Below are 72089 nucleotides of genomic sequence, written 5' to 3'. Positions count from 1 at the left end.
AAAAAGACTTCAGAAGTAAAATCTGTTCCCTGGTACACATCAGTACCTGCAAATAATTCTAAAGGCAAAGAGAAATTCATTACTTAAGGATGCCCTCTACTGGGAAACACTCTTTCCCACTGAGGACATGCTCTCTTAATTGACTTGATACTGCTCACATCTCTCACCAAACTATAAAAAGGTCACAGGGTCAAAGCTGAAACCCTAACTTTTACAGAGGCTTGTAAAAATTGAGGAGCAATCTTAAAATGCCATCGGTCTATTTTAGATAGAATCACTTCAACTAAAGCACAAGGTAAAGAAATTTTGAAAGATAAATTTGTGAGAAAAAAGAATTCAAGTTCCAGCATGCAGTGAACATTTCACACACGTTCAATTTTATTCCGTCAATATTCTCTTCTTAGACTGCCTGATTGGTCAGATTAGTTTAAGATCAGAAGCATTATTAACTCCAGCCCTTGGCTGAATACCATCTACAGAAATTATATTCTATTTTTCCTTTACATTTCAATTGAAAGGACTGCGCACTTCCTGGCCTAACTTACTAGGAACTGACTGACTAATCACTGGGCTTTAAAGTGTGGGCAGCACCATTGTCAGTGTTCTCTCCCTCTTCCTACCCTCCTTCTGTATCTCATTACTCTAGCTAAATACTTTGTAATCTCATAAGAGAATGTTCCTAAGTGGCCTCCTTTGGTCAAGCTTTTCACATTTCTCTCTGCTCTGAATGGTTGCCTAGAAATTCTGTCCCCCATGAACCTTGAGGCCAGCATCATCAGTTCAGTTCAGTCACTCAATCATGTCCGACTCTTTGTGACCTCATGGACTACAGCACGCCAGGCTTTCTTGTCCATCACCAACTCCTGGAGTTTACCCAAACTCATGTCCATTGAGTCAGTGATGCCATTCAACCATCTCATCCTCTGTCGTCCCCTTCTCCTCTCTCCTTCAATCTTTCCCAGCATCAAGGTCTTTTCAAATGAGTCAGCTCTTCGCATCAGGTGGCCGAAGTATTGGAGTTTCAGCATTAGCATCAGTCCTTCCAATGAACACCCAGGATTGATCTCCTTTAGAATGGATTGGTTGGATCTCCTTGCAGTCCAAGGGACTCCTAAGAGTCTTCTCCAACACCACAGCTCAAAAGCATCAATTCTTCAGTACTCAGCTTTCTTTATAGTACAACTCTTACATCCATACATGAATACTGGAAAAACCATAGCCTTGACTAGATGGACCTTTGTTGGCAAAGTAATGTCTCTGCTTTTCAATATGCTATCTACATTGGTCATAACTTTCCTGCCAAGGAGTAAGCGTCTTTTAATTTCATGGCTGCAATCACCATCTGCAGTGATTTTGGAGCCCAAAAAAATAAAGTCAGCCACTGTTTCCCCATCTATTTTCCATGAAGTGATGGGACCGGATGCCATGATCTTCGTTTTTTGAATGCTGAACTTTAAGCCAACTTTTTCGCTCTCCTCTTTCACTTTCATCAAGAGGCTCTTTAGTTCTTCTTCACTTTCTGCCATAAGGGTGGTATCATTTGCATATCTAAGGTTATTGATATTTCTCCCGGCAATCTTGATTCCAGCTTGTACTTCATCCAGCCCAGCGTTTCTCATGATGTACTCTGCATATAAGTTAAATAAGCAGGGTGACAATATACAGCCTTGATGTACTCCTGTTCCTATTTGGAACCAGTCTGTTGTTCCATGTCCAGTTCTAACTGTTGCTTCCTGACCTGCATACAGATTTCTCAAGAGGCAGGTCAGGTGGTCTGTATTCCCATCTCTTTCAGAATTTTCCACAGTTTATTGTGATCCACACAGTCAAAGGCTTTGGCATAGTCAATAAAGCAGAAATAGATGTTTTTCTGGAACTCTCTTGCTTTTTCAATGATAGGGTTAAAACCAGCAGCCCAGCAGCCCTGCACTAACCAGCAGAGTTAATGCAGAGGGACTGGAACCACACTGCAAGTGCTGGGGTTCGAGGTTACTGGATCATCAGAAGTGGCCGAAATGGACAGTTTCCAAAATGTAAACATGTTCTAAAGTCAACAAAATTCTCACATCCATCTTCCTGATTTGCACTGGAGCAAAACTAAAGAATGTTTGGGTGGTCCTCAGGGTGGGAATAGTGCCCTGGGGGCACCCTCCTTCTAGAGGAAAAGAGGGTCTGCATAGAAGGACTGGAGTATGTGCCCTGGCTCTCATCTCTTGGCCCTCTGCTGATGCTCAGATCCTAGCCCACCCCCTTCTTATTCCTTCTGGCCAGTTGTTTGGGGAAATGGAGCCAAGAGTTGCTTGCAAATCTCACAAAGAAGACATTGGGTTTAGCTAAGGTAGTTTAGGTTAACATTGCATAAAGCTGTATAGAGCCTTTCTGGGGACTGGTCGATAGGATTGCCTGCATAGTGTATCTTTCATTTCCAGAAAAGGCTAACTGGCTGACTGTCTACCCCCAAGGTCTCGCAAGGACATATTCATTATCTTTGTGAATAAGGTCAAGCCTGACCCTCAACCTCTTAAGGTTTAATATTGGGTTTCATCAGCACATTGAGAATGGGTTCACCAGAGAAGCACTTTAAACATCATGTTATTTTTTAAATTATGATATTTGGGTCACCCTGTTAGGGGAAACACACTGACTGAAACCTCCCACCCGGGTCAGGCACTATAGTAACCATTTGCATGAGTTATTTAATGACAGGAGGTCCTGCTAAGGAACATGTAACTAGTAAGCTACAACCAACCAGAAAAATTCAGGAAAGGTCAAAAGGAGATACCACACGTCCTATCACTTCCCAGAATCCTTCTTGTTGGCATCCATCTTGGCTGAACAGTGCACCACCAGGAAGGACCCTGAGTAACAATGACTGGCCAATAACAACCTGGAAACTAATATCACTATAAAACCCAAGACTGCAAGCCACGTGGCAGAACAGTTCTTCTGGTTTCCCTTATCTTACTGCTCTCCACCCTGGTCCCCCTACCCAATAAAGTCTCTTGCTTTGTCAGCACATGTGTCTCCTTGGAAAATTCACTTCCAAATGTTAGACAAGAGCCCACTTTCAGACCCTGGAAGAGGTCCCTCTTCCTGCAACACCACCACCAAATATTCTGGTTTCATTGATCTAGGTTGTGGCCTACTGTTAGGATTTTTAGAAGCTTCTGCAGTATTGATTCTAGTGGACACCAAGGTTGAAGATCAAAGAATGGGATCATTGCACTCTTTACCCATCAGCAGATATATGCAGGGAGTTAACTTATTATCAGAAGGTTGTTTAGTGAGAGTGGAATCAGAACAAGGGGAGTTAGAGTCCACAGTACTCAAAACCTGCTGTGTCCACATCACTGGAGGAAGAGTCTTACAAGCAACCAGAGTGCTTCAAATCAATTGACCTAAGCAGCAGTTCTTACAATTTGATGTGCATCAGAATCACCTGGAAAGCTAATCCAGCCCAGAGGTCCAGGCTTATCGAAGTAGAAGAATGGCCCTTGAAAATTTACCAAATTCCCCAAGTGATCCTAATGTAAGCAAAGTTTGAGAACAACTGGGCTAATGCTAATTTCATTCAACCCCACTTCACTAATGGCTTTAGTGGTGAGATGGAAAACATTCAAAATCTATTGCTCTTCCAGTCATAACAGTTCTTGGATGAGCAGTGGCAACATTTGTTTCTTTTATTCACCTTTTTCTACTCTCCATAGTTGACTGATGCCCCTTTAGTTGTTAATTTGTCATGAATACATTCCAGGTACCCAGTCTTGCCTCCTGGAAGTTCCCCCATTTTTCCCCAATGCCTTTGCACATCCCTACTCCAGTTTTAGACTTGGACTTTCAGAGGGAAATCTGAATTTCATTATTTAAAATTTCTTTAGAGATGACAACCAGCTGTTCACAACAATGGTTGGTACTTAGCTGTTACTTCTTTTGCTCCTCTGGAGTGAGCCTGAAAACACTTAGAAGAAACCAGCAGTATAGTCACAGTAGGGGAGAAAGGACAGAGAAATGGGTGCAGTCCCAAACTTGCCTGAAAATCTGCTCACCCTCTTAACTAATGGTCAATCCATGTACATTCCTCACTAGATTAAAGTACGAATGAATGAAACTAGCTAAAATAAAACAACAGAGAGGTGTCCTCACTTCTTAAGAAAATGGAAAACTTTTTGAAAGAATAAAAAGCTAAGTAATTTTATTATGCTCTGCCAAGTTACTGCATTCTCAACTTTTCCTCATTTCTTGGATCATCTGAGAGAAAGATGCTCAGTGTCAAGCTTTGTGGGAAAAATAGAAACCAGGTGGGGCTTTCATTATCTCTGCACAGGCCAGCTCTCTCTTACCCTCTCCTCTCCTTATGGTACAGGAAAGACTAGGCATTGCTCCATGTGAGTTCTGTAGCCCTCCTGCCTTCTGGGGTCCTTACCTCCCCAGTTACTCCCTCTTTCTTGCAGCTTCAATCTCTCTCCTCCTAAGGCCTTCTCGTCCATAGTAAAATATGCCCCTGTAAAATGCCCTGTAATCTACCATCTTCAAAGCAAACTCCTGACTCCCTCCTGTCGTGTGCTCTCTCAGTACTCTCTCTCCCCTCAACCCTCTCTCTTTCTTTTGCTCTCTCTCTCTCTCTTCCCCCAACACTGCCAGACTCAATTATCAAGCATTATCTACACTCACTGTCACAAATTCCTCATCTCTCATTCTTTAGCCCATTTTAATTAGACTCTGTCCCCACTGCTTCTACAACTCAATTACTAAGTCCCCAAGGGCCTCCATGTTGCTTTACCAGATGGCCAATTCTTAACCTTTGTCTCACTTGATCCTCAGCGTCATTTGACACAGTCGTACTCTGTCCTTCTGGAAACGCTCTTCTCTTGGCTTCTGTGACACCTCGTCTTTCCCCTACTTCTCTGGCAATTGCTTCTCAGTCTCCTGCGTCCTCCTCCTCTAACTGAACCTTAAGTGTTTGGGTCCCTTGGGGCTCTTTATTTGACTCTATTCTCTTGGTAATATTCTCACCTTAGATGCTCTTATCTCTTCCCATGACCTTAAAGATCTTCGATGTACTGAGTACTCACACATCACACTTCCAGACCTTTCTGTGAACTCCCAATCCAATGTCTCACCACCCATTTGACATCTCTGCTTAAATATCAAACTAAACCTGTCCAACACTGAATTATTGATCTCTCCCCAGCCAACATACCCCATCTCTGTAATGACAGCTCCATTCACCCAGTTGTTCACTAGGTACCTGGGAGCCATGCTGACCAGGTCTGTTCCTTGAAAGGTATGGCCCCACCCATTGTCCTCTCAAAACACTGTGCACCAGCAACCTTGGGTTTCCTTCAGATTCTTAAATATTTTATGTCTCTCCTCCTGAGGCCACTGCACTGCTTGTTTTCCTTCAGCCTGGAATGCTCCTAAAGTTACCCACCTCCAAGCTAACCATCACTAACACTTCCATTTCAAATTGAATGTCACTTCCTCAGAGAAGCTGCTTCTGAACCTCCAAAGTAAAGCCCATCTCTGCTTTCTCATACAACCTAGACACTTCCTCCAGATTTGTGACTGTGTATTTTGGGGAGTGGTTATATACTTAGTATCTGTTTCCTTGCAATCTCATGACTGGGTTCTACCGACACTAGTATTTGGATGTTGAAAGAGAGTCCTCAGGGCTATACAGATCTTAAGATCTTAATAGCAAAATAGACACATCTATTCACAAAGTGAGTTCTGATACTTACAAGAAATGAAACTTAAGACACAAATTTAGGAAACACTGACTTTGTGTCCTGAGATTCCTAGTTGCTTCTGAGTAGTTTTTGAATTGAAGACCACACCGTTTGAGAACTTTTGTCATCTATTTGTTTGAGCAAATGGACAGTTGGTTGTGGTGAGTTTCACTTGGCCCAAGTGTTACCTTAGTCAAAGATGCCCAAACCACTTTTGTCCTGGTTTTGGCATTAATCTGGCAAGAAGCAGAGAGGATGTAGTACAATTCAACTAGACCTCCACAAAAAAGTTTTCTCTACAGGAAACAGAAATGGAAATCCCACCTCATTCTGGAAAAACCAAGGTGGATCCCCAGAAGAGTTGATTACTTGAGATCAAGGCACCTCCGAGAAGGTAAGTGAAGATAATGTTGAAGCTGCTGATCAGAACCTCAGTAATGCAGTAGTAATAGAATTTTTAAAGGCATAAGCCCCCAAGAACAAAGAAATAGAGGAGAAACTACAACAGATAATTAGCAATTTGCTGTCTAAAGAAGATGAAACAGGGAGAGCCCAGGCACAGCTGAAGATAAGGTGCCATATTGAAAATAGGAAAGTTGGGTAAAAGATGAGATGACTGCAGCTTTGACTGACACCCTGGTTGCAGTGTGATGAGACACGCTGAGCCAGAGAACACAGCCAGATCCTTGATCCACAGAAATTGTGACGTGATAAATGTTTGTTCTTTTAATCCACTAAGATTGGAGGTAATTTGTTATGTACCAATAGATAATGAATGCAAAACCAAACTATCAGTCCAATATTAAGGTAAAACAAAAGACAACTTCAAACATTCAAGGCTTCAAAGAATTTGCCTCCCTGCTCCATTTTTTTCTTAGAAACAAGTAAACAAAGACATGAAATCAGGAAAACAAGAAGACTAACGAAAGAGAGAGAGGAAAGAGGAATCCTCAGGATGATAAGGGAGACCCCAGCTGAGCGACAGTTCTAGAAAGCATCCAGCTCAGTTTGGAGCACAAATAAAGGGAATATGATAACAGTATATACTATATAGCTTGGTAGATTAGTTTGCTAGGGCTGCCATGACAAAGTACCTCGGGCAGAGTCAGAAAGAGAGAATGAGATTATTTAAGCCAAGTGATGAGAAAGTAAATGGGTTCCCTTTCTATGCCTGAGGCTCAGAGGAAAGGCTTCTTTGTGCCTTCACCCTCAAGATGATTGGATTGTGAATATTGGAGCTTCACGAAGATTCTCATTCCCATGGAAAGGATGTCCACTCTTAAAGGATGGTATAGATTTGAACTATGAGCTTGTTAATGGTTTACCGTGAGAGTCTCTGAAGTTGCTCTGTTCTATATAAATTCTCCAAAACCTATACCTGATTCTGGAACTGGTGTGGGGAAAACTTCAATGATGACTGAAATTTAATTTCCCAGAAGTTCAGAGGGATGGAGTTCAGATAGATTTAAACTGGTTCTTGAAAACTAAGATGAGTGTGTCTTGAACACCCAAGTTTGTGGAGTAAGACTCAGGCCCATTACGTAGATGAGTTTACAGTGCAATTTGCCAAGGAATTCAAAGTATACTAAGTAAACAAGCAAAGAGGATTAGATAATAAGTAGTGATATCCATCTTTCCAATATCCCAAATCCTGTACTAGGACCATATACAATTGTTGATACTGTCAGAAGATTAAGAGGCTATGTCTTATAACATACTGCAATGTCTTTATTGACAATGGACAACATTTGGTTCAACAGAAATGAGAAAAAATATTTCTATTGTATGTCTATTAATCACAGTTAATAGCATGCCAGTTATCAGGTTGGGAACTCTCAACTCAAAATTCATCGTTTGCCTGCTTTACAAAAATGGAGCTGGACCCTGTAAATATTTCTCCTTTGCCAGCTGGCATGATGTTAAGCTTTGCCAATAGAGGGCACCAGGGGGCCACTGCGAAAAAAGAGACTTTTCTCTTCTAGGGTCTCATGTGCTTCACTCTCCCAGTTTCTACAGCCTATGGGAGCTCCAGTGTCTGCTTTCCAATGTGGATGACTTCTCCAGCAGGCAGCGACCAGCAGCTTCCCCAACACAGCTGAGGCACTTTTCTGTGTACAACTCCCCCAGCACCCCCAGAGAGCAAATCTCCAGCAAGTTCTACTGGCACAGCACCTCAGCCAACTTACCCACCATCCAGGGAGCCACAGCCTCATCCTTCCAACAAGGAGGAAGAGCTCCTTCTTGGGTCCACTGTCTCCACCCTCGTGGTACTGGCTACTCCTCACACCTGCTATTCTTGCATTCTTTACAGTCCTACTTATTACTTGCCAATCTCTCATTACTTCAGTCCCCTGGTATAGTTAATAATTCTCCATATTAAACTTTCCATGTTCAAATACTATGTGCTTTCTGTCTCCTGGTTGGACCCTGACTGGTACAAATTGTTTTGTTTTGCTTTCAGATATTCAACACTAAAGACTGGACAGGAAAGTCTCCATCTTACAGCATGTCTCTGTAAGAAGCAGTCCTGCCCTGGTGCACTTCTAAGCCTGCCAGCTCAGGCCACTCTCTGCTCCAGAAACCTCTTACATGAGGAAGAATAACATCATAACTACAAGGTCAATTCATTTCACTCCAGGTACTTCTAGATTATTATTTATAACACATATTTGATGCCTTAGAAGTAGTCTTGAAATATACTCCCACAAACACTATGAAAAGGAAGACTCCTAAGTTTCTGATGTTTAGCTCACTGAGCAAGTTAACTGAGAGTATAAATCACTGTTGCATTGTTCTAACTGAGAACCAGATATACCTATTCAGATGCTGTGAGGATATGTAGGGGAAGGCTGCTTAGATTGTTGGTTTCTGATCCCCAGAGATAACAATTTAACAAAAATTCCTTTGTGAGCTTATCCTAAGTTCACAATATAGAAGGAAGGGGACTAGCTTCACTGGGGGAAGAAAGAACCTATGGTAAGGCTTACCATGCAAGTGAGGGTTTCCTTTACAAGCTACATTAATTTAATATAACCTGGTGCATGGTCTTCTTCCAGAACAATGGAAAGTGTCCCTTTGGCATTTAAATTGTTTCATTCATGCTGAAAGGTGTTTTAATCATGTCTATTAAAATTAAAATACACATACCCTAATTTCTGGAAAATAAAAAGAATTCCTAAAAGTCAATGCAAAACAGTCAGACACTCCTATAGAAAAATAGGCAAAAGACCAGAACAAGCACTTTACAGAAAAGGATATTCAAGTTACAAGGAAATGTATTAATAGGTGCTCAACTTTTTTGGTCATCAGATCAAAACACACTGAAACCATAACGCAATACAGAGACATAGTCACTAGAATGGCCAAAATAGAAAAAGTCAATAACACTAAGTGCTGGAAAGTAAGAGCAGCAACTCCCTCACTTTGCTGGAAGGAGTATAAATTTACACAACCACTTACTAAAGTAGAACATACACTTACTCTGTGTCCCAGCATTCCCACTTCTAGATCTACACCCGACAAAATGCAGACACATGTCCATCAAAAGACTTGTATAAAACAGTTAATTTTAGCACTGCTCTTAATAGCCCCAAACTGTAAAGTATGATAATAATAAAATGATGAAATAAATTGTGGTTTGGTCACACAGTGAAACATTACACAGCAGTGATAACAAATGAACATGGATTAATCTCACAGACATAATGTTGAGAGAAAAAGCCAGACACTAAAGAATATATTGTATGATTTCATTTAGATAAAGCTGAAGAGCAGGCTAAACAAATCCATGGTGTTAGATGGCAGAGAGTGGTCAGCCTGTGGGAGATGAGAGATGACTGGAAGGGGCAGGAGAGGGCTGCTGAGGAGCTGATAATGTTCTGTTTCCTAATCTGGCTTTATAGATGTGCTCAGTTTGTGAAATTTCTTGAGCTACTTGGTTATGATATGTGCACTTCTTTCTCATTTATACCAATAAAAAGTTAAATAAATACATAGACAAATATACATATACATACATACTTCATGGCCTTCAACTTTTATATCCAAGTTTTCCCTAGAGAAATGCTTTTACAACTATGTTCAAGGAACGAGTCAGCTTGGGTCCCCTGAGAAGCAGATGCCAAAACCAGAGTGCATGTGCAAGAGATCTATTGGAGAAAACATCTGTAAGGAATAGGGGGAAAGGGCCAGGGAAAAGCAGAGAGATCCTTCATTCTATGACCAAAATCTGACATCTCTGAAAGGAGAATAGAGAGGAAGACTGGGGAGGACGATCCTCAGACCACAATGCAGTTTGGAGAAAACATAAGTCGGTTCACTGGGGAGACGACAGCCACAGGTGTCCTGGAATCCTGTGTGTCCTCAGGCAGGGACAGCAACCCTGCTATACTCAGTCCTCAGTGAGCAGCAGACCGGGGACAGTGTGGTTAGGCAGTGATGAGTGCAGGGGTGAGGCAACTGGAAGGGTCAATCAGCTCTGCTCCCAGCCATCACTCTCCAGAGGAGGGACAGCCACACAGAAGGGACAGCCACACAGCCACAAAGAATGTCCTTTGAGACACTGTTTGTACCTGCAAAGAATGTAAATGGCCTCAGTGGTTCACTGCTAGAGAGGTAACAAATAACTATATATCCACACTGCAGAATATGAAATAAGTTAAAACCAGACAGATTCTTATGTACTGACAAGAATAGATGCTCACAATTGAATCACTTTGCTGTACAGCAGAAATTAACATAACCTTGTAAATCAACTCTACTTCAATAAAAAGATACAGTCACATGCATATCACTTGCCATTAAACAAACAGATGTTCTAATCACAGAAAAAAGAATAGATGTTCAAGACATATCACAGAACAACAAAAAAATAAACTGCAGAACTCTTTTTCTTCCTTCTGTGACCACAAGACTCTGCTTTAATTATGAAAGCAGTATTCCTTATCACTACACATATAAGAATTCTGATAAACTTTAAATATTACACATTTAAACAAACATACAAAACATATCCCTTTAGCTGCCTTTGGTAAATCCATGAATTGTGTGTTAATTTACTTTTCATCATTATCTTTCCATTGTTCCTTTGTCAGCCCCTGTCTGCCTTAAGTCTTTGAAAATGTATTTCAATAGAGACTTATACTCTCAAGAAAAGAATCAGCCATTGATTACCAGTGAGCTCCCTTTGGTAATCAGCCATTGATTACCAATGAGCTGGACAAGTCAGCTTGTCCACATCCTGGCTTCCACCTTTAAAAACTCAATCCTTTCCCTTAGTTCATCTTTCCCTAGGAACAAGATATTCATATTATTTGGGAATCTTTGAACCCCAAAGTATTGTGTTTTGTTTGCAAAAACTCATGATATGACCTGGTGAGTTCTTCACCCTGGTATTTTAAGTTGGTAAGTTTCTTTCCCAGTAACTTGTATGTATTTGCTCATGGCAGCTGCCTTCTTGCATCTGATTGGTCCCTGCTGCTCCTTCCCCTCCTCTCCTACCAGGACCAGTTTTACACATCCCCCAGACTGCATGCTGGTGTAAGTTGCCAAGAACAAGAGTCACTTAACTTACAATGAATCATAGATAATAACAGCACAGCCCTGGCATCAGACCTCCCTGGGTTCACTTATTTGCTAAATGGCTTCAGCCAAGTTAGCTAATCCGTCTTTACCTGAAAACAGTAACAGCAGTTACCTCTAAGAGTGCTGTAAGGGTTAAATGAGAAAAGTTCACATAAAGTGCATAGAGCATGATTGATTACCCAACTGGTGAGCTATATGTGGAACCAATCCTTAATAGGTAGTCTTGTACATTAAACAACTAAGCTAGAAGAGGTGGGGCCCTGGCAGGAAAGAAGAAAGATCTTTGCAGGTCTGTAAAGCAAAAAGTTTATAGCTATTCTCTGTATTTAGCAATAGGCACTGGGAACAGTTCCAGACACCTGCAAAGTGACCAAATTCTAGTTCTTCAGTTTGTGGGGACCTGGACATAGTTGAGAGAACCATGACTCAGCAGAGTGACGCTCTCTCGGCCAAGTCAGAATGTCACCATTACTGAATCTCAGCAGGAAACAGAACCCAGGGTCCCTTAAGTTCAACGAATTCCAAGTAATTAAAATCAAAAGCAAAGGATTGAGATTTTAACACAACATGTTTATAACGTGTGTCTCTGAAACAAGTCAGCTGCTTTTAGGGGCCATAAATAGTTCTGTCATTCCCCAGTTTCCAGCTCTCACATTTTAAAAAAATTTTTTAGATCAAAACAATAAAAACAGAAAGATCAGAAGATGATATATGACAGGATGTTAAGCAACGATGAATGACCTTTTACTACGCACACTCACTTAGTCATCACCCTCAGATGGTCAGCCTTTCAAGTTGGAATTACAAATAATTCCTTCCGTCAGCGAGTCACAAACAACCCACTTATCAAAAATTGTCAAATAAATCTGTCACTCATTAGGGATTACAAGACATTTGTAAATGTGGCAAGCTTCCCAAAGTAACAAGCCCCCCAACGCCCTTGACTGTCTCTTAGGAAGAGAAAAAGCAAACGATTGAATAGTTGCCAGAGACTTGGACATTCCAGAGCCTGATGTGGCAGCCAAGGGGTCGACAGAAGCCCAGGAGGCCAGCTGCAGTCTGCAGGCTCAGCGCTTGGCCAACATACATAGAAACTGTTTATTCTCAGGGCACACCTGTCAGACAGGCTGTGCAGGTGTTGGCTGAACAGTGGCTTTGCCTGCCTTGCCCTTCCACTATTCCTAAAGAGAGAGGGCTATAAAAGAGACCAGAACACCCATCTGGAGTCAGGGACTCACTGAACTTTTAACCCAGAAAAATCCTTTATTGCCACCTAACTCTTTCCCCTTCACTCAATTCAAATGGTGCCCTTGGAAGATCTCAAAATTTGCCTGAGACTCATAAAGGCAGAACCCAGAGTAGAAGCCTGGAAACCCCAACCTTCTTTTCAGCATTATGGAAGATAGTACTACCAGGTAAAAGATACAGACTGTCTTAAAAGATGCCATCTTATATTCATGTGAAGGACCTAGTATATAAGGTTTTACTCAACAAATGATAGTGCCCACCTTTTCTCCTGGTAAAATATTAAATGATAGCTAGTAAATTACTATTTCAACAATTGCAACACAAATTTGAAATAAACTGTTAACTCACATTTTTATAAAAAAATCATTTAATTGAAATACACAATTAAATATTTAATCCATTTATAGATTTTTTTTAAAAGCCCAATGACTGCCAAAAGAGAAAGTTAAAAGTTTCTAACCTTGATTTGCCAAAACAAATATTAACGTAACTGGTCAGACCAAATGCACTCCAGAGCCAGCGCTTACCATTAGAAATTGCCTTCCAGAGAGTTCTTGCCTAAAACACATTGTTAAACCCTTCTTTTTACTCCTTGCTAATTTCTCATAAGATTGTCCAGTGTATTCATTTTCATTCTACTCCCTCCCCTACCAGGAGCATTTATAGTGTGTTAATCAAAAGCAGGAGATTAGGGTTTTCCTTTGGTGGCTCAGTGGTAAAGAATCTTCCTGCCAACACAGGAGACATAGATTTGATCCCTGGTCTGGGAAGATCTTACATGCCACAGAGCAACAAAACCTGTGTGCCACAACTATTGAGGCTTTGCTTTAGAGCTCAGAAACCACAGCTGCTGAAGTCTGCACACCCTAGAGCCCAGGCTCCGCGACAAGAGAAACCACCACAATGAGAAACCTGTACACCACAGTTAGAGAGTAGCGCCCCCACAAGTTTTCACTCTAGAACCCTCAACTAGAGAAAAACCTGTGCAGCAACAAAGACCCAACACAGTCAAAAATACGTAAATAAATAAAACAAGGGCTTAAAATGTAATAATTCAGATCTGGATTTCCAGTTGGGGGATGTGAGTGAGTAGTTCACAGTCCCAGTTTCTTCATCTGTTAAAAGGATATAATAACATGGCTTATCCATATGGCTTTTGTAAGGATTAAATAAAAATAATGCCACCAAATATTTGAGAGTTTACTCTGTACCCGGCACAGTGCAAGGCCCTAAGAATTCAGTGATGATGAATGATCAAAGATCTCACTGCAGCCCAGAACAAGAGAGAGATAAACTCTAAACAAATAATCACACAAAGAAATATATAAAGACAACTCGTCTCCATGGCAGGAAAATTGAGTGAAAACCAGAAAGATGCCAGTGAGAATTTTCAGAATATGTGTATAAGGCAGAGGGTCAAGGAATTAGTATCTCCTTCCATGTCCTTTCTCTGGGAAATCCATAATTAAGACTCATAATTGTGGATGGATACTAACAACAGTCATAGGATACATTCTTATCCTAACTCCTTTCAGTAAGTTGGTCAAGAGTCTGCCAAAAGTGGAATATCTTGAAAAGACCACGTCTATTCCTGAAGCACATGGAGAAGCCATCTTATGTTCTCACCGGGACCCAGAGGGTATCTGCTGCTCACCTGCATGACATGAGCCGGGTGGGGGGCGGGGGGGAGATTCTATGGGCCTTTCTTTGCCTTTAAGTAGCTGAAGTGAGAAAGTGACGCATGTCCAGAGATTGAAGGAGGTCACCTGGAGGTCTAAAATGCCATTGCCTTTGGAAAAGTATTCAAACAGTTATGAGAACTTCTGTAAGCGCTCCAAGAAGCAGCCTCACCAGGAAGAGCTTATAGAAAGAGAAAATTCCAGTGGGTTTTTTTAAACAAACTTCTGACCTATTCCACTTTGTAAAAAACTGTTAAAAAGAACTTTTAAAATAAAATATATCCAAATGAAAAAGAACTTTTATTCAACTGCTCAGGGAGAGAGAAGGGGCTTATATTTAGCAGAACATCTTTCCATGTCTCTTTCTGTTTCTAATTTCTTCACTTTAGGACCAGGAAATGTGTCCATCTCTTGGAAGGCCCCAGTTGAGAAAAATCACTGGCAGCCAGTTCTCAGAAGCTGCCTTGGGAGGTCAACCAGTCTTCTGCAGCTGCTCCCCAGGGCCCACGGACATGGGGTGAGGAAAGGTCAGGTGAAAAGGGGGAGGCCCATGGCATCGCCTGAGGCCGGCATCCCTTCAGGTCCAGGGAATGTCCAGCAGGAGCAGATTACATGATCACAGAGCCCAGATGACTCCTGTCAACTTCCCTTTAAAATGACAGAATGCATGTTTCAGAAGGCTGGAGGCCAGCCAATGCTGGGGCAGGGTGTGTGTGTGTGTGTGTGTGTGTGTGTGTGTGTGTGTGTGTAGCCTGAGAGAAACCTCAGGCTTGATGTTTTATAAATGTGGGACTGATTACTTTTGATAGGAGGGCAAGTCAGGAAAGATGTAGGAAGACATCAGAGAAAACAAAACCATAGAAACCTGAAGTCTTCCTTCTGCCATGCTAGAGCCACTGGCTCCAGGAAAGAAGAGTGTGGCCATCTTAACAATGACAGAAAGACCTTCTCATCTGTCACATTTGGTCCCTCACAATATTCTGGGGCAAGTGGAATTGCTCCATGTAACAAATAAGGAAATGATGTCCCTGAAGTAGACCCAAATCTTCTGACATTGCGTCAGTGTGATCGACCGGCCCACCCTCATCCTAGAACCTAAGAGAAATTTTTTAAATACTATTAAGTAAAGAGCCTCTTGATGAAGGTGAAAGAGGAAAGTGAAAAAGCTGGCTTAAAATTCAACAGTCATAAATCAGATCATGGCAAATTTAAGGGGAAAAAAATGGAAACAGTGGCAGACTTTATTTTCTTGGGCTCCAAAACCACTGAGGATAGTGACTCCAGGCATGAAATTAAAAGACACTTATTCCTTGTAAGGAAAGCTATGACAAACTCAGACAGTGTGTTAAAAAACAGAGACATCACTTTGACATATAGTCTCTTTGACATATAGTCAAGCTATGGTTTTTCCAGTAGTCATTTATGAATATGAGAGTTGGACCATAAAGAAGGCTGAGCACTGAAGAATTGATGCTTTCAAATTGTGGTGCTGGAGAAGACTCTTGCGAGTCCCTTGGACTCCAAGGAGATCAAATCAGTCAAAATAAAGGAAATCAAACCTGAATATTCATGGGAAGGACTGATGCTGAAGCTGAAGCTCCAATACTTTGGCCACCTAATGGGAAGAGCCAACTCATTGGAACAGACCCTGATGCTGGAAAAGATTGAGGGCAGGAGAAGAAGGGGACGACAGAGGTTGAGATGGTTGGATGGTCCCCTTCTCCTCCTGCCTTCAATCTTTCCCAGCATCAGGGTCTTTTCTAATGAGTCGGTTCTTTGTATCAGATGGTCAAAGTGTTTAAGCTTTAGCATCAGTCCTTCCAATGAATATTCAGAGTTGATTTCCTGTAAGACTGACCAATTTGATCTCCTTGCAGTCCAAGGGACTCTCAAGAGTCTTCTCCAACACAATTTAAAAGCATCAATTCTTTGGCACTCAGTGTTCTTTATGGATCAACTCTCACATCCATGCATGACTACTGGAAAAACCACAGCTTTGATTATATGGACCTTTGCCAGCAAAGTGATATCTCTGCTTTTTAATTTGCTGTCTATGACCAATATGTTGGTCATAGCTTTTCTTTCAAGAAGCAGGCGTCTTTTAATTTCTTGGCTGCAGTCATCATCTGCAGTGATTTTGGAGCCCAAGAAAATAAAATCTGTCACTGTTTCCATTGTTTTCCCATCTATTTGCCATGGAGTGATGAAACCAGATGCCACAACCTTAATTTTTTGAAAGTTGAGTTTCAAGGCAGCTTTTTCACTCTCCTCTTTCACCTTCATTAAGAGGCTCTTTAGCTCCTCTTCGCTTTCTGCCTTTAGTATCTGAGGTTGTTGATATTTCTCCTGGCAATCTTGATTCCAGCTTGTGAGTCAGCCAGCCAGCATTTTGCAGATGTACTCTGCCTATAAGTTAAATAAGCAGGGTAACAATATACCGCCTTGATATACTCCTTTCCAATCATGAAACAGTCCATTGTTCCATGTCTGGTTCTAACTGTTGCTTCTTGACCTGCATACAGGTTTCTCAGGACACCAGGTAAGATGGTCTGGTATCTCCATCTCTTTAAGAATTTTCCACTGGTTGTTGTTATACATACAGTCAAAGGTTTTAGCACAGTCAGTGGAGGTTTTAGCACAGTCAGTGAAGCAGAAATAGAAAAAATAATGCCATGGCCATGTCTAAATCATCTAGGTTGAGCAAAGTTCTCCTGTGTAATAAATAGATTATTACCTTTAAAGGTAAAGAAATGAGATATTGAGGAAAGCAAACCCAGCACACTTAGAAGTTCTCAGAAAGCAAATTAGATAGCTCTAGTATTACAGTCTTAGCCTTGCTATTTAAATATATCATAATCCGCCTTTAATAATTGATGATGTACTTGAGATGACTGCAGTCAAGATCTGTGTCCCATCCATGCCTAGTATTAGTTTGCACCTCAGGGGTCTCACAAGTGAAATCTGAAACTGGCCCCCAGACAAGGAAGGCAGAGAGAGATCAAAAAAAGAGGCAGATCACCTCAGATTAGTAAGTGGAAGGTTTAACCAGCAAGAGAACTTGCAAATGAGGCTTGCCTTGGGAGGTCTCAAGAGGAATAGATCTCCACACCCACCTACCAGAATTGTTAAGTTTATACATAGGCCTTAATGGATTCAGTCACATAGTCCATTCAGATGTTCCCCGCTGGATGTGCTCTCTCAAAGCTATGTCCTTGTGTCCACCTCCCACTGTGGGAACAGTGGGCAGAATATACATTCCAAGGACAAGGGAGGGATGAGGAGTCTTCAATTGCCTGAGTCCAGTCACATCCTCTTTGTGACCTCCTCCAACACTCCAACCCTCCTGACTGGCCCTAATCATCTTACATGCCCCCTTCCTCGACATACCCTGAGATGTTAGAAAGGGTTTCACTAACGTGAAGGTGGCTTGTTTGGCAGCCATCTGGCTGCACTGGAGGCAGATCCCACGGCAACAATAGAAGCACATGCAAGAGAAGAAAGATTACGCTGATTCCCAAATAGGTAATCATTTTCCCACTAAGAGCCCCATGATCCATACCACTGATTTATAAATCCCTTAGGCCAAAGGTCAGATCACTCTGGTCATTCGCTTTTGCCCTCAAGTGATTTAGTAAAGCTGACATATTAGCAGACTCATCAGATATGAACACATAGCATTCTGTCTGGATAATGGCACAGGTGCCTCCTTGCAAAGCTACAATAATGTCTAAGTACATTCTATTTTGTGGTTTTCCTGGTGGCTCAGATGTTAAAGAATCCGCCTGCAATGCAGGAGATCTGGGTTGGGAAGATCCCCTGTAAAATGGAATGGCAACCCACTCTAGTATTCTGGGCTGGAGAATTCCATGGACAGGGGAGCCTGGCAAGGTACAGTCCATGGGATCACAAAGAGTCAGACATGACTGAGCAACTTTCACTTTCACATTCTACTTTGGAGGACAGCTTTTCTCATTAGAGACCGTTAAGGTTCAGTAAAGATGGGCTTTGCCAGCTATCATTTAAGTTTATTGGGTGAATTTAATAATATTCTCCAAGCCAAAAGAGGAGGCAAAGACAGCAGCCAAGTGACTGTACCAGTAGAAAACAGAATGTGCCCATCTGGCCTTGAGGAGAGGGAAGTTTGCAAGTTTGGTACTATGAGGCCCATTCTCCCCTGTGCCCAGGGAAAAGCCAGAGTGAAATGGCCCAACCACCCAAGTGAAAGTCACAGCCAAATAGCTGTGACATACAACCATTCAGCCCCATTTGGGGCTAATAATAAATTATTATGATAGACCTGGACAGCATGGCCAGTCAATGCCAATCCAGTCATACCAGAATGACCACACAGCTCTAGTGATAGTCATTCCATATTCCCTGTACAGTGGGGTTGGTTCTGTTTGGAGTGATTTTTCTGTTCCCAATGTAGGGGCACCCAAGTGCTCAAATTTCCATAACCTAGGTTGAACTACATGAACCCATCCCAAATCTGAAAGTAGCCACCCTAGTTCAGATGGGAGTATTTTTAGGACCCTTCCAGTCAGGAAGTTTGATGGACTCACTGTATAATTTGATTGACAGAAAAAGAGTATCCATGCTCAGTGTTATTGATCATGGGCGCCACAGGCCAGGGTTCTAGATCAGTGTGGGTGATACCAAATGAATTGAGAGTACTTGTCCTCGCTTGTTCTTCCTTAATGCACCGCTTTAGGGCCTTCCATTCCCCTCCCTGTGGTGGTAGTACCTAACATGGCAATTCTGATGAGCTCAAGAGGGGCAATTTTCTACCTACCTAACAGCTGAACTGATTCCTTTGCCAGAAAAATATACAAAGGGGCCACTGTGGAAAGGTATTTCCATCAGGTGTCTATCCCATGACCAGACACTATAGACAGAAGTCTAAAGTAGAAAAGACAAATATTTAGTAGAAACCTTTATAGGAAGATCTTCCTTTTCTGCAAGAACTACACTTGCGGACTGATCCTGGTATGTTAATGTGGCTGCAGCTTTAGGAATCTGATGTGGGTGTACAAATCATACATGTTGACTGCGGAAAGCACCGTTGTCCAGTGTGAGGAGACAGAGACAGACCAGGGACAGGATAAGGCAGAACAGGATCCCCATCCTCTCCCTTCTTTCAGTGGTGCATGTTCCATTCCTGGGATAGTGTGTTTCACTATACAACTCACAGCAGGACAACAGGAGCCCAGAGGAAACTGAGCAGTTCCCCTCACCCAGGGGCGTGAGTGCCAGTTCCCCACGCATGATGCAGCGTGGTCTCCTTGGCAGCACAGCACATGATAAACGGTGAGAGTGTCTGGAGACTTCTGCACCTTCAAGGTGTTGGTCTCAATGGGGATCCCAGTCTGGCATATGGGGCCATAGGCCCTACTGGCTGATCCTTCAAATGTAGTAAAACCTAGGGCAGTACTTCATTTTACCTGGCCAAGGTTTTCTCCTTGTTAGTAATTTAATCTGCTGCTTTAATATTTCGGTCATCCTTTCTACCAACACTGCTGCTGTGGGGTCTAGGGGAGATGGAGCTTCCATTTGGTGCCATGCTCTTTTGCCTGGTCTTGCACATCATGACCTTTGAAATGTGATTGCCAATCGCTGTCTAGTCAACGAAGCTACCTGATCATGGTCCTCAGCTTCTCTAATCCCCTAAGGATGACAGCCTGGTTTGAGTGATAACAGGGAAAACTTGGATTAGGCCAGATACAGTGACCACACAAAACAAAGGAATATTTGGAACCCTCACTTGAAAAATCTGGGTTAAAACTCAACATTCAAAAAACTAAGATCATGGCATTCAGTCCATGACTTATAAGGCAAAAAAAAAAAAAAAAAATGGGGAAAAAAGTGGAAACAGTAACAGACTTTATTTTCTTGGGCTCCAAAATCACTGTGGATGGTGAGTGCAGCCATCAAATTAAAAGACGCTTGCTCCTTGGAAGAAAAGCTATGACAAACCTAGAGAGCATGTTAAAAAGCAGAGACATCACTTTGCAAACAAACACGCATATAGTCAAAGCTATGGTTTTCCCAGTAGTCATGCACAGATGTGAGAGTTGGACCATAAAGAAGGCTGAGCACCGAATAATGGATGCTTTCGAACTATGGTGCTGGAGAAGCCTCTTGAGAGTCCCTTGGACAGCAAAGAGATCAAACCAGTCAATCCTAAAAGAAATCAACCCGGAAACTTCATTGGAAGAACTGATGCTGCAGCTGAAGCTCCAGTACTTTGGCCAACCAATGTGAAGAACCAATTCATCGGAAAAGACCCTAATGCTGGAAAAGACTGAGGGCAGAAGGAGAATGGGCAACAGGATGGCATCATCAACTCAATGGACATGAGTCTGAGCAGAACTCCAGGAGATAGTGAAGGCCAAGGAAGCCCGGTGTGCTGCAGTCCATGGGGTCACAAAATGTCAGACACAACTGAGCAACTGAGCAACAACAACTTGAAGGCAGGGGCTAATATAACCAATTTGCAATCCCTAACTGGTTGAGAACTCCAGTGACTGGCTCCAGACTCCTTTGGCAGTTTGCTGTCTTGGGTGTTGTTTAGAATACACAGGACATGCTGTTACTACATTAAACAAATCATTGTATTTCAAGGATAATCCCGCATTCTTGTCAATATGTCACCCAGGGACTAAGGTGGTTGCTCTTTCTATATACACAGTCTGCTTTAGCTACAGGATTAGGCTGCTAAAGTTTGCACCCAAGTTTCCTAATTGCCAGGGGGTGTCAGTGCCTTACCAGGTGGGACTTTAAAAGACAGTGAGCCTCAGGCTCTTGCAGATGAACCCAGATGTCTTTCCAGATATCCTGACCCCATGGGGCTTTTTCATGATCATTCACTCCTCAGCTTCCTATTGTTCAAGCCACAGGATTGATCCCTTTAGAACATACCAGCTGTCAATGCAAAGAGCTAAGGGCTGCGGCTCCTGAGTAATCACAAACCAAACTGCTCTGAGTTCAGCCCACTGGCTGCTAGGGTGCATTCCTGTTTTGATCCAGATGGTGTCAGTGTTGAGCTGCAGTCCACCTGGACTGGTTGCCCTGACTAGACTCATCAGAACACCAGGCACAGCAGGAATTTCTCCCATTAACTTCTACAGGCCACAGGGGCTGCCACAGAAATAGGGGAGGGGCATCTGGAGGGTCTGCATACTCCAGCACCCACATATCTAGAGACTGAGCTGGCAGAAGGGTGCTCCTCTGCTGTGAAAAAGCTGCTATGTAGCATGGGAGTTTGAGCCATGGCAGAGGTGTGTTGACGGAACATGTTCTCAATCCATCTCCTGATAGAAAGGGAAATTCTTGCCTACATGAAAGGCTCTACCTGGAGGAGTGCTGTGTACACTGTCAGGAGCTGTTGCTCTATGGGATCCAGGGGGTTTCTGCCCCCTCCCAGAGCTGAGACCAAACTCCTACGAGTACTCTCTTCTGCTGTCTCTGCCACAGTGCCCAGCCCATACCTTACAGAGTCACAGATACACTGAATTCAAAGCGCAGCCCTGCTTGGGAGCTGCCCAGAGCTTTCATCTGCTTCATTAGTGTGCTTCCTTCTCAAAGGCGGCTTGCTGCTCTGATCCCCAATCCCACACATACCTTTTCTTTACAAGGAGGCTTGAGGGATGGGGCACTCTGCCAGGTGGGGAATGAAAGTCCTCCAAACCCCAAATCCTTACAGAGGCTTGCTCCTCTTTCAAGTTGGACAGGCTTGTATTTTACCAATCACAGCTTCTGGATCAATGAGACTCTTACCCAACCACATGATTCCTAAAAACATTATGACAGTAACTGAGCCTTGAATTTTCTGTGAGTTCACCACCGGTCCTTTCCTCTCAGGTGTTCCAGCTAAGTTTTCAGAGTGTCCTTCAGCAGAGGCAAGTCTTCACAGGTTACCATGATATCATCCATGTAGTCCAGGGCCCCTTTTCCTGATGTGGGGAAGGAGAACAGGGACAGGATGTCTTGGGGTCCCATCCCAGGACAGGTGGTGAGGCTGTCCTTCCCACATGAAGACAAATTGATCTTGTGACTTGGTGGCCCAAGGTGTACTAGAAAAGGCAACACAGCATAGTACCTTCCTAGAACTATGGCCAAGGTTTCTAAGATAGGGGTGATGTTGGGCACACGGCTGCACAAACTGGGTGTCCTACCTTGTTCTAGTTCTCTGCAGTCTATGGTCAGTCGCCATGAGCCATCTGACTTTTTTCACCAACCATACCAGCTAAAAGGACTCTGGGCAGGGCATACAATACCCATTGAGCACAGTTTCTCCTGTCTCCTTATGCCCCGCCCCACCCCCACCACTGCCAGGAAACTGACATTGTTTCACAGCAACCCTCTTCACAGAAGTGGTGGACTACTGGCTCCCAGTTGCTGTTGCCCCTCAGCACCTGTTTGATTCTTCTAACCCAGAGGCAGAACTCACGTATGAAGGCTTGAGAGTTTGACCTTGTAGGGTACCAATGCCCAATACATTCTCTGGTATTGGAGACATAAAAACCTCATGTTCTTGTGGAGAGAACACCAAACTTGCAGTGTTGAAGGGGCCTTCTTAACCATAACCTTTTGCCCTCTGAAATCATGGGGTAAGAAGACAAGGAAACCTCTACAGGTGACTGCACGTCAGAGCACATTAGACTCCAATACCAACCAGAGACATCACCTTTTATTTATCATATCTGGGAGTCCAGTAAATAGTGAGCTCCACATTAGACCTCTGATTGCCTCCAGTGGCTCTTACCTGGAGGTGATCTTGGCCTGCATCCTATACCTGGGGCAAGAGAGGCACCCATTCCAAATAGGACTGTATCCATGAAGCTTCTGCTGAAGCAGGCAAGACATTAGAGATGACACTGGCAATTTGGACAGGTCTGAACTGTCACTCAGGTTTTAAGATTTTCCACAGGCCAACCAACCCAGTGTTGGGTTGCCAAATCTATCTTTTCACGCAGCATCCTGGCAGCAAGGGGATCAAAGCATATTTGCCTCCAAGTTACTTTTGCAGGACCTTTTAGAGTCAGTTGGACTTTTAGAGCTCTCTATCTGTCTTGGGTCTTTCCCACAGCCACATCCCACGCAGGATTTGTCAGTTTCCCCCAGATCAGCAGTGTATTGCCTAACATCATAAATGTATTAACCCACTACTGGGTTCAGCATGGTATTGGCGTCCTATACCAGGTGCTGGAGGCAAGCTGGACTATCTTGGCCCTCATTCCTATAAGAAAGTGGCCTGATCAAAGCCTTCAAAGACAGAGGCATTGATGATTCATCTCTTTCCCAACTCCCAAATAATTTGTTGCATCTCCTCTATAGATTTCCAGGATTCCATATGCTTCATTGGGCCAGGCCTCCCTGTGAGCTAGATTTGTCCAAGCACCGGGCAGTTGTTGCATGAGGGCTGGATGTGTGGTGATGCCGCTCATGTCCTGTGCTTTTCACTGGTCAGAGAAATGCCATCACCTCTCACATCCCAACTGCGCTAACCGTGTCTGGATACTTTCCCTGACCTTTTGCTGGAACTTGGCCGCTATATCAATAAGCCCAAAGGGTCTCATCATGGATGTTTCCTAAACTGAGGGCTGCCCTGCTGGCTAGGCTGTTGTTACTTTGCTTTTATTTTCCTTTGTACTGGGGACTGGCAGCATGGGGTGATTTCACTGTCAATCACTACTTCATCCTCCTCTTCGCTTCCTCACTTTTCCAGGGATTCCACCTCTCAGAGTCCCACTCAGGTTTTGTCAAAGCGTTTGGACTTCAACCTCAGGCAGCTTGTGCCCTCCAAGTGTTGCAGGAAAAAGTAGGACACAAGAGGGTCATGTCCCAGGACTTGAGTGAGTCCCTGGGATGGGCCACCAAGTGTGGATCCTTGGCTTTGTGCAGGAAAGAATTCAAGAGCAAGCCATAGTAAAGTAAAAGCATGTTTCCTGAGAAAACAGTTAAAGTGAAAGCTGACTTACACTCCATAGACAGAATGCAGTTTGCCTCAGAGACTGAGAGTGGCCCTGGGAGAAACACTCCGCAGATAGAGTATGGGCCATCTCAAAATGCTAAAGCCCCCCAAATATGCGGTGGTTAGTTTTTATGAGCTGGGTAATTTCATAAGCTAATGAGTGGGAGGATTATTCCAACTGTTTTGGGGGAAAGAGTGGAGATAACCAGAAATTTGGTCATTGTCACTTTTCGGCCTTTCACCGTCTGCTTCAGAAGTGTCATATGCTACCAGAAGTTGAATCTTCCACCACCTTGGGCCTGGTTGGTTCTAACCAGTTTATGCCATGTCCTCAATGACTATGTCCTTCTTTTAAAGGTTTTACCCTGTCCCTTTCCTATCTCACTAGCTTTGTAAAATGACATGCCAATTTCTTCCATTCATCATCCTGCTCTTGCACCTTGTTGGCCAGCCCTGAAGCTAACAGAGTGGTGGACCAGGCACATCCTTCCATAACCTCAGGTCTTCTGCTTTCTAACTCAAGCCTGAGCCTCTTGTTGGACATTGGAGGCCACCAACCTACCCACAGCAGAGACAGCCATGCATTTGTCTTCTTTGCTGTAGTGCACTCTGAATAGTTCCTCAGACAAATGCATCAGCCCACTAGGTGTTTAGGGACATCCCTGTAGTCACATGGTGGTCCCCCAGCATCTGATATATAAGCCACCCCTCCTCACATAGAGGTCAGGATTTCCCCCAATACCTCTTTCCTGAGGCCTATTTCTTGGATGGCTCATCAATTGTTAGTTTGCAACCTCAGGATTTCCTTGGGTGAAATCTGAAACTGATCCAAGTATATGGAGGGCATTGAGTGAGTGTTAGGTCTTGTGTCCAATTCTTGCAACTCTATGGACTGTAGCTCCTCCAGGTTCCTCTGTCCATGAGATTCTCCAGACAAGAATACTGGAGTGGGTTGCTAGTTCCTTCTCCAGGGGATCTTCCTGACTCAGGGATCAAACCCAGGTCTCCCACATGGCAGATAGATTCTTTACCATCTGCATCACCAGGGAAGCCCCTGTACATGGAAGGCAAGCAGAGACCAAAGAAAGAGCCAGAGCACTCCAAACCAGTACATGCCTGATTTAAAAAGCAAAGGCACTTACATGAAAGCCTTGTCTTGGGTGACCTCTAGAGGAGTAGATCCCCACACCCACCCACCAGAGTACTAAAGTTTATACAGAAGCCTTAACTGGTTTCAGTTGATCCCAAAACATATGCTCTCTCAAGGCCATGTCCTTGAAACCAGCTCCCACTGTGGGAATAGTGGGTAGAACGTACATTCTGAGGACAGGGAAGGGGTGAGGAGTCTCCAGTTGCCCGGGTCCAGTTTGAGTCAACAGTGGTTATGTCCTCTCCATAACTTCCTCCAACACCTAGCACATGGGAGGCACACAGGAGGGGATCACTGAACATTGCCTACTGAGTGAATGGTCACTTAAGGGAACATCTAAAATCAAGCCAGTTAATAGAAATTTCCAGTGATAACACATCAGAGAAGCCATTATAGACAGGCACTAGTTCTTTAAGAACTTTGTTCTACAAATCAGCAATGCCTCTCTGCAACGCCATCAGCACTCCCCCATCTCAGGAAATGGGACCACTGATTCTTCAGGCCAGAATGCTGGAGATTCCTTCAGCTGATTCCTCCTGTCTGTTTCTCTTACTCCCACATCCAGTGCATCACTGTGTCTAGCCAAGGCTGTCTCCAAAAGACACCTTCCATTCATTCCACTCCCACTCCACCTTTAACTCTACCACCACCTTGGAGGGCTAAGCCTCCACTGTCACTTTTTTGAAGGTTTGTGATTATGTCTTAAATGATCTCCCCCAGTATCCTAGCAAATATCTTCAAAGGGATATCTTCAGAATACCTTCTTCAGCCTGCCAGTCCATTGCAAATTTTTACTCTGTTTTATATGCTTCCCCTTCCAGACATGGACTTCCATAAGGGCCTGAACTTTACTGTTTTTCTTCAGTCACCATTCTACAGCACCTAGCAGGTAAAAGGTAATAAAAATTGTCTAAAATGAGAAATGCCCTTGAAAATCATCTAACCTAGTGACTTGTACCTTTGGGGAGGTTGTGGATTGCTTAGAGAAATCAATGAAAGCTATGAATGTTCTCCTAGAAAAATAGATTTATATAAGATGTATAACATATTAACTATAATTTACAGTTTTAACTATTATGATATTCCCCCACAATGCTCCATTCAGGTCCAAGTTTTAAAAAAAGAAAGAAAAACTCTAAATAACCTCTTAACTTTTTCAGAAGCTTAAATTAATTTTCTAAGATCAAACAGTATGTAGTTGATTGAGTTGAGATAAAGTAAAGTCACTCAGTCAGGAGTTGAAATAAGTATGTTCAATAAAACTCCAAGTGATTAAACTAGAACTCGCATTTTCCAAAGAAATGGTAAAGGAAACCATTTAGCTAAGAAATCCTGACTATAATACTCAAGAGCTGAAAAAGTATATAAAAAGCTACTTACCAGCTTATTTCTTAGTAATCAAATTTGTAGAATATAATCATAACAACAAGAGAATTTCCTTTTTTATCATTTGTGCCATAGAAATTCCATGACCAGCTAGAGAAGTTACAAAATCCTAGGACCTGGAAAAGTCTTTTGCGACCTGGCAGGTCTTTTACAAATGGAGACAAAAACATCCATAGGGGCAGTTAGACTGAAACTAGGGATGAGCATTCCAGGCCGAGGGAATAGCCATGGCAAGGTGCAGAATAAAGGCCAGGTCTGATGTGATCAAAGAAAAGCAAAGAAGCCAGGTTGGCTAGCTCAGAGCACACTTGAGGGAGGGTAGCAAGAGATATGCTCAGGCAGGTGACTGGGGTATTTGACTTCTCAGCAGCCAGTTAATGCTGGAGAGGTGAGGACAGTGTGGGTAGTAGGTAAAGTTGTAAGCACATAAGTCGACTATGGATGGGATCCAGATTCAAGGGAGGAGAAATGAAGACAGAATCTTTCTTGTTTTCTACAGTGGCACATTTCCAGTTTTTATTAGATCTCTCCTATTGCTCCCTCCCTCACCAGAGCCACCTTCTCTGTTGACTTTCCTCAGGTCAGTTTGGGAGAAGAGGAGAAATGATAAGGTCAGAGGTGGTACTGGGACTGGGTTCATGTATATCCTTAACAGGGAGGTTGGGGAAGAAGTAGAGAGGGGTATAGCATGGGATTTCTTTTTTGTGTCAAGCCCTCACACAAAAAAAGAATCAACACACATAGGGTTTGCTTCACAATCCAGTCCCATGGCCCCTGTGAACTTCCAGATATTCAAGCTGGATTTAGAAAAGGCAGAGGAACAAGAGATTAAACTGCCAACACCCGTTGGATCATTGAAAAAGCAAGAGAGTTCCAGAAAAACATCTACTTCTGTTTTATTGACTATGCCAAAGCCTTTGACTGTGTGGATCAACATAAACTGTGGAAAATTCTGAAAGAGATGAGAATACAAGACCACCTGACCTGCATGCAGGTCAGGAAGCAACATTTAGAACTGGACATGAACAACAGACTGGTTCCAAATAGGAAAAGAAATACATCAAGGCTGTATATTGTCACCCTGCTTATTTAACTTATATGCAGAGTACATCATGAGAAATGCTAAGCTGGATGAAGCACAAGCTGGAATCAAGATTGCCGAGAGAAATAACAATCACCTCAGATATGCAGATGACACCACCCTTATGGCAGAAAGTGAAGAAGAACTAAAGAGCCTCTTGATGAAAGTGAAAGAGGAGAGTGAAAAAATTGGCTTAAAGCTCAACATTCAGAAAACTAAGATCTTGGAACCTGGTCCCATCACTTCATGGCAAATAGATGAGGAAACAAGGAAACAATGGCTGACTTTATTTTGGGGGGGCTCCAAAATCACTGCAGATTGTGACTTCAGCCATGAAATTAAAAGACACTTGCTCCTTGGAAGAAAAATTATGACCAACCTAGACAACATATTAAAAAGCAGAGATATTACTTTGCCAACAAAGGTCTATCTAGTCAAAGCTACGGTTTTTCCAGTAGTCATGCTTGGGTGTGAGACCCTGAAGAATTGATGCTCTTGAACTGCAGTGTTGAAGAAGACTCTCGAGAGTTAGACTGGACAGCAAAGAGATCCAATCAGTCCGTCCTAAAGGAAATCAGTCCTGAATATTCATTGGAAGGATTGATGCTAAAGCTGAAATTCGAATATTTTGGCCACCTTATGTGAAGAGCTGACTGATTTGAAAAGATCCTGATTCTGGGAAAGATTGAAGGCAGGAGAAGAAGGGGACAACAGAGGATGAGATGGTTGGATCGCATCACCGACTCAATGGACATGAATCTGAGTAAACTCCAGGAGTTGGTGATAGACAGAGAGGCCTGGTGTGCTACAGTCCATGGGGTTGCAAAGAGTCGGACACGACTGAGCGATTGAACTGAACTGAACTGAACTGATGTCCCTCTTAGTTATAACACCACCAATTAGACCTTCTAAAGAAGAAATCATCCAAACCAGGTAATTTTTTTAAAAAATAACGCAGATGATGTGGTAGGCAGAACAATGGCCCCCAAAGATATTGGATTATAAGATGGAAGTAATAAGGGGTCATAGGCCAAGGAAGGTGGGCAATCCCTACAAAGTGGAAAAAACAAGGAAATGGATTCTCCCTAGGGTCTCTAGGAAGAACACAATCCTGAGGACACCTTGATTTTAGTCCCATGAGACCTGCTTCAGACTTCCAGCCTCTAGAACTGTCAGATAGTAAATTTCTATCAGTAATTTGTTACAGCAGCAACAGGAAACAGATACACATGTAAAGCTGGTTCTCATTTACTCATTCATTCATTCAGTAAATATTCATTGAGAGCTTCTCTACGCTGGACACTGTTCTTGGCTCTAGGGATACAGTTTTTTAAAAAAGAAACAAAGTGCACAGCCCCTTGGAGCTTACATTCTAATGGATACAAACAGACAATAAACAAGAGAATGTCTAATGTATCAGATGACATAATAGGTCAGGTAAGTCCTACGACTGAAATAGATGGAAGTAATGATGAGAGGGAGGGACGATGTTATGCAAGATATTTGGAGACATCTGACAAAATGGCATTTGAGACCTACACATCAGGAGCCAAAGCACTCCAGGCAGAAGGGCAGCAAATGCAAAGCCCTGAAGCAGGAACTGTGATATAAAACATTGTGATTTCGCTGGTGGCATAGTTCTAAGAACTATCACTGCTTATATTTATAGTCAAAGGAAATGCTAATTTTGTGTTATAGGTCAGTTCCCCCCCTCCCCTCCTTTTCTAATTCACACTGAATTTGGATTAAGATCTGGTTTAAAACCCTGGTAAAATCAAGGCATTTACTTAATCTTTTAAAAATAGAGAGTACTATAGTAAGTTAAAGTAGGAGACCACTCTCCTCAAATCCCTAGAAATCCTCTCTTTTCAATTCAAGTTTTATTAAATACCTATAGAGATCTTCCAGTACTCTTGCCTGGAGAATCCCATGGGCGGAGGAACATGGTAGGCTGCAGTCCATGGGGTCTTGAAGAGTCGGACATGACTGAGTGACTTCACTTTCACTTTTCAATTTCATGCATTGGAGAAGGAAATGGCAACCCACTCCAGTACTCTTGCCTGGAGAATCCCAGGGACTGGGGAGCCTGGTGGGCTGCTGTCTATGTGGTCGCACAGAGTCGGACAGGACTGAAGCGACTTAGCAGCAGCATAGAGATCTTCATGTGCACAATATGAGCAAATAAAACAACAGTAATAGGAAGTCAGTGACAACATGCAAATAAAGCAAGGATTCTGATAATTACTAGAGGAAAATCTGACCTCTAACTTAAAAATAAACATATTTGTGTTCTAAATCTAATGAAACCAAACCTAGATGGGGGAGGGGCAGAAGGAAATGAGGTATATAGGATTTGCAAGCAGGACAACAGTGACATCTAGTGGGAGCGTTGTGGTAAAGCACCTTGAATACTACCAAGAAACCCAGCAGACAGAAATAAGCACAGAAAGACATAGTCATTAAACATGTATTGAGCGCCCAGAGGAGATACCCCACATCCAAGGTCAGGAGCGGCAGCTGTGCTTTGCTGGAGCAGCCCTGAAGAGATACTCCACATCCAAGGTCAAAGAAATCCCAGTAAGACGGTAGGCGCTGGAGCAGGCTGTGAGGAGATACCCCATGTCCAAGGGCAAAGGGGAAGCCCAAGCAAGATGGTAGGAGGGGCGAATTCGCGTTTAGAATCAAACTCCATTTCTGTCAGAGAAGCTAAGAGGGCTCAAACAAACCTTGTGCACACCAGGACCCAGGGACCCCACAGAGACTGACACAGAACTGTTTGAGTGTTTCCCGTGGAAGTACGGGTCAGCAGTGGACTGCCACAGGGACAGGGGCTCTGGGTACAGCAGACTTGTGTATGTCATAAGCCCTCTTGGAGGAGGTCGCCATTAACCCCACCATAGAGCTGCCAGAACTTACTCAGGACGGGGAAATAGACTCTTGGAGGGCACAATCAGAACCTTGTGCACCAAGACCTAGGAGAAAGGACCAGTGACCCCACAAGAGACTGACTCAGACTTGCCTGGAGTGTCCAGGAGTCTCCAGGAGGCGTGAGTCGGTGGTGGCCTGCTGCAGGGTTGGGGTCACTGAGTGTAGCAGTACATGCATGGGATGTTTTGAAGGAGGTCACCATTATCTTCATTACCTCCACCATAGTTTGGCCCCAGGTAAATCGCAGGGTTTTGCCAAGAGAATGCACTGGTCATAGCAAACACTCTTCCAACAACACAAGAGAAGACTCTACACATGGACATCACCAGATGGTCAACATCAAAATCAGACTGATTATATTCTTTGCAGCCAAAGATGGAGAAGTTCTATACAGTCAGCAAAAACAAGACCGGGAGCTAACTGTGGCTCAGATCATGAACTCCTTATTGCCAAATTCAGACTTAAATTGAAGAAAGTAGGAAAACCACTAGACCATTCAGGTATGACCTAAATGAAATCCGTTATGATTATACAGTATAAGTGAGAGATAGATTTAAGGGACTAGATCTGATAGAGTGCCTCATGAACTATGGACTGAGGTTCGTGACATTGTACAGGAGACAGGGATCAAGACCGTCCCCATGGAAAAGAAATGCAAAAAAGCAAAATGGCTGTCTGGGGAGGCCTTACAAATAGCTGTGAAAAGAAGAGAAGCAAAAAGCAAAGGAGAAAAGGAAAGATATAAGCATCTGAATGCAGAGTTCCAAAGAATAGCAAGGAGAGATAAGAAAGCCTTCCTCAGCAATCAATGCAAAGAAATAGAGGAAAACAACAGAATGGGAAAGACTAGAGATCTCTTCAAGAAAATTAGAGATACCAAGAGAATATTTCATGCAAATATGGACTCGATAAATGACAGAAATGGTATGGACCTAACAGAAGCAGAATATATTAAGAAAAACTGGCAAGAATACACAGAAGAACTGTACAAAAAAGATCTTCACGACCCAGATAATCACGATGGTGTGATCACTCACCTAGAGCCAGACATCCTGGAAAGTGAAGTCAAGAGGGCCTTAGAAAGCATCACTACGAACAGAGCTAGTGGCGGTGAAGGGATTCCAGTTGAACTATTTCAAACTCTAAAAGATGATGGTGTGAAAGTGCTGCACTCAATATGCCAGCAAATTTGGAAAACTCAGCAGTAACCACAGGACTGGAAAAGGTCAGTTTTCATTCCAATCCCAAAGAAAGGCAATGCCAAAGAATACTCAAACTACCACATAATTGCACTCATCTCACATGCTAGTAAAGTAATGCTCAAAATTCTCCAAGCCAGGCTTCAACGATACATGAACGGTGAACTTCCAGATGTTCAAGATGATTTTAGAAAAGGCAGAGGAACAAGAGATTAAATTGCCAACACCTGCTGGATTGCAGAAAAAGCAAGAGAGTTCCAGAAAAAAAAAATCTTTTTCTGCTTTATTGACTATGCCAAAGCCTTTGACTGTGTGGGTCACAATAAACTGTGGAAAATTCTGAAATAAATGAGAATACCAGACCACCTGACCTGCGTCTTGAGAAATCTGTATGCAGGTTAGAAAGCAACAGTTAAAACTGGATGTGGAACAACAGACTGGTTCCAAATAGGAAAAATAATACATCAAGGCTGTATATTGTCACCCTGCTTATTTAACTTATATGAAGAGTACATCATGAGAAACACTGGGTTGGAAGAAGCACAAGCTGGAATCAAGATTGCTGGGAGAAATATCAATAACCTCAGAGATGCGGATGACACCACCCTTATGGCAGAAAGTGAAGAAGAACTAAAGAGCCTCTTGATGAAAGTGAACGAGGAGGATGAAAAAGTTGGCTTAAAGCTCAACATTCAGAAAACTAAGATCATGGCATTTGGTCCCATCACTTCATGGCAAATAGATATGGAAACAGTGGCTGACTTTATTTTGGGGGCTCCAGAATCCCTGCAGATGGTGACTGCAGCCATGAAATTAAAAGACGTTTACTCCTTGGAAGAAAAACTATGACCACCTAGACAGCATACTGAAAAGCAGAGACATTACTTTGCCAATAAAGGTCTGTCTAGTCAAGGCTGTGGTTTTTCCAGTAGTCATCTATGGATGTGAGAGTTGGACTATAAAGAAAGCTGAGCGCCAAAGAATTGATACTTTTGAACTGTGGTGCTGAAGACTCTTGAGAATCCCTTGGACAGTAAGGAGATCCAACCAGTCCATCCTAAAGGAGATCAGTCCTGGGTGTTCATTGGAAGGACTGATGCTAAAGCTGAAACTCCAGTACTTTGGCCACTTGATGGGAAGAGCTGACTCATTTGAAAAGACCCTGATGCTGGGAGGGATTGAAGGCAAGAGGAGAAGGGGACAACAGAAGATGAGATGGTTGGATGACATCACCGACTCAATGGACATGAGTTTGAGTGAACTCCGGGAGTTGGTGATGGACAGGCAGGCCTGGCGTGCTGCGGTCCATGGGGTCACAGAGAGTCAGATATGACTGAGTGACTCAACTGGACTGAGCACCTATTATAGACTAACATTTCTTAAGCCCAGGCCAATAGCCTATTCATGTATTTTTCCCTCCCCTGGCTCCATCCCACACCATAATGCCCTTCTGTGTACACATCTAAGCCAGATACAAGGTAGGTAAAGAAAACAGTCCTGGGTACTCTTCCCTTTCATAGACTGGCTAATTGAAGATTTAGTGCCAAAAATGGTCATGCAGATATAAGGTGACCAAATCCAGGCAAAGGATATTTGCCATGAGGGCAAAGGAAAACATGTGCCCTGAAGTAGGTTATCATTTTTGAGACCTGGAATGGAATTACTCAGTTCCCCACAAACTACCTCCATGTTCTCTCTCCCTTTGCCCTTTCCTTCCTCCAACAAACCCAGAGTGCCTGAGAGGTAGTGCAAGGGCCATGAGAGGAGAAGATGGACAGCATTTGCTGCAAAGTGAGTTCCCTGGGACACTGCTCAGACCTACAGGAGTACACGCTGCAGTGGATCTACCCTACAGACAGGGGCAGCCTGAGGCACTGCTCAGGGCGGGTTGGAGAGGCACTGAGACCTGGATGGTCAGAATGCAAAGGCTGAGAATGGTCCAGGCAGAAACATGCTTGAGGCCCATTGTGAAGGGAGTTCCAAAGTCTCAGGTACCCAGTGTAAGCCGTTTAAGGGTCTAGAGGTGGTCTCCAGAGGGAAATACTCTAAGCTACGTGGGCTCCTCAGCCAGTGGGACAGTCCTGCCAGAAGGAGCTGCGGGAGGAGAAAGGGTTCTTGCCAAGAGTTAAGGGTAGCACTGCCCTTACCTGTCCTCCCTCCTGCATTTCCTGTTTTCATAACTGTAGCAGCTCTAGACATTCACATAGTCCGTATGGAAGAGGAGTGAGAGAGATCAACCGCATCTCTCTAACAATGCTCTGTGGTGCAGTCCAAGAGCGGGCACCTGCTCCTGCCAGACAGGTGGGAAGCCTTCCCGGGACATTGTCAGAACTTTCAGCATTTCCAACTGTACAGTCATGATGGGCATGGCAAAGTTCATCCTTTTCACCTAGTTGAGTCAGCCTGAGAATAACACCACGGCAGAAGGAAACAGAGCCAAGACATGGGGAGAAAGACGCGGGGCTCTGATGAAATCCTGAGTCCTGCCACAGCTCACACCTCCGTTATGACAAATACTCTCCTTTTGTCCCTGAGCTACTTTCGGATGGTCTCTTCTCTTCCTGATTTCAATCTTGCAAGACACAGACAGCAGCTGATTTCAAAATGGAGACATTATTGCTCCCATTTCAAAGGCACACATCTTCCAGAAGCCTTCCCCAACCCCTCTAATCACCAAGAAGCCTCCTGCATTGAAACCTACAGTTCTGGGGAGTTACCTGGTGACCTAGCTGTTATGATTCCTAGTTGTTATGATTCCTGCCGTTGCCCAGGTTCAGGGAACTGAGACCCCACAAGCCACTCAGTGTGGTCAAAAAAGAAAAAGAAACACACAGTTCCAACAACCCTGGGCCTCTCATTTGGAACTTTTTATTTATAACCCCATTTATAAAGCATTTTCCAGTTGCAAAGACTCTTTCAGATACATAGTCCAGACAAGAAGTAAATTGCCTGGGTTCAAAGCCCACTTTGCCCCTTCTCAACTATATGATGTTGGGCCAGTTACTTAGCTTCTCTGTGATTCCATTTCTTCTACTTAAGGTTGCTATGATGCTTGGTTGGTTGGTGTTCAGTCGCAACCCCATGAACGGCAGCACACCAGGCTTCCCTGTCCTTCACTATCTCTTTGAGTTTGCTCAAACTCATGTCCATTGAGTCAGTGATGCCATCCAACAGTCTCATCTGCTGTAGCCCCCTTCTCCTATTGCCCCCAATCTTTCTCAGCATCAGGATCTTTTCCAGTAAGTCAGCTCTTAGAACAGTGCTCAGCACATGGAAAGATCCATATACATGCCTTCCATTACTTATTATAGCTACTGATGTTATTTTATCCCAAAATAACATTTCAAAGTATGTATTACTGTTTTTATCCTTATTCCCATTTTACAGGTTAGTGAAACAGAGCAGGACCCTATAGCCCTTGTTCCCCCCACCCATATCCTCTGCCTGTCTTTTGTCTGTGGAAAACTTTAATCATAGAATAAGTTTAATAGAGAAATGAAAAATGCAGAAACAAAGGAAAACAGTCAAAAGAGACCAAATAATAATAATGTAGTCATTAAGCATAGTCAAAGACCTTTAGTTTTTTCTCAAGGGCTATAAATATTCTGAGCCACACCCATGAGCTGTCTTATAGAAACTGAAACCCCAGGTGGTGAAGCTAACTACATGATGTCCAGACTGTACAGATGACATGAGTTGCGACAATTCTGAGAACTGGGCTCAAAAAAATGGAAACAAACAGACCTAGAACTGAAGGTTAACTGTACCTAAAACAGTTGAGATGATGCTGCTCAGACCACTGATGACCAGTATGAAGATGACTGTGCTATTTCTGCATGTAGCCCCCTCCTTCTGTCTATAAAACCTCTTGCCTCCCATAGAGGTTAATATCAGAGGCTGGCATCAGAAGCTGCCATCTGAAAAAAGGCAAACTTTTCTTTCCACCAACTTGGCCTATTTACTGGCTTTTGAGCAGATAAGCAGCTGTACCCCTCACCTCTTGGTAACATTGAAAATGAAAGTGAAAGTCATTCAGTTGTGTCCAACTCTTTTCTGTATAGTCCATGGACTATACAGTCCATAGAAATCTCCAGGCCAAAATATTGGAGTGGATAACATTTCCCTCGTCCAGGGGATCTTCCCAACCCAGGGATTGAACCCCAGTCTCCCTCATTGCAGGTAGATTCTTCACCAGCTGAGCCACAAGGGAAACCCAAGAATACTGGAGTGGGTAGCCTATTCCTTCTCCAGCAGATCTTCCTGATCCAGGAATCAAACCAGGGTCTCCTGCATTGCAGGCAGATTGTTTACCAACTGAGCTATTATCAGGGAAGCCTTGGTAACATTAGGAGACTGAAAATATTGTATGGCAAATTCATTTAGTGAACAAAATTGCTGAGATAATTTCAAGTCTTCTGATTCTATATACCCATCAACTATCTTCCCAAACTGTAATGTGTGGACTCTCCTAATATTGTCATATTATTTAGCTATTTTATTTGTATGCCTATTTTAGGTCTCCTCATTAACTAAACTATAATCTCCTTGATGCTAAAAACTCTCAGTAATACATCTTTAAAATCCCTGAGCAAGTAGCACAGTAGAGCCAGGTAGTAAAAAAGCATTGTTGTTGTTTAGTCCCTAAGTTGTGTCCAACTCTTTGTAACCCCATGGACTGTAGCCACCAGGCTCCTCTGTCCATGGGATTTCCCAGGTGAGAATATTAGAGTGGATTGCCATTTCTTCCTCCAGAGGATCTTCCTGACCCAGGGACTGAACTTGTGTCTCCTGTGACTCCTGCACTGCAGGTGGATTCTTTACTCTCTGAACCATCAGGGAAGCCCCCAGTAAACAAATACCCAGTGACTAATAATATTTAATGGGATAGAAATACATTAATACATAATGTGTTATACATTAATTCTTTAGATGGTAGAGGCAGTTTGTAAAGCAGGATGTATATGAATCCTATTACGGTAAAAAATATTTTTCTATATATTTTTCTGTATAGAGACAGAAAAAATGACTAAAGGAACTTATATCCAACAAGTTTTTCATTTCTGGGTAATGGCTTATGGATAACATTTTGTGTGTTTCTGGGATTTTAATTAAGAGATTTCCAAAATTATATATACCCCAGTGTCCATAGCAGAATTACTTATAACAAAAAGATATGGAAGCAACCTAAATGCCCATTAACAGATGAATGGATAAAGAAGATGTTGTATGTACACACAGTGGAATACTAAGCAGCCACACATAAAAAGGAATAAAATTCTACCATCTGCAACAACTTGGATGGACCTGGAGGGTATTATGTTAAGTGAAAAAAGACAGAGAAGAGAACAAAATTCTTAGAACAAGTAATATTTTACAAAACTAAGCTACCAGGAAGAAGTAGAAAATATTAACAGACCCATCACAAGCACGGAAATTGATACTGTAATCAGAAATCTTCCAGCAAACAAAAGCCCAGGTCCAGATGGCTTCACAGCTGAATTCTACCAAAAATTTTGAGAAGAGCTAACACCTATCCTCCTCAAACTCTTCCAGAAAATTGCAGAGGAAGGTAAACTTCCAAACTCATTCTATGAGGCCACCATCACCCTAATACCAAAACCTGACAAAGATGTCACAAAAAAAGAAAACTACAGGCCAATATCTCTGATGAACATAGATGCAAAAATCCTCAACAAAATTCTAGCAATCAGAATCCAACAACACATTAAAAAGATCATACACCATGACCAAGTGGGCTTTATCCCAGGGATGCAAGGATTCTTCAATATCCGCAAATCAATCAATGTAATTCACCACATTAACAAATTGAAAAATAAAAACCATATGATTATCTCAATAGGTGCAGAGAAGGCCTTTGACAAAATTCAACATCCATTTATGATAAAAACTCTCCAGAAAGCAGGAATAGAAGGAGCATACCTCAACATAATAAAAGCTATCTATGACAAACCCACAGCGAACATTATCCTCAATGGTGAAAAATTGAAAGCATTTCCCTAAAGTCAGGAACAAGACAAGGGTGCCCACTTTCACCGCTACTATTCAACATAGTTCTGGAAGTTTTGGCCACAGCAATCAGAGCAGAAAAAGAAATAAAAGGAATCCAAATTGGAAAAGAAGAAGTAAAACTCTCACTGTTTGCAGATGACATGATCCTCTACATGGAAAACCCTAAAGACTCCACCAGAAAATTACTAGAGCTCATCAATGAATATAGTAAAGTTGCAGGATATAAAATCAACACACAGAAATCCCTTGCATTCCTATACACGAATAATGAGAAAGTAGAAAAGAAATTAAGGAAACAATTCCATTCACCATTGCAACGAAAAGAATAAAATATTTAGGAATATATCTACCTAAAGAAACTAAAGACCTATATATAGAAAACTATAAAACACTGATGAAAGAAATCAAAGAGGACACTAATAGATGGAGAAATATACCATGTTCATGGATTGGAAGAATCAATATAGTGAAAATGAGTTTACTACCCAAAGCAATTTACAAATTCAATGCAATCCCTATCAAGCTACCAGCCACATTTTTCACAGAACTAGAACAAATAATTTCAAGACTTTGTATGGAAATACAAAAAACCTCGAATAGCCAAAGCAATCTTGAGAAAGAAGAATGGAACTGGAGGAATCAACTTGCCTGACTTCAGGCTCTACTACAAAGCCACAGTCATCAAGACAGTATGGTACTGGCACAAAGACAGACATATAGATCAATGGAACAAAATAGAAAGACCAGAGATAAATCCACACACATATGGACACCTTATCTTTGACAAAGGAGGCAAGAATATACAATGGAGTAAAGACAATCTCTTTAACAAGTGGTGCTGGGAAAACTGGTCAACCACTTGTAAAAGAATGAAACTAGATCACTTTCTAACACCGCACACAAAAATAAACTCAAAATGGATTAAAGATCTAAACGTAAGATCAGAAACTATAAAACTCCTAGAGGAGAACATAGGCAAAACACTCTCAGACATAAATCACAGCAGGATCCTCTATGATCCACCTCCCAGAATGCTGGAAATAAAAGCAAAAATAAACAAATGGGATCGAATTAAAATTAAAAGCTTCTGCACAACAAAGGAAAATATAAGCAAGGTGAAAAGACAGCCTTCGGAATGGGAGAAAATAATAGCAAATGAAGCAACTGACAAACAACTAATCTCAAAAATATACAAGCAACTTCTGCAGCTCAACTCCAGAAAAATAAACGACCCAATCAAAAAATGGGCCAAAGAACTAAATAGACATTTCTCCAAAGAAGACATACGGATGGCTAACAAAACACATGAAAAGATGCTCAACATCACTCATTATTAGAGAAATGCAAATCAAAACCACAATGAGGTACCACTTCACACCAGTCAGAATGGCTGCGATCCAAAAATCTGCAAGCAATAAATGCTGGAGAGGGTGTGGAGAAAAGGGAACCCTCCTACACTGTTGGTGGGAATGCAAACTAGTACAGCCACTATGGAGAACAGTGTGGAGATTCCTTAAAAATTGCAAATAGAACTACCTTATGACCCAGCAATCCCACTTCTGGGCATACACACCGAGGAAACCAGAATTGAAAGAGACACATGTACCCCAATGTTCATCGCAGCACTGTTTATAATAGCCAGGACATGGAAACAACCTAGATGTCCATCAGCAGATGAATGGATAAGAAAGCTGTGGTACATATACACAATGGAGTATTACTCAGCCGTTAAAAAGAATTCATTTGAATCAGTTCTGATGAGATGGATGAAACTGGAGCCAATTATACAGAGTGAAGTAAGCCAGAAAGAAAAACACCAATACAGTATACTAACACATATATATGGAATTTAGGAAGATGGCAATGACGACCCTGTATGCAAGACAGGGAAAGAGACACAGATGTGTATAACGGACTTTTGGACTCAGAGGGAGAGGGAGAGGGTGGGATGATTTGGGAGAATGACATTCTAACATGTATACTATCATGTGAATTGAATCGCCAGTCTATGTCTGACGCAGGATGCAGCATGCTTGGGGCTGGTGCATGGGGATGACCCAGGAAGATGTTATGGGGAGGGAGGTGGGAGGGGGGTTCATGTTTGGGAATGCATGTAAGAATTAAAGATTTTAAAATTTTAAAAAATAAAAAACTAAAATATTTTATCTTAAAAAAAAATAAATAAAAAATAAAACAAATAAGCTACAAGGATGTATTATACTTCACAGAGAATATAGTTAATATTTTATAATATTATAAATGGGATACAACCTCTAAAAACTGTGAATCACTGTATTGTGCACCTGAAACTAATATAATATTGTAAATCAGCTATACTTTAATAAAAATAAATAAATAAAAATTTAAAGAGACTTCCAAATACTCAACAGCTGGCAGGTGTGATGTGCTGTGCTCTCTCACTTCCATCCTGCCTTCTGCTACCTGAGGGCTGTCAGGGTTCCTGTAATCACCTCAACTGGAAATGGACCAAAGGAATCTTCTCAAGTCCAGAATCTATATTTGTTAATATCCTTGGTGTGACTGGCTGTCTCAAGCTCTCCCAGGTGGGTTCCAACAGCTTGAATGAATGCACCACTTTTCAGTGATGCATAAAACTCCCTCTTAGTGCTGCTTGGTGTCTCCTCAGTAAAGGATTCTCAGAGGAGCATAGAAACTGCCCGGTCTTCATTCAAGAACTCTCCCAAATAGGGGGTGGAAGATCCCAGGTGATCCTCTGAGCAGAAGAGAGAGAAGTTCCCCATGGGGGCTCTCCATTCTACATCTTCTACCACCAACATGCATCTTACAATAGAGAAAAATGCATTGTTAAAAGCATTGTAACTATATTGAAAATATACTGAAATGAGTTCTTTGTCCAAGTCTTGCCAAATTTTCATGCTTTTCCTATTTATTTTTGCTCAGTGGGAGTCAAAGCATAATCATCTTTAAATTGTCTATTCTGGATTTTTTTGTTTATATTTCCTCTCAGTTTCCTGGGATAGTTTTTTATCTCTACAATGACTGGCATAGAACAGCTCTCAGTTCAGTTCAGTTCAGTCACTCAGTCATGTCCGATTCTTTGCAACCCCATGAATTGCAGCACGCCAGCCCTCCCTGTCCATCAACAACTCCCAGAGTTCACTCAAACTCATGTGCATTGAGTCGGTGATACCATCCAGCTATCTCAACCTCTGTGTTGTCCCCTTCTCCTTCAGCCCCCAATCCCTCCCAGCATCAGGGTCTTTTCCAATGAGTCAACTCTGCATGAGGTGGCCAAAGTATTGGAGTTTCAGCCTCAGCATCAGTCCTTCCAATGAAAACCCAGGACTGATCTCCTTTAGAATGGACGGGTTGGATCTCCTTGCAGTCCAAAGGACTCTCAAGAGTCTTCTCCACACTACAGTTCAAAAGCATCAATTCTTCAGCACTCAGCCTTCTTCACAGTCCAACTCTCACATCCATACATGACCACTGGAAAAACCAAAGCCTTGACGAGACGGACCCTTGTTGGCAAAGTAATATCTCTGATTTTTAATATGCTATCTAGGTTGGTCTTAACTTTCCTTCCAAGGAGTAAGTGTCTTTTAATTTCATGGCTGCAACCACCATCTGCAGTGATTTTGGAGCCCCCAAAAATAAAGTCTGACACTGTTTCTCCATCTATTTCCCATGAAGTGATGGGACCAGATGCCATAATCTTAGTTTTCTGAATGTTGAGCTTTAAGCCAACTTTTTCACTCTCCTCATTCACTTTCATCAAGAGGCTCTTTAGTTTCTCTTCACTTTCTGCCATAAGGGTGGTGTCATCTGCATAACTGAGGTGATTGATATTTCTCCAAGCAATCTTGATTCCAGCTTGTGTTTCTTCCAGTCCAGCGTTTCTCATGATGTACTCTGCACAGAAGTTAAATAAGCAGGGTGACAATATACAGCCTTGTCGTACTCCTTTTCCTATTTGGAACCAGTCTGTTGTTCCGTGTCCAGTTCTAACTGTCGCTTCCTGACCTGTATAGAGGTTTCTCAAGAGGCAAGTCAGGTGATCTGGTATTCAAATCTCTTTCAGGATTTTCCAAGTTTATTGTGATCCACACAGTCAAAGGCTTTGGTATAGTCAATAAAGCAGAAATAGATGTTTTTCTGGAACTCTTTTGCTTTTTTGATGATCCAGCAGATGTTGGCAATTTGATTTCTGGTTCCTCTGCTTTTTCTAAAACCAGCTTGAACATTCATGGTTCACGTATTGCGAAGCCTGGCTTGAAGAATTTTGAGCGTTACTTTACTAGCATGTGAGATGAGTGCAATTGTGTGGTAGTCTGAGCATTCTTTGGCATTGCCTTTCTTTTGGTTTGGAATGAAAACTGACCTTTTCCAGTCCTGTGGCCACTGCTGAGTTTTCCAAATTTGCTGGCATATTGAATGCAGCACTTTCACAGCATCATCTTTTAGGATTTGAAATAGCTCAACTGGAATTCATCACCTCCACTAGCTTTGTTTGTAGTAATGCTTTCTAAGGCCCACTTGACTTCACTTTCCAGGATGTCTGGCTCTAGGTGAGTGATCGCACTATCACGATTATCCGGGTCGTGAAGATCTTTTTTGTACAGTTCTTCTGTGTATTCTTGCCAGTTTTTCTTAATATATTCTGCTTCTATTAGGTCCATACCATTTCTGTCGTTTATCGAGTCCAACTTTGCATGAAATGTTCCCTTGGTATCTCTAATTTTCTTGAAGAGATCTCTAGTCTTTCCCATTCTGTTGTTTTCCTCTATTTCTTTGCATTGATCGCTGAAGAAGGCTTTCTTATCTCTCCTTGCTATTCTTTGGAACTCCGCATTCAGATGCTTGTATCCTTCCTTTCCTCCTTTGCTTTTTGCTTCTCTTCTTTTCACAGCTATTTGTAAGGCCTCCTCAGACAGCCATTTTGCTTTTTTGCATTTCTTTTCCATGGGGATGGTCTTGATCCCTGTCTCCTGTACAATGTCACAAACCTCCATCCATAGTTCATCAGGCACTCTGTCTATCAGATCTAGTCCCTTAAATCTATCTCTCACTTATACTGTATAATCATAAGGGATTTGATTTAGGTCACACCAGCTCTAGACATCTGTAAAAGGTCTTACCTAATTTCTGTTTTTTAGTAATATCTTTAAACATTTCAAAGGGTTAAAAATCAGGAAACTATAGAGTAAGACTGGTTTCTCTTTCAGTTCAGTTCAGTTCAGTCGCTCAGTCATGTCCGACTTTTTGCAACCCCATGAATCACAGCATTCCAGGCCTCCCTGTCCATCACCATCTCCCGGAGTTCACTCAGACTCATGTCCATCGAGTCCGTGATGCCATCCAGCCATCTCATCCTCAGTCGCCCCCTTCTCCTCCTGCCCCCAATCTCTCCCAGCATCAGAGTCTTTTCCAATGAGTCAGCTCTTCGCATGAGGTGTCCCAAGTACTGGAGTTTCAGCTTTAGCATCATTCCCTCCAAAGAAATCCCAGGGTTGATCTCCTTCAGAATGGACTGGTTGGATCTCCTTGCAGTCCAAGGGACTCTCAAGAGTCTTCTCCAACACCACAGTTCAAAAGCATCAATTCTTCAGTGCTCAGCCTTCTTCACAGTCCAACTCTCACATCCATACATGACCACAGGGAAAACCATAGCCTTGGCTAGACGGACCTTAGTCGGCAAAGTAATGTCTCTGCTTTTGAATATACTATCTAGGTTGGTCATAACTTTTCTTCAAGGAGTAAGCGTCTTTTAATTTCATGGCTGCAATCACCATCTGCAGTGATTTTGGAGCCCAAAAAAATAAAGTCTGACACTGTTTCTACTGTTTCCCCATCTATTTCCCATGAAGTGATGGGACCAGACGCCATGATCTTCATTTTCTGAATGTTGAGCTTTAAGCCAACTTTTTCACTCTCCTCTTTCACTTTCATCATTTAGCAAATATTTGTTTGCTACCTTCTATGTAACAAGCCCTGGGAAAAAGTAATGAATTAAAATTCACACTTTTCTTATCTTCTAGGGGCTTAGAGTCTAGTAGCCTTCAACCTCACCCACCTCTAGAAGTGACGTCCTTCTTCTCCAACTGTCCTCTGTCTATGCTTTTATTGTTGTTGCTACTGTTTAGTCACTAAGTTGTGTCCAACGCTTTGCAACCCCAGGGACTATAGCTTGCTAGGCTCCTCTGTCCATGAGATTTAACATTCAAGAATACTAGAATGGGTAGCCATTTCCTTCTCCAGAGGATCTTCACCACCCAGGGACTGAACCCACATCTCCGGCCTTGGCAGGCAGATTCTTTACCAGTGGGCCACCAGGGAAGCCTATGCTCTATGCTCTGTAAATTTTCCAAAATCAAAGCTTTGCATACACACTAAACAGAAATATCAGAAGGAAAGGAATTAGGGGAAAAGGAGAGGCTGCCTCACATATTGTCTTCCTAGTTATTGGTTTAACATCTACCTTTACAAGTGTATTGCAAACTCCATCAGGGCAGAGACTTTTCATTCACTGCTTTATCTCCCGCACATAGAACATTGACTGGCATAGAGGAGGCACTCAACAAATACTGAGTGATTTGTTGAATGAATGAATGGACTTAGAAACATTGCCTGATAGGGAATTCACTGGCTGTCCAGTGGTGAAGCCTCAGTACCTTCACTGCCATGGGCATGGGTTCAATCCCTGGTCAGGGAACTAAGATCCCACAAACTGTGTGGTGTGGGCAAAAAAAAAGATCATTGTCTAACAAATGTAGGTGCTCATTTATGGATAAATAGGTGGTCCGAGTAGATGAGTGGGTAAGCATATAGATTAGCTAACAGTGGGGATGAATAGGTAAAAGGGTGGGAAAGCCGAGGAGTGGATGGGTCACGTGGTGGGGTAAGCACATACATGGTTGGGTTGATGCATATGTGTGTGGTTGATTTTAAAAATGGAAAGTTTCAGTACAGTTACCAAGATTCTTGCGATAGTGTTCAATTTGTAAGGTTTGAATTTTTTCTCTAGTCAGGAAGAAATCACAGAAGCACCACCATAGTTTGGAGCAGCACATGGCCTGAGTATTCCTAAATCACACCCCGCAGCCAGGTCATGAGGCTTCAGCAGCATACCTGGTTCAAACCAGGTACATTTTGCTGCCCTCGCCCATTCTTACTCCTGGCAACAGCATCTATTTACCCTTTGAAGAACCACCCACCCCTCCAAATATGATCTCATGAGTGTGCAATAACATAAACTGGGCTCCTCAGATATTTTGAACCTGAAGCAGAAAAACACTGTGTTTGCTTCCTAGGGCTGCCATAACAAAGTACCACAAACTGAGTGGCTTAAAACAATAGAAACTTTTAATCTCATAATTCTGGAGCCTAGAATTTTGAAATCAAGTTGTTGACAGGGCGTTGCTCCCTCTGAAATCTAGCAGAGAATCCATTCTTGCCTATTCTAGCTTCTGGTGTTTGCTGGAAATCCTTGGCCTCCCTTGGGTCTTAGCTGTGTCACCCCAATCTCTGCCTCCAGGGTCAGTCCCCATCCTCTCCCCATGTCTCTGTCTCTTCACCTCTAATATGGGCACTAGTCATGTTGGATTTATCACCCTACTCCAGTATGACCTTGTCTTAACTCAGAGAACCTACTTCCCAATAAGATCACATCTGCAAATATTGAAGGGAGGACCTCCACATACCTTTTGGCCAATACAATTCAATGCCTAACAGACACAAAACCTGAAACCATTTGTCTGAAAAGAGAAGCCTAAAGTGATTTGATCCCTATATGCCTTGGTTCCTATCCTTTCCAAAGTCTAATGGGGAGCTTTTCCTTGAGTCTGTGGACTGCAGCTACTTAACCGTATATTTCAATTTTATTTGTTTACTCTTTTAAGACAGAATTGGTTTATGTTGTCTACAACCAAAATATACTAACAGTTAGACCCAGTCCTCTAGGACAAAGGGATCGGGTGTGGTGCACACACAAACACACCACAAACACACACACACATACACACACTCACACAGTCACCTTTTCTTTGACCTTGATGAGTGAGCTTGTCAAGAAGAGGCCAAGGGGTTCCTTTGTCAACTCAAATGAAAACAAAAGGTCTTTTCCAGTACATTTTACTTAACCTTGGTGGCTCAGACAGTAAGAATATGACTGCAATGCAGGAGACCCAGGTTCAACTTTAGGTTGGGAAGACCCCCTGGAGAAGAATATGGCCACCCACTCTAGTATTCTTGCCTGGGAAATCCCATGGACAGAGGGGCCTGGCAGGCTACAGTTAATGGGGTCACAAAGAGTCAGACACAACTGAGCAACTAACAGTTTCAGTTTTCCTCTCCCTCTGTATTTTAGTCCAAGAATCTTGAACAGTTCATCAGCTGGATTGTGTTGAATCCTTGTTTAAACTTATCATAAGGGTATTGTGAAAACTAACTAGGGGAAAGAGGTTTGAAAACAAAATATGACTAACGAAGTGTTATAAAACAGTTAAGGCCGTATCTTTAGTTGATGAAGACTGAGAGTAAACTGTAGATTCAGAAGACTCCTGTTAAGGGTCAATCTCATCCTTCTGTATTTTCCTTTGTAAACATTTTTATTACCTGAAACTGCATTTTATTTGTATTTGTTTATTTACTTGCCTATAATCGGACTTTCCACTAGAAGACAAGCTCCCCCAAGTGGGGACTTGACTTCCCTAGCTGAAGTCTCCATAATGCCTGGATGAATGACTGAAAGAAGCTGCATTGTCAGCACTGAAGACAAATTGCTTAACCTAAGTGTTTGTTGTTTGCCAACTTATTACAGGAATTGAGATGAACTAAGACTACTAATAGGCTTCCCTGGTGGCTCAGATGGTAATGAAGCATCTGCCTGCAACGCAGGAGACCTGGGTTGGATCCCTGGGTCAGGAAGATCCCCTGGAGAAGGAAATGGCAACCCACTCCAGTACTCTTGCCTGGAAAATTCCATGGATGGAAGAGCCTGGCAGGCTATAGTCCATGGGGTTGCAAAGAGTCAGACACAACTGAGCAACTTCTCTTTCTCTTTTCTTTCTTAAGACTAGTAATGCACAATGTAGCCTGGAGACCAGCGGCATTGGCACCGTCTGGGAGTTTGCTGGAATGCAGGTTCTCAGGCCCCAACACAGACCCACTGAGTCAGAATTTGCATTTTAACAAGATACCCAGATGATTCATCTGCAAGATATAATTTGAGAAGGCTTGAATATGAAAGGTGCATGCTGCTCACTTCATTCGTGTTCGACTCTGTGTGACCCCATAGACAGCAGCCCACGAGGCTCCCCTGACCCCGGGATTCTCCAGGCAAGAACACTGGAGTGGGTTGCCATTTCCTTCTCCAATGCATGAAAGTGAAAATTAAAAGTGAAGACGCTCAGTCGTGTCCAACTCTTAGCAACCTCATGGACTGCAGCCTACCAGGCTCCTCCGCCCATGGGATTCTCCAGGCAAGAGTACTGGAGTGGGTTGCCATTGCCTTCTCTGGAAAGGTGCATGAAACTGTTCATTTATTAAGGTAAATGAAACTATAAAACATATACACAGACATTATCACATTATTATATTGTTGCCATATGTCCTTCACTTTTTCACTGTGTGTCAAAAGACAGGTACTCTAAGGGCCTAGTAGAACATAATTTTTAATACAAGAGTGATAACAATGCATAATAATCTTAAAGGAGTTCTGATATACTGCTGGACAGAATATTAATGGATACAATCTTTCTGGTGAAAAAACTTTACAATCATACCAAAACTCTTTTTTTTAACTTATTTTTGTTTATTTAAACATTTTGATTCTCTGAGACTTAGTTGTGGCATGTAGAATCTTTTAGTTGTGGCATGTGGAATCTAGTTCCCTGATCAGAGATCAAATTCAGGCTCCCTGCATCAGGAGCATGGAGTCTTAGTCCTGAACCACCAGGGAAGTCCCCCCAAACCCTTTAAATTTTTACATACTTGCACAAAAATTTAGCAAGATATCCAGCAGAGCCTTAAGTTGGAGGGCAATGGAAACAATTCAAAACAGTAGATAATGGATTAAAATAAATTATGCTTACCCAAACAGTAGAAAGCTTGTAGTCATGTTCAGTATATATGCACATATGTATTATTAGTACAATGACTAAGCAAGACTCATACATCATAATCTTTTAAAACTATTTTACTTGTTTCCCATTCTGCCTGTAGACACAAGGAGAAGGGTGTCACCCCTCCTTGGGTGAAAATCAGGACAGCTTTTATAAGATATCTGAGCCCTCTTAAATCATGAAAAGTGCTCCTGACACTGGCTGGTCATTAAAAAAAAAAAAAAAAAGTTTGGTAAGGGATAGTCTAGTTTCATGTAAAACTTTAAATATCAACCTTCATTCAAAGTTAAAACTTCTCCTTCCTTCATCTGTGCTTCCCACAGCTTCACCACCTACAGAGCTAGTTCTTAAGGGAGGGGTAGGAATTTACACAAAGAAAAGGTCGAGGAGGGCAGTACAGACAGAAAGAACTGTGTAAACAAGGATGAGAAGCAACAAAAAGCACACCTTCCTCGGTGGACTCCAAGAAAACCATCCTGCTGAGATAGAGCCCTCTTAAATGGCAATAAACTCTCGGAAGCTGCCAGCAATTCAACCTATCAAAACTAGGTAGAATTGAAATTTGCAAAAGGAATACTGCATGTGTATGCCAATAGTATTGTGAGCTATTGAGAACATTGGTTTGAGAGTTAAACGGGTCCAGCTTCAAATTCCAAGTTTGCCACTTAATAGCTGAGTGACCTTAAGCAAATTGCTTACGCTGCTTAAGCTTCAGTTCCCTCATCTGTAATATATCTCCTTAGGTTGTGAGGATTAAGTGACATAATGCATACAAAGAACTAGATACTGTGCCTGGAACACAGAAAGTACTCACCATGACTCAGGAAACTGAAAACTTGAGCTTATCCTCCATAGTGGTAAAGGATTGGAACCAACTGTCATTTGCAATTCCTACTAAGAAGTTGAGGTTGCCATCTCCTGTTCCCTTCCCAAGAACCATTCTCTCCCCAGAAAAATGCAGGAGTGATATTCATTGTAGCACTGGAAGTTTGTAGCAGGCTCAAACTGGGCTCAGGGAAGGAAAGACATTTCCTTTAAGTAAGTACTTAGAGAAGGCAAATTTTTAGAGACCAGTGGAACTGGAGCCCAGAGAGCCCTTCCAGAAAGCTCTATAGCCTTGGGATCTTCTTAAGATGCTGGATAGAGGTCAGGGAAGTGAAATCCAATAACAATAGATAACATTTCCCACCAGCAAAGCAGAAGGGAAAAGGCAAGGAAAAAGGAGTGATTTAAAATATTTTTGAAAAATTATTCATTTTAAATTTTTTAACAGGTTAAAATCTGTACTTGATTGAAAGCAACAGATTCATACCCCATTCTTTGCCATACAGTGTCCTCCTGTTCCCAGAGGCAAATATTTCTAATTCTTTTAGCTCTTTCTCCTGGGTGTTAAATCTATATCTCTATACAGTGGAACCTCATTACTCAGTTCCATATTTGAGAATTTGCCCAGCCTCCCCTGGTGGCTCAGACAGTAAAGAATCTGCCTGCAATGCAGGAGACCCAGGTTCGATCCCTGGGTCAAGAAGATCTTCTGGAGAAGGGAATGGCTACCCACTCCAGTATGCCTGCCTGGAGAATTCCATTGACAGAGGAACTTGGCAGGCTACAGTTGATGGCGTCACAAAGAGTCAGATGTGACTGAACAACAAACACACATTACTAGATAAACTTTATTTGTAACTCCAAAATTAATATTCAAGGTGCTTTTGCAGCAGACAACAAAAAATTTGAGTCATCTCTAACATGCTAGTGTCCAACTGAGGTGGAGCAAGACAGTAGACAGCTTTCTTATTTCATGTCTCACACAGATGTCTTCAAAAATAATCAATAAAGAACTTCCCTGATGGTCCAGTGGTTAAGAGTCTGCTTGCCAATGCAGGGGCCACTGGTTCAATCCCTGGTCTAGGAAGATTCCACATATCATTAAGCAGCTAAATCCACGTGCCACAACTACTGAACTCACTCTAGAGCCTGTCCTGGGCAGGGCTCTAGAGAAGCCAACGCAATGAGAAGCCTGTGCACCACAACTAGAGAGTAGCCTCTGCTCTCCAAAACTAGAGAAAGCCCACAAGCAGCAACAAAGACCCAACACAGTCAAAAATTAATAAATGAATAAGTAAAATTTTAAAAATAATAATCAGTTAAAAATCTACAATAGTAGTATACAATAGTAGTATAAAAGAGTTTTATTTGACTCAAATTGAGGACTATGGTCAGGGAGACAGCAACTCAGATTAATCTGAGGAACTTCTCTGGAGAAGCATGGTTTTCCACACAGTCTTGTCATAACAAAGAACATCCAACAAGTCAGGGATACATCATTTCAAGTTTTCAAAAATAAATCAGCACATACACAGCAAGTTAATATGTCCTTGGCACCTAGGAAGGGAGTCTTATCACTGAAGGAATACCAGCTTTGGCATCACTTGAAGACAGGCATTTCAACTTTATTTTTAGTGTGGACATTCTTTACTTCTAGTCAGTACAATCTTCTCTTTAGTGATTAAAGCAAATGTACAATGTATGTTCAAGAGACCACAAACAAGCTGTTTTAGTTAACATAAAATTCAATTAAAATCATGATTAACCCAGAAACCAGGCATTCCCATACCTCAATAGGTGAAATTTTCCATCCATTATTTTTCCCTTTTGATTATAAATCTTTCTATAGAAAGCACTGATGATCAAAATATTTGTCCCCTCAATGCCAGGGTGGTTGCTGCCTGCCCTGGGCCCATCAAGTCCCTCAGTGCTAGGCTTCCTTTTTTGTTGTTTACATATGTATAGAGATCTGCCTAAGAAGGAGATAGCCTGCCATCCAAATGAGGGGCCTGCGCCAAGAGGAGCCACATTGGAATGAAGCCCGAGTATGGTAGGAGCCAAGCAGAACATAGCCCTGGCTCACAGAGGAGATCTAATCCCGCCTGGCATGCAGGAGGAATGCCGGGTGCTCTCCATTCAGAGCCATGTCATCCACAGCTAGAGGGCAACTGGGTGGCCATGTTCCTGCTGCAGGTTTTGGGGGTTGAGGTGGACACAGTGAACTCTGTCCAGTTTTCAAACCACACAGGCCACTCTCCCTTGAAGGGCCAAGTGTTGAACTCAGATGAACTCCCCAAGCTGGCAGACGGGCTGAAGCTGAATGACATGAAGAAATATGACAACATGCTCACAGGTTACATGCAAGACAAATCCTTCCTGACCATGGTGGTGGACATCCTGTGGGAGCTGGAACAGCAGAACTCCAGGCTTATGTGAGCAACTCCATGAATGGAGACAAGTGGAATGGAGAAGACTCCATGTACTTCCCTTGAGGACTTCCTTCAGGTTTACAGAGAGAAGGTCATGCTGGTTGCAGACATCATAACCCCCAACCAGTTCTGGGGCTTCCAGTGGTAAATAACCCACCTCCCAATGCAGGAGAACTAAGAGATACAGGTTCGATCCCTGGGCCAGGAAGATTCCCTGGAGGAGGACATGGCAACACACTCTAGTATCCTTGCCTAGAGAATCCCATGGACAGAGGAGCCTGGCAGACTACAATCCATAGGGTAGCAAAGAGTCAGACATGGCTGAAGCAACTTAACACACACAAATGACCAGCTCAAGACTGAGTTGCTGAGCAGGAGGAGGATCCCTAGCCAGAAACAAGCCTCAGCAATGATGCACGTGCTGCATTTGATGGGCCCCAACATGGTGGTCATCACCACCTCAGATCTGCTGTCACCCAAGAGGCAGCAACTACCCAATCGAGCTGGGGAGCCTGAGGATGCTGACCACCGATGGCTCTGTGGTGACACAGCACATTCATGTGGAAATGCACAAGGTGGACACAGTCTTTGTGAACACTGAGGGCCTCTTCTCAGCCATGCTCTTGGTGTGGATACACAGGCACCCTAAGGCTCTCTGGGTGATCTGTGAGTACACCATGTTGCCAGGTACCATGTTCTGCAGTGGACAATCAAGTGCACAAAAGTCAAGCCTGGGGACAGACCAAAGCCTAGCCTGGCCTAGCTGAGGCTGAGAATGGTCCAGAGCAACAAGAATATCAAGAACCCAGAGATCATTGTCCAGGCCACAGTGCTATGAGTGATGCAGAAACCTGCCTCCTTTAATGACCATCGTTAGGTTTTCATCCTTGTGAAAAATGTAATGTCTACATTTTTTATGAGAAAAAAGAAAAAAAAAGAAAGAAAGAGGCTTGCCTGATTATTAAATTGAGGGAAGGCAGAGTAGGGGGTAAAAGTCAGACATAGCTAACAGGGCATGCACAGACATGCTAATTGGGGAACATTTTATAGGCGATGCATGCATGCATGCATGTGCTAAGTCGCTTGAGGCATGTCTGATTCTTTGCAAGCCTATAGATTGTAGCCTGCCAGGTTCCTCTGTCCATGGGATTCTCCAGAAAAGAATACTGGAGTGGGTAGCCATGACCTCCTCCAAGGGATCTTCCCAAGCCAGGGATTGAGCCCACATCTCTTATATCTCCTGTGTTGGCAGGCGGGATCTTTACCACTAGCACCACCTGGAAAGCCCTTACAGGTTATGAAAGTGAAAGCGTTAGTCACTCAGTCATGTTTGACTCTTTGTGACCCATGGACTGGAGCCCACCAGGCTCCTCCGTCCGTGGAATTCTCCAGGCAGGTATACTGGAGTGGGTAGCCATTCCCTTCCCCAGGGGATCTTACTGACCCATGGCTCAAACCCAGGTCTCCTGAATTGCAGGCAGATGCTTTACAGTCTGAGTCACCAGAGAAGCCTTTATAGGCTATAAATGTTATCAATTATGCTGAATTGTCACATAAACATTGTTACACTTGTTTTTAGCAATAACCTTAAAGCATGTCCTGAATAACTTCATACCCAGCAAAAGAATAATAATACCTACTATGACAAAGATGATCATTTGTAAAGCAAAGCAGGAAAAAAAGATATCAGACAACCTTGTAGTCATTTCATCCTTTTGGGAAACTGTGTGTGTGTGTGTGTGTGTGTGTGTGTGTGTGTGTCTACTTTTCCAGGGTTGTTGATATAAGTGCAGCAAGTAGTGTGAGCAATAGAATTATTGCTTCCTTGTTTAACCAGCAAAACTATGAGGCAGTGTTCTATTATCCAATACTATGTGGGCTAAGGAATTTAGGGATATCTGCTATGCTGCAGTGCTTTTTGCAGTTTCCTCAACTATTTGACCAATGGTGACTGATGGATTTCTAATCATATCTCTGTTTATACATTCTCCTGCATTAGGAACCAAGATTGCCAAAATATTTTGACATGAGGTATTTTATTATCTTGCTAACATGGATCTCTTGACTCTGTAATAAAGAGGAAAAATAGATTCATCTCTTTATTTATGTATAGACAATGTAGTAATATATTATCCTAGTAAACATAAACCTTCTATTTGCCAGCTAGTTAAGACTATGTGCCCATCTTTAGGAAGGTGGATCAGACCCAATATCACATACAAAGACAAAACCTGGGTGAGCACAAGTGGTCTCTCCCACAGTGCTTTCACTGCAAGTTTTGTTAGCATGAAATTCAGCCATGGGTCATTTCTCTTACAGGCTTTCCAAAAGCCATCTCTATAGTATTTGACATAAGGGAGTCACTGGCATAATTTACTTGTGTTTTTTCATTAAGACATTTGTTAATTAAATAAGAAACAGAATGATGTCAAGTCTCTAAGGATCAAGGATCGTATCAAAGGAGGGACGCTTTAGTATATAGAAGAATTTGTACCTGAAAGGTTAGGCCAAAGGGAGGTCAGTATAGGTGGATGGTAATGTTAGAAACATTTGAAAAGTCAGTGATATGGGTATTATGGTCTTGTACTATGGCAAATTGGTCTTGTACTAACAGAGGAATTTGATGGCAAATCCAACAATCAATTAGATTGCCTCTAGGAGTTATTGTTGTTGTTCAGTCGCTAAGTCATGTCCAACTCTTTGAGACCCCATGAATTGCAGGGCACCAGGCTTCCCTGTCCTTCAGTATCTCCCAGAGTTTGCTCAAACTCATGTCCATTGAGTTGATGATGCCATCCAACCATCTCATCCTCTGTCGCCCCCTTCTCCTCCTGCCCTTAATCTTTCCTAGCATCAGGGTCTTTTCCAATGAGTTGGCTCTTCACATCAGGTGGCCAAAGTATTGGAGTTTCAGCCTCAGCATCAGTCCTTCCAATGAATATTCAGAATTGATTTCGTTTAGAATTGACTGGTTTGAACTCCTTGCTGTCCAAGGGACTCTCAAGAGTCTTCTCCAGCACCACAATTCAAAAGCATAAATTCTTTGGTGCTCAACTTTCTTTATGGTTTAGCTCTCACATCCATGCATGACTACTGGAAAAACCAAAGCTTTGACTATACAGACTTTTCTTGGCAAAGAGATGTCTCTGCTTTTTAATACGTATGCATTACTGTCTATTTTTGTCATAGTTTTTCAAGGAGCAAATGTCTTTTAATTTCATGGCTGAAGTCACTGTCCATGGTGATTTTGGAGCCCAAGAAAATGAAATGTCACCCTTTTTCCCATCTATTTGCCATGAAGTGATGGCAGCAGATGCCATAATCTTAGTTTTTTTAATGTTGAGTTTTAAAGCCAGCTTTTTCACTCTCCTGTTTTGCTTTCATCAAGAGGCTCTTTAGTTATACTCTGTGACAACTTTACTAAAGAATTTTCTTTTCATTCTCAGCATTAGGACAAAAGTATAGCTAGAAGCAAAACAATAAGTTTCCATTTTGAATAGGAGGACAAGTATTTAGTTCACAGAACAATTGAATTAGTAGGGTGGGTCTTGCAGGCCCAGTGTGGATTCCTGTGTCAGCTGTATGCCATTGCTGTCATCCTTTGTCTTAGTGTGTCATTTGAGGTCAGAAGTCCTTTCTATAAAACAGTCCAGTGCAGAAGCCCTTCTTAAGTAGGAAATACAAACTTAAGAGTCAATTCCCATCAGTTTCACTGTACATGAGCTACTTAAGAATATTTTTTAATTAATTTATTTTTTATTGAAGGATAATTCCCTTACAGATTGTTGCTGTTTTCTATCAAACCTCAACATGAATCAGCCATAGGTATACATATATCCTCTCCCTTCTGAAACTCACTCCCATCTCCCTTCCCATCCCACCCCTCTAGATTGATACAGAGCCCCTGTTTGAGTTTCTCGAGCCATACAGCAAATTCCTGTTGGCTATCTATTTTACATATGGTAATGTAACTTTCCATGTTACTCTTTCCATACATCTCAACCTCTCCTCGCCTCTCCCCATGTCCATAAGTCTATTCTCTATGTCTGTTTCTCCATTGCTGCCCTGTAAATAAATTCTTCAGAATCATTTTTCTAGACTCCGTATATATGTGTTAGAATATGGTATTTATCTTTCTCTTTCTAACTCACTTCACTCTGTATAATAGGTTCTATGTTCATCCACCTCATTAAAACAGACTCAAATGTGTTGCTTTTTATAGCTGAGTAAAGTTCCATTGTGTATATACACCACAACTTCTTTATTCATTTATCTGTCTATGGACATCTAGGTTGCTTCCATGTTCTAGCTACTCTAAATAGTGCTGCAATGAACAATGGGATGCATGTGTCTCTTTTAACTTTGGTTTCCTCAAGGTATATGCCTAGGAGTGGGATTGCTGGATCATATGGTGGTTTTATTCCTAGTTTTTTAAGGAATCTCCATACCGTCTTCCATAGTGGCTGTACCAATTTACATTCCCACCAACAGTGCAAGAGTGTTCCCTTTTCTCCACACCCTTTCCAGCATTTATTTTTTGTAGACTTTTTGATGAGGGCCATTCTGACCAGTGTGAGGTGATATCCCATTGTAGTTTTGATTTGCATTTCTCTAATAATGAGCAATGTTGAGCATCTTTTCTTCTGTTAGCCATCTGTATGTCTTCTTTGGAGAAATGTCTGTTTAGGTCTTTTTCCCACTTTTTGATTGGGTTGTTTGTTTTTCTGGTATTGAGTTGTATGAGCTGCTTATGTATTTTGGAAATTAATCCTTTGTCAAGTGTTTCATTTGCCATGATTTTCTCCCATTCTGAGGGTTGTCTTTTCACCTTGCTTATAGTTTCCTTTGCTGTGCTAAAGCTTTTAAGTTTAATCAGGTCCCACTCATTTACTTTTGTTTCTATTTCTATTACTCTAGAAGATGGGTCTTGGGGATCTTGCTTTGATTTATGTTATCAAGTGTTCTGCCTGTTTTCCTCTAAGAGTTTCATAGTTTCTGGTCTTACATTTGGGTCTTTAATTCATTTTGAGTTTATCTTTGTGTATGATGTTAGGAAGTGTTCTCATTTCATTCTTTTACATGTAGCTGTCCAGTTTACCCAGCACCATTTATTGAAGAGGCTGTCTTTGCCCATTATATATTCTTACCTCCTTTGTTAAAAATAACGTACCCATAGGTGCATGGGATTATTTCTGGGTTTTCTATCTTGTTCCGTTGGTCTATATTTCTGTTTTTGTGCCAGTACAATCTTGTCTTCATGACTGTAGCTTTGTAGTATAACCTGAAGTCAGGAAGCTTGATTCCCCCAGCTCCATTCTTGTTTCTCAAGACTGCTTTGGCTATTTTGGGGTCTTTTGTGTTTCCATATGAATTGTGAAATTTTTTGTTCTAGTTCTGTGAAAAATGCCATTGGTAATTTGATAAGGATTGCACTGAATCTGTAGGTTCCATTTGGTAATATAGTCATTTTCACAATATTGATTCTTCCTACCCAGGAACATAGAATATCTCTCCATCTGTTTATGTCATTTTTTAAAATATAAATTTATTTATTTTAATTGGAGGCTAATTACTTTACAATATTGTATTGGTTTTGCCATACATCAACATGAATCCGCCACAGGTGTACATGTGTTCCCCATCCTTAACCCCCCTCCCACCTCCCTCCCCATACCACCCCTCTGGGTCATCCCAGTGCACCAACCCTGATCACCCTGTATCATGCATTGAACCTGGACTGGCGATTCGTTTCACATATGATATTATATATGTTTCAATGCCATTCTCCCAAATCATCCCACCCTCGCCCTCTCCCACAAAGTCCCAAAAACTGTTCTATACATCTGTATCTCTTTTGCTGTCTCACATACTGGGTTACCATTACCATCTTTCTAAATTCCATATATATGCGTTAGTATACTCTATTGATGTTTTTCTTTCTGGCTTACTTCACTCTGTATAATAGGCTCCAGTGTCATCCACCTCATTAGAACTGATTCAAATGAATTCTTTGTAATGGCTGAGTAATACTCCATTGTGTATATGTACCACAGCTTTCTTATCCATTCATTTGCTGATGGACATCTAGGGTGCTTCCATGTCCTGGCTATTATAAACAGTGCTGCGATGAACATTGAGGTACATGTGTCTCTTTCAATTCTGGTTTCCTTGGTGTGTATGCCCAGCAGTGGGATTGCTGGGTCATAAGGCAGTTCTGTTTCCAGTTTTTAAGGAATCTCCACATTGTTCTCCATAGTGGCTGTACTAGTTTGCATTCCCACCAACAGTGTAAGAGGGTTCCCTTTTCTCCACATCCTCTCCAGCATTTATTGCTTGTAGACATTTGGATTGCAGCCATTCTGACTGGTGTGAAATGGTACCTGATTGTGGTTTTGATTTGCATTTCTCTGATAATGAGTGATGTTGAGCATCTTTTCATGTGTTTGTTGGCCATCTGTATGTCTTCTTTGGAGACATGTCTGTTTAATTCTTTGACCCATTTTTTGATTGGGTCATTTATTTTCCTGGAATTGAGCTGCAGGAGTTGCTTGTATATTTTTGAGATTACTTGTTAGTCAGTTGCTTCATTTGCTATTATTTTCTCCCATTCTGAAGGCTGTCTTTTCACCTTGCTTAGAGTTTCCTTTGTTGTGCAGAAGCTTTTGATTTTAATTAGGTCCCATTTGTTTATTTTTGCTTTTATTTCCAGTATTCTGGGAGGTGGGTCATAGAGGATCCTGCTGTGATTTATGTCTGAGAGTGTTTTGCCTATGTTCTCCTCTAGGAGTTTTATAGTTTCTGGTCTTACATTTAGATCTTTAACCCATTTTGAGTTTATTTTTGTGTATGGTGTTAGAAAGTGTTCTGGGTTCATTCTTTTACAAGTGGTTGACCAGTTTTCCCAGCACCACTTGTTAAAGAGATTGTCTTTAATCCATTGTATATTCTTGCCTCCTTTGTCAAAGATAAGGTGTCCATAGGTGCATGGATTTATCTCTGGGCTTTCTATTTTGTTCCATTGATCTATATTTCTGTCTTTGTGCCAGTACCATACTGTCTTGATGACTGTGGCTTTGTAGTATAGTCTGAAGTCAGGCAGATTGATTCTTCCAGTTCCATTCTTCTTTCTCAAGATTGCTTTGGCTATTTGAGGTTTTTTGTATTTCCATACAAATTGTGAAATTATTTGTTCTAGCTCTGTGAAAAATACCATTGGTAACTTGATAGGGATTGTTTTGGGTAGTATACTCATTTTCACTGTATTGATTCCTCTGATCCATGAACACGGTATATTTCTCCATCTATTAGTGTCCTTTTTGATTTCTTTCACCAGTGTTTTATAGTTATATATATATATATAGGTCTTTTGTCATGTTTGATTTCTTTCGTCACTGTCTTATAATTTTCTGTGTGCAGTTTTTTCATCTCCTTAGGTAAGTTTATTTCTAGATATTTAATTCTTTTTGTTGCAATGGTGAATGGGAATGATTCCTTAATTGCTTTTTCTGATTTTTCATTGTTGGTATATAGATTTGCAAGTGATTTCTGTGTATTGATTTTGAATCCTGAAACTTTGCTAAATTCACTGATTAGCTCTAGTAATTTTCTGATACCATATTTAGGGTTTTCTATGTACAGTCATGTCACCTGCAAACAGTGAGCACTTTACTTCTTCTTTTCTGATCTGGATTCCCTTTCTTTCTTTTTCTTTCTGATTGCTGTAGCTAGGACTTCCAGAGCTATGTTGAATAATAGTGGTGAAAGTGAACACTCTTGTCTTGTGTCTGATTTTAGGGGGAATGCTTTCAGTTTTTCACCATTGAGAATAATGTTTGCTGTAGGCTTATCATATATGGCCTTTACTATATTGAGGTAGGTTCCTTCTATGCCTGATTTTTGAAGACTTTTAATCATAAATAGGTGCTGAATTTTGTCAAAGGCTTTTTCTGCATCTATTGAGATGATCATATGGTTTTTATCTTTCAATTTGTTAATATGGTGTATCACATTGATCGATTTGCATATATTGAAGAATCCTTGCATCCCTGAAATAAACCCAGCTTGATCATGATGTATGAGTGTTTTGATGTGTTGCTGAATTGTTTGCTAAAATTTTGTTGAGGATTTTTGCATCTATGTTTATCAGTGATATTGGCCTATAGTTTTCTTTTTGTGTGTTGTCTATCTGGTTTTGGTATCAGGTTGATGGTGGCCTCATAGAATGAATTTGGAAGTGCTCCTTCCCCTGAAATTTTTTGAAAGAGTTTTAGGATAGGCATTAACTCTTCTCTAAATGTTTGATAGAATTCTCCTGTTAAGCCATCTGGTCCTGGGCTTTTGTTTTGGGGGAGATTTTTGATCACAGCTTTAATTTCAATGCTTGTAATTGGGTTGTTCATAATTTCTACTTCTTCCTGGTTCAGTCTTAGAAGATTGAACTTTTCTAAGATTCTGTCCATTTTCTCTATATTATCTTTTTTATTGTCATATAGTTGTTCCCAATAGTCTCATAATCCTTTGTATTTCTGTATTTTTCATTTCTAATTTTGTTGATTTGATTCTTCTCTTTTTTTCTTGATGAGTCTGGCTAAGGGTTTGTCAATTTTGTTTCTCTTCTCAAAGAATGTGTTTAGTTTTATTAATCTTTACTATTGTTTCTTTCATTTCTTTTTCATTTATTTCTGCTCAGATCTTTATGATTTATTTCCTTATACTAATTTTGGAGGTTTTTTCTTCTTCTTTTTCCAGATGTTTTAGGTGTAAAATTAGGTTGTCTATTTGACATTTTTCTTGTTTCTTGAGGTAGGATTGTATTGCAATAAACTTCCCTCTTAGAACTGCTTTTGCTGCATCCCATAGGTTTTGAGTTGTATTCTCATTGCCATTTGTTTCTAGAAATTTTTTTATTTCCCTTTTGATTTCTTCAGTAACCTGTTGATTGTTTAGAAACGTGTTGTTTAATCTCCATGTGTTTGTGTTTCTTATAGTTTTTTTCTTGTAGTTGATATTTAGTCTCATAGCATTGCGGTTGGAGAAGATGCTTGATATGATTTCAATTTTCTTAAATTTACTCAGGTTTGATTTGTGACCCAGGATGTGATCTATTCTGGAGAATATTCCCTGTGCACTTGGAAAGAAGGTGTATTCTTCTGCATTTGGCTGGAATGTCCTGAAGATATCAATGAGATCCATCTCACCTAATGTATCATTTAAGACTTGTGTTTCCTTATTCATTTTCCATTTTGATGATCTGTCCATTGATGTGAGTGGGGTGTTAAAGTCTCCTACTATTATTGTGTTACTGTCAATTTCTCTTTTTATGTTTGTTAGTGTTTGTCTTATGTATTGAGGTGCTCCTATGCTGGGTGCATAGATATTTACAATTGTTATGTCTTCCTCTTGGATTGATCTTTTGATCATTATGTAGTGTCCTTCCTTATCTCTTGTAATCTTCTTTATTTTAAGGTCTATTTGTCTGATATGAGGATTGCTACTCCAGCTTTGTTTTGCTTCCCATTTGCATGGAATATTTTTTCCATCTTCTTACTTTCAGTCTATATGTGTCTTCAGGTCTGAAATGGGTTTCTTATAGACAGTATATATATATGGGTCTTTTTTTTTTTTAATCCATTCAGCCAGTCTATGTCTTTTGGTTGGAGCATTTAATCAATTTACACATAAAGTAATTATTGATATATAGGTTCCTATTGTCATTTTCTAATTGTTTAGGGTTGATTTTGTAGGTCTTTATTTTCTTCTGTTGTATTTCTTGACTATAGAAATCCGTTTAACATTTGTTGTAAAGCTGGTTTGGTGGTACTGAATTCTCTCAACTTTTGCTTGTCAGAAAAGCTATTTATTCCTCTATAAATTTTTAATGAGATCCTTGCTGGTTACAGTAATCTTAGTTGTAGATTTTTCTCTTTGAGTACTTTAAATATATCCTGAATTTCCTCTGGCCTGCAGAGTTTTGCTGAAAGATCAGCTGTCAAGCATATAGGGTTTCCCTTGTATGTTACTTGTTGCTTCTCCCTTGCTGCTTTTAATATTCTTTCCTTGTGTTTAGTCTTTGTTAGTTTGATTAGTATGTGTCTTGGAGTGTTTCTCCTTGGGTTTATCCTGTATGGGACTGTTTGTGCCTCTTGGACTTGATTGGTTATTTCCTTTTCCATGTTGGCGAATTTTTCAACTATAATCTCTTTAAAAAATTTTTCATACCATTTCTTTTTCTCTTGTTCTTCTGAGACCCCCTATAATTCAAATGTTGGTGCATTTGATATGGTCCCAGAGGTCTTTGAGACTGGTCTCAGCTCTTTTCATTCTTTTTACTTTATTCTGCTCTTTAGAAGTTATTTCCACCATTTTATCTGATTCATTCTTCTGCTTTAGATATTCTGCTATTGATTCCTTCTAGAGTATTTTTAATTTCAGTAATTGTGTTGTTTGTCTCTGTATGCTTATTCTTTAACTCCTCTAGGTCTTTGTTAATTGATTCTTGCATTTTCTCCATTTTCTTTTCAAGGTTTTTGATCATTTTACTATCATTATTCTGAATTCTTTCTCAGGTAATTTTCCTATTTCCTCTTCATTTATTTGAACTTCTGTGTTCCTAGTTTGTTCCTTCATTTGTGCAGTATTTCTCTGCCTTTTCTGTTTTTGTTTTTGTTTTTTTTTAAGTTATTGTATTTGAGGTCTCCTTTTCCCAGGCTTCAAGGAAAATTGAATTCTTTCTTCCTTTTGGTTTCTGCCCTCCTAAGGTTGGTTCAGTGGTTTGTGTGAGCTTCATAGAGGGTGACATTTGTGCTGAGTTCTTGTTTGTTTTTCCTCTGATGGGCAAGGCTGAGTGAAGTGGTCCTCCTGTCTACTGATGATTGATCTTGTATTTTTGTTCTGTTTGTTGCTACTGGTGGTTGGGTGATGCCGGGTCTTCAAGTGGTTTCCTTTATGTGAGTTCTCACTATTTGATATTCCCTAGGGCTAGTTCTCCAATAGTCTAGGGTCTTGGAGTCAGCACTCCCACTCAAAAGGCTCAGGGTTTGATCTCTGGTCAGGAATGAAGATTCCACAAGTGGTTTGTTATGGCATGAAGGGAGAGTAACACAAATATCCAAAAACGAGAAACCAAAGATGAACCCCAGATCAATGGCAGTTACAAAATCAGGCAAATAATAATTAAAATAATGGAATATACCCATGTATATATACACTCATGAGCATAGTGAAAACAGTTCAACAAAAATAAAGTACAGTAGTGATCCAGTGAAAAAGGAAAAAAAAATTATATTTACCAGTTAAGAACAAAACTAACTTGTGCACAAACTGGAAAACAAAACTAAAACAAGGTGCCAAATGGAGAATAAAGCAATGAAAACAAAAGTAACAAACATGTTGAGAGGAAAGGAAATAAATAAAGGAAAGAAAGAATAGATATGCAAAGTTAAATAGAGGTAGATGAAGAAGATATAGGTACATTAAAGATTAACTGCAAGGGGAACAGAATAGGAGGAAAGGCAAACAAAGGAATAAATGTAGCAAAAATATAACAGGTTTAAAATTTTAAATTAAAAAAAAAGAGGAAAACTCCACAGAACTGCAAAAGCCCAATGTAGAGGTTTATGACAACCATAAAAAATGTGACTGAGGAAAAAAAAATGCTCAAAAGCTTAATTGTATTTCTTAGTGCCAATAAAATCAACAACTACAACAAGGGTGGCGAGGGCGGGGGAAGCGGGGAGGGGGGTCAGGGCGCGGGACGGGGATCCAAAAAAAATCTACAGAACAAATCAAAAACAAGAATAATAAATGTTTTTCTTGAGTCACTGCTGTCAGAGTCCTTTCCCACGCTGGGAATCACAGTCCACCTTACCTTCCTAGGATGCCATCCAACACTGTGCTGATCTCTGGACCTGCTGTGGGGGCTGCTCAGATTCTAATCTGGTCCTACCCTTCTGTGTTCTTGCCTCAAATGTCCTCGGCTATCAGAGCTAGTGCGTTTTCTTTTGTGGGAGCTCTCAATGGCCTTTTATATATTCCATCAACACAGAGTCTGCCTAGTTGATCATGTGAATTTAATCTACAGCTTGTACAGCTGGTGAGAAGGTTTGAGGTCTTCCTTAGCCACACTGCTCCTAGGTTTCAATTGTGATTTTATTTCCACCTCTGCATGTGGGTCATCCACTGGGGTTTAGCTCCTGAGGCTGCCCTGAAGGGCTTGGACTTGCCCCTATGAGGGCCAGGTGTGGGGGTGGTGCAGCTGCTTGGGTCGCAGAGGTTCTGGCAGTACCAGTTACTCAGGGGGGCTGGCGGCTAGGGTAGTAGGAGATATAGTGCTCTAGAAGGGTATGGCAACCAGTATTGGCTGATGCATTCCAGTATTCTTGCCTGGAGAACACCTTCTCTGACAGAGAAGCCTGGCAGGCCACACTCTACAGAGTCACAAAGAGTCAGACAGGACCAAAGCCACCCTGTGCCCATAAACACAAGACTTGTTTGTTTGTTTATTTGTTTTTGCCTCTGGCAGCTCTGCCCCAGTGAGAGTTGAGCACGAAGATGGTGCAGCTGCTTGGCTTGTGGGGACCCTGGCAGCGCCAAGTGTGCAAGGACACAGACTGCCTCTGCAGCAGGAGTTATGTCCCTATCAGAGTCTTTTCTTCAAGCCTCATGTAGCTGGTGATCAGAAGGCCTTTTTGGCCAGTCTTTGTTCCTAGCTCCACCCATTCGGGCACTTAGAGGGATCCCTTGCCTTGGATCCTTCTCTGTTGTTCCATGCATGATGCACATAGAGGGGACCACTGACAGGGGTCCTACTCTGTAAATTGGCACATCAGACACTTAAAGGGGCACCCTGGGTGGGGTCATACTCTGTAGTTCAGTGCATCAGGTCTTTGATGGGTCAGCCTCTCTATTGTTCAGCTGTCAATTCTGGCATGTGGAGAGAGAGGGGCTGTGGTGAAGGCTCCACCCCCTACACATGACTCAGCAGTATTGCCTTGCTTCCATGGCTGCCTGGCTTTCCTCCACAGGCATTTTCCACCACAATCTCCTCCTCCACATACCCTCAATCCATCTCTCTGCAGTCAACAACAGCCCTTGCCCTGCGATTGCTCCACAATCCCTAAACTCCATCTCCCAGCCGCTGCCCCTTCCAGGAAACCCACATTCCTGCCTGGCATATGTATTGGTGTGGCAAGGACTGTCTGATTCTCATTCTATATAGGCTGCCACGGATCAGCTATTTCACTCTCAGCCTTAAATGTTTCTCCTCTGATTCAGACAATTGCCCCACTATGGGGATTGGACCCCTGCTTCAGTTCCCCACCCACCTAGGGCAGGTCCAGTCCTACAAACACTCCTGTTTTTCCTCCTAGTTCCTTTGTCCTACTGAGTTTTGCGTGGTTCTATATATTCTTTTCCAGAGAAGGCAATGGCAACCCACTCCAGTACTCTTGCCTGGAAAATCCCATGGGCAGAGGAGCCTGGTAGGCTGCAGTCCATGGGGTCGTGAAGAGTCGAACACGACTGAGTGACTTCACTTTCACTTTTCAGTTTCATGCATTGGAGAAGGAAATGGCAACCCACTCCAGTGTTCTTGCTTGGAGAATCCCAGGGATGGGGGAGCCTGGTGGGCTGCCATCTATGGGGCTGCATAGAGTTGGACACGACAGAAGTGACTTAGCAGCAGCAGCATGTATTCTTTTCCACTGGTCAAGTACTCCTGTCTACTCTCAGCTGGTGTTCTGCATGCACTTTTGTGTCTGAAGGTGTATTCCTGATGTATCCATAGAGAGAGATGTAGTCCACATCCACCTACTCCTCTGCCATCTTGTTCTCCCATTAAGAATACCTTTCATCTATGTTGGAAAGTCCTTTAAATGGTGTCTCTTTCAGTAAGCATGGTCTCCTGAATGCAGAACATGTGGCATCTAATCTTCATCCAAAGAGAGATTACTGTAATCAACTTCAGAAAAAGTTTAGAATATTCTTTCAATAATTCAATAAAATTTACAATAAAGTAACATAGGAACAAAGAGGCACCTCAGGTGTAGGTAGTAAATGCAAAACTTCAGCACAAACAAAACCTCAATATCCATAAAGATATATTATAGAAACATAATTTTTCTCTATATATTATCTTCATTTTTACCAAATATAATAGTCAAATTAATACTAATTTGTTTGCAAAATAAATCTGGTTCCAGTAAACTTGGCCTGATTGCATAAGTGGAATTGATCATATAGGTTCTTTTAAATACGGCTTTGCTGGAACTTTTCAAGAGGAATCGAAAGTCCTCTCAAAGAGTAGCATTGAAAAATACACATTCAGTTCAGTTCAGTTGCTCAGTTGTGTCCGACTCTTTGCAACTCCATGAACCGCAGCACGCCAGGCCCCCCTGTCCATCACCAACTCCCAGAGTCCACCCAAACCCATGTCCATTGAGTCGATGATGCCATCCAACCATCTCATCCTCTGTCATCCCCTTCTCCTCCTGCCCCCAATCTTCCCCGGCATCAGAGTCTTTACCATGTGTAAAATAAATAGCTAATGGGACATGGTGGTATTATGCAGGGAGCTCAGCCTTGTGCTCTGTGACAATCTAGAGAGATAGAATGGAGTGGGAGGTGGGAGAGAGGTTCAAGAGAGAGGAGACATGTGTATACCTATGAATGATTCATATTTATGTATGGCAGAAACCAACAGAACATTGTAAATCAATTACAATTGAAAATAAAATTTTTTAAAAGTCCTCTGAAGACCAAGAGAGTCATGCCATGAGATTCTGCCTGAAGTATCTAAAGATTTAGGGGTATATCTCTTTTCTCAGGGTCCAAAATATCTTGAAGCTCCTGCACCTGCCAGGAAGTAGCCTTCCTTACTCTCTTGGATAGGCTGCTGGGAACCCAAGAGTTTCTAAATTCTGGAGGGTTCAAGCAGAGAGGAAAGATAAATGCTTCAATCTGCTCACAAAGGCACAATTTACAAAATTGTTATGAGTTGGAATTAGCTTAGGATAGAAATTTTCCTTTGTTTCAGGGAAAAAAATTAAAAATTAGTAATATTTCAGACAAAAAAGTCATTAAAATTGTATTTAGTTTCATTCAGTCTCATGTAATTAATTTTTGTTCTACTCAAGTCCACTTTCCCCATTAGTTTTATTGACCTTGCCTGATGACTGAGGATGACAGTGTCAGTGATAATTTCAAGAAATTTGCAAAGGTTTTTGTTAATACTCTTCTGATTTGCCTGGTGAAGTGGTGCCTTAATCACTGGAGATTGTAGAAGATATTCTCTAACTGGAAAACACATTTTCTAACACTTTATCATTGTGAAATCATCAGCCTTGCAGAAAGAGGTTTTAACCCTTTAAATGAAAACTGGGATTTGTCAGAGAGCTGGGGAGAACCCAGCAACCATCTTGAGTTTTCCACTCACAGTTATCACTTGCCCACCTTAATTTCTCTGATTTAGGAACAGACTGACCATGTTACAAGGACATCTGGATGGCGAAAGCCTGACGATAAGGGGTCAATCTTGCAGAGGCAGAATGGACTTTATCTATATGTGCCATAATCTTACAGATTCTGTTGTTACCTTTGCATGAAAGTCAACTAGGGCATTCTCCTAATATGAGTTCAGTTCCTTTGGCATAAGCCTCAATTTTAATGACAAGATAACATTTTATATCAGGACATATGACTTCCAGGAATTTACATAATTTCAGGAGATTCGCTGTCCATGGAATTCTCCAGGCAAGAATACTGGAGTGGGTTGCCATTCCCTTCTCCAGGGGATCTTCCCAAACCAGGGCTTGAACCTGGCTCTCCTGCATTTCAGGCAGACTCTTTAACATCTGAGCCACCAGGGAAGCCCACATAATATATACTGATATCTATATAATGTGTATGGAGATGATTTAATGCTACCTTTTATTTTACAGTGCTTCCCATATTATTTAACAGACTGAATAAGCCTAATTAGTTTAATATCTCTCTTTGAGATGCTTCAGGACAAAAATCTTAATTTTCTTTTTATTTATTTATTTTTGGTTGTGCTGAGTCTCCATTGCTGCATGCAGGGTTTTCTCTAGTTGCCACAGTGGGGACTACTTTTCATTGCAGTGCATGGGCTTCTCACTGCACTGGCTTCTCTTGTTGCAGATCATGAGTTCCATGTGTGCAGGCTTCAGTAGTTGTGACTCATGAGCTCTAGAGTGCTGGCTCAGTGATTGTGGAGCAAGGGTTTAGTTGTTCTACTTCATACAGGATCTTTTCAGACCATGGGTCAAACCTATGTCCCTTACTGGCAGGTGGATTCTTAACCACTAGACCACCAGGGAAGCCCCATTTTGTTTTTATTTCTGTATTTTTAAATTTTTATTTATTTATCCTGGTGTCACCATACAGCATGTGGAATCTCAGTTGCTTGACCAGGAATTGAACCTGTGACCCCTGCATTGGAAACGCAAAGTCTTAACCACTGAACCACCAGTGAAGTCCCCAAAATCACTTTCTCTGTCTTAACAAAATGCGTTTCCATTTTTCATACCTTCTTTTACTGAAAACACACATCTTATTTTCATTGTACACTGAAATATTTCCCTATTTCAAATAGCTTTAATTACCTTTATGTTACCATTTTTAATTTTTTTAAAAACCTGGAACTTCCTTGATAGTCCAGTGATTAAGACTTATGTTTCCACTGCAGGGGACATGGGTTCAATCCCTGGTCCCAGAACTAAGATTTCACATCCCACAGGATGTGCAGGAAAGAAGTTGAGGGGCGGGGCGGGGGGGGGGGTGTGGCGGGGGAGAGACAAAAAATAAAAATAAAAAAGCCTGAATCTCTAGCAAAAAAAAAAAAAAAAAAAAGCAAGCAATTGTGAACTGTTTGTCATATCAGCAGTTCCTGGTTGGCAAACTTGTGAACGTACTCTGCAGTCTCTGAAAACATGCATTTACTCATATCAAAATTTCTTCCCTTAATGTCATATAAGACATGTTTCCAATAAATTCAAACATCTTTAATTTTTCTCTAACAAGGAGAGAAAAGTAGGTAAATTTAGACTTGCTTAGCAGTTAATGTTTTAGTATTTTACCTTAATTGGAAGTGATCTGAATATTCAATGAATTCCCATCATTTAACTTAATCTAGAAAAAAACTTTAAAGCTTCAAGTTACCAAAAGCCTGGAGAAACTATTTTTAGGTAGACATACTACAAAGCCTACCCCATGCAGTCCATGGGGCCCATGCAGTCCATGGGGTTGTGAAGAGTTGGACATGACTAGGCAACTGAACAATGAACAACAACCGCAAGACAATCATTCTTAAAGAGTTCACCTAAAAACTTTTATCCCATTTATCTCTATTCATTACTGATGAAAATTTCATATTTCCAAGTCTAATTTTCTTGTTGATAAATTTTGTAACAGAGGTAACATGAGCTTACTGATTTTTAGTAAACCGAGGTAAAATATGTGTTATATTTAATGTTGGTGACTCTAAAGACACGTCTCCCTTAGTTAAACCAACAACTTAAACTTGTTTTCATTCATTAAAGATTAATCCTAGATCACATGATCATTTAAAATTTGGGCTTAGTTTTTTGTTATAAATATTTGATTTGGGAATTCCCAAATTAAATAGTTTCTCCAGGCTTTTGGTAACTTGTCCTAACCAAGTGGTTAGGACATCATGCTTTCACTGTAGGGTACATAAGATCCCTCTTGTCACTTGGAACAGCAAAAAAAATTTTCTTTTTAATTTATAGGTGCTTTTTTCTTAAGCCAATTAGTAGAACTCTTTTAGAAACTAATTTTTATATTATCTAAAGGTATAAACATCATAGTTATAATGTATACACATACATAATACATCTAGCTAGACACAAACAGAGATCTCATAGTTTTCTTGCTTGAGTTTTAATGACCTCTTTTTCCATTTTTTCTTTTTTAAGTTTTAGGATCTACTAGTTGAACTGTAGTCTGAGGCAATATGGGCTGTGTTTACATTTCAGAGACATGATAAGAGTTAAAATTCCAAATAACCTCCTAGGACTGCTTTTGTACTATCAGGATTAAAATTTTGAAAAGAAGTTTCATGTTGATGTATGGCAAAACCAATACAATATTGTAAAGTTAAAAAAAAAAAGAAAGAAAGAAATACTGAATGAGGCAAACACTTTAAAAAAATAAATAAATAAATAGAAATAAAAATAAAAGCTTTTGGCTCAAAAAAAAAAAAGAAAAGAAAACATGTTTTATTAAGCCAGCTTACTGTAACTGTGCACACACAAAAAACAGATTTGGAATGTCAAAAGTGTCCCATTCTTACCATTTTAGGGCTAGATAAGTACTTGCAAGTATTGGCTCTGTACCAATGGTACATGAAGCTAACTGGAGTTCCAGTGGGTAATCAGTCTGTCCAGGAGCTGGTAGTCTTTAAAAGCACAATTTCCTCCTCCTCTTTTTTTTCCAATTTTATTTTACTATAAAGGACAAATATCTCCAATTTTAAGCCACATTTTTAAGTCAGCCAACTCGCTTCACTTCAAAGTTCCTTCTAGGCTTTTCCTGCCTAGCAACTCCCTCTAGGTTCTCTACCTAGTAACTTTCCCCTATGTGCCTTTCATTCGGAAATATACTGGTATCCCTTTAAGACTCTAAGTCTTAAGATAATAAGCAGCTCAAATAAAATTTATCGACCATCACTTAATGCAAGGAGATCCAGATATCAGGGACAACTCACTGAAGCACCTGAAAGGTGCTATGAAGTTTGTAGGGTTGGGGTCCAAAGTAGACTCCAGGTAACCTCAGGTGAATTTTTATAGTATCCCATGGGTTATGCCAAGCAATGTCATGTCAATGTATGGCAAAACCAATACAGTATTGTAAAGTAAAATAAAGTAAAAATAAAAATTAAAAAAAATAAAAATAAATAAATAAATAAAAATCTATAATAGGACTATAAAAGAGTTTTATTTGGCCCAAATTGAGGACTATATTGTAGGAGACACCCTCTCAGGTTAATTTGAGGTCCTGCTCTAGAGAAGCATGATTTTCAGCAGTATCATATCTTGTCAGAGCAAAGAACATCAAATAAGTCAAGGACACATTCCTTCAAGGTTTCAAAAATAAACAGATCAGCAGAGCATATACACAGTGAGTCAGTATATCCTTGGCAACTAGGAAGGGTGTTTTATAATTGAAGAAATACCAGCACTGCCATCCTAAGAAAGGATAATTTAATTTTTATTTTTGATATGGACATTCTTTACTTCTAGTCAACTCACCCTTTTTTTTAATAGTTAAAGCAGATGTACAAAATATGCTCAATAGACCACAAACAGACTGTTTCAGTTAGCATAAACTTTAAGCCAAATCATTTACAAGCCAAAATGATTTCCCCATACTTCAATATGTGAAAATTTCTTCCATTATAGAGGAAGAAGAATGGAGGATGACCAGAGGATGGAGATCAGTGGACAGTGTCGTGTCCTGCAAAAATCTCTAGCTCTGCTATCATTTGGATGTAGTGTGAATCCCAACTCTGGCATCTATTAGTGGAGCAGCCTAAGATTAGCCACATTTCTGAACCTCAGAAAATTTTTAAAAATAGAAGCTACCAGGATAAGTTGTTTTTAGATTTAAAATTACCATCTATGGGAAATATGTGTGTATGTGTGTTTGTGTGCGTATATCTCCCTAGGAACAATGGTTCATTATTGACTAATTCAATGGTCATGGCAACTTTATAGAACATAGTTTCCATGAATAATAAGACTCAACTGTATAGAATATGTTTCTACTACTAATTCTTAAGTTATCAATTTGAGACATCTGTGGACTTCCATGTATAATAGATAAGTATTAAGTTCTTTTACAAATCTCCCACCTCCCAAAATAGGTATATCTAGACATATTTTTAATTCAATTCTTCTCTTGGTTACTTTTGTTACTTCAAAGTAACAAAGTAATATATTAATACCTTGATTACCTATTTATTAACCTTATCTTTTGGCTTTCTGTAATGTAACATGAGGCCTTTAGCACCTCTGAAAGTTCTCACGAACTGAGAACTTCCAGATGTACAAGCTGGGTTTTGAAGAGGCAGAGGAACCAGAGATCAAATGGCCAACATTTGTTGGATCATGAAGAAAGCAAGGGGGTCTTCTCTGAAAGCTCAGTTGGTAAAGAATCCACCTGCAATGCAGGAGACCCCAGTTCAATTCCTGGGACAGGAAGATCCACTGGAGAAGGAATAGGCTACCCACTCCAGTATTCTTGGTCTTCCCTTGTGGCTCAGCTGGTAAAGAATCCACCTGCAATGTGGGAGACCTGGATTTGACCTCTGGATTGGGAAGATCCCCTGGAGAAGGGAACAGCTACCCTTTCCAATATTCTGGCCTGGAGAATTCCATGGACTGTATGGTCCATCGGGTCACAAAGAGTCAGACACGACTGAGCTAATTTCACTTTCCAGAAAAACATCTACTTCTGCTTCATTGACTACACGAACATTTTTTGACTGTGTGAATCACAACAAACTGTTGAAAATTCTTAAAATGATAGGAGTACCAGATCACCTTACCTGTTTCCTGAGAAACCTGTATGTGGGTCAAGAAGCAACAGTTAGAACCAGACATGAAACAACGGACTGTGTCAAAATTTGGGGGAAGGGAATACGTCAAGGCTGCATATTGTCCCCCTATTTATTAAACTTATATGCAGAGTACATCATGCGAAATGTCAT

General features: G+C 41.3%; 1 pseudogene; it reads left to right on the top strand.

Moving 5' to 3' along the window:
• Positions 1–51021: 51021 nt before the first annotated feature.
• LOC101117437 (pyridoxal kinase-like) lies at positions 51022–52181 on the top strand (annotated as a pseudogene).
• Positions 52182–72089: the final 19908 nt, after the last annotated feature.

This window comes from Ovis aries, chromosome 13, assembly GCF_016772045.2.
Source record: "Ovis aries strain OAR_USU_Benz2616 breed Rambouillet chromosome 13, ARS-UI_Ramb_v3.0, whole genome shotgun sequence".
Taxonomy (NCBI): domain Eukaryota; kingdom Metazoa; phylum Chordata; class Mammalia; order Artiodactyla; family Bovidae; genus Ovis; species Ovis aries.
Note: the sequence above shows the minus strand (reverse complement) of the source record. Positions and strands in the feature narration are given on the sequence as shown.